The 72,089-nt window shown below is 31.8% G+C and overlaps 4 protein-coding genes and 1 long non-coding RNA gene across 14 annotated transcripts; 1 reads left to right on the top strand and 4 right to left on the bottom strand.

The window, feature by feature from the left end:
• Positions 1 to 19,931: 19,931 nt before the first annotated feature.
• LOC131610501 (hydrophobic protein RCI2B-like) lies at positions 19,932 to 21,118 on the bottom strand. The gene is made up of 3 exons (XM_058882464.1): positions 20,866 to 21,118; positions 20,671 to 20,774; positions 19,932 to 20,195 (listed from the first exon to the last, which is right to left on the bottom strand). The coding sequence occupies exons 1-2, from the start codon at positions 20,944 to 20,946 to the stop codon at positions 20,682 to 20,684; spliced, it is 174 nt and encodes a 57-aa protein (XP_058738447.1). The 5' UTR covers positions 20,947 to 21,118; the 3' UTR covers positions 19,932 to 20,195; positions 20,671 to 20,681.
• Positions 21,119 to 28,422: 7,304 nt separating this feature from the next.
• On the bottom strand, positions 28,423 to 29,665 carry LOC131612766 (hydrophobic protein RCI2A-like). Its single transcript, XM_058884516.1, has 3 exons — positions 29,489 to 29,665; positions 29,300 to 29,388; positions 28,423 to 28,678 (listed from the first exon to the last, which is right to left on the bottom strand). The coding sequence occupies exons 1-2, from the start codon at positions 29,567 to 29,569 to the stop codon at positions 29,305 to 29,307; spliced, it is 165 nt and encodes a 54-aa protein (XP_058740499.1). The 5' UTR covers positions 29,570 to 29,665; the 3' UTR covers positions 28,423 to 28,678; positions 29,300 to 29,304.
• A 20,620-nt stretch (positions 29,666 to 50,285) lies between these two features.
• LOC131612765 (hydrophobic protein RCI2B-like) lies at positions 50,286 to 56,031 on the bottom strand. Its single transcript, XM_058884515.1, has 3 exons — positions 55,661 to 56,031; positions 55,462 to 55,577; positions 50,286 to 50,478 (listed from the first exon to the last, which is right to left on the bottom strand). Exons 1-2 carry the CDS (start codon positions 55,739 to 55,741, stop codon positions 55,494 to 55,496), a joined length of 165 nt encoding a protein of 54 aa, XP_058740498.1. The 5' UTR covers positions 55,742 to 56,031; the 3' UTR covers positions 50,286 to 50,478; positions 55,462 to 55,493.
• A 2,514-nt stretch (positions 56,032 to 58,545) lies between these two features.
• On the bottom strand, positions 58,546 to 59,387 carry LOC131612764 (hydrophobic protein RCI2B). The gene is made up of 3 exons (XM_058884514.1): positions 59,184 to 59,387; positions 58,968 to 59,091; positions 58,546 to 58,713 (listed from the first exon to the last, which is right to left on the bottom strand). The coding sequence occupies exons 1-2, from the start codon at positions 59,262 to 59,264 to the stop codon at positions 59,008 to 59,010; spliced, it is 165 nt and encodes a 54-aa protein (XP_058740497.1). The 5' UTR covers positions 59,265 to 59,387; the 3' UTR covers positions 58,546 to 58,713; positions 58,968 to 59,007.
• A 206-nt stretch (positions 59,388 to 59,593) lies between these two features.
• Positions 59,594 to 64,259, top strand: LOC131610500 (uncharacterized). 10 transcript variants are annotated; one of them, XR_009286519.1, is made up of 6 exons: positions 59,594 to 60,239; positions 61,071 to 61,160; positions 61,327 to 61,526; positions 61,747 to 61,786; positions 62,546 to 62,618; positions 63,058 to 64,259. It is a non-coding gene; the product is annotated as an uncharacterized LOC131610500 (long non-coding RNA). The 10 variants fall into 10 exon arrangements; XR_009286516.1 differs by having other exon boundaries at positions 59,594 to 59,979; positions 60,200 to 60,239; positions 61,066 to 61,160; positions 61,327 to 61,786; positions 63,058 to 63,952; XR_009286515.1 differs by having other exon boundaries at positions 59,595 to 59,979; positions 60,200 to 60,239; positions 61,327 to 61,786; positions 63,058 to 63,952.
• Positions 64,260 to 72,089: the final 7,830 nt, after the last annotated feature.

Raw genomic sequence — 72,089 nt, 5'->3', positions numbered from 1 at the left:
CTTTGAGATCAGGTAGCATATGAAAAAAATGAACTTGGAACACTGTAGAACTGAGAATCAGATTACGGACACCATGACAAAAAGAGTGCAAGTCAAAGTATTTAAGAGACTAAGGGCTATGATGAATGTAGATAGCTTAGACACAATGAATTAGGTGATGTGTTGAGATTGTAATTCCTTGTGTCGAAGCAGGGTTGCTCGACAGAAACAAGTTTGTATCGAATAGCCTAACATGAGTGTCGATTTGTAGTTGTCGAAATGTCGAAGGAGTTGCCTCGACATAATTTCGACTTAAGCATAATTTTATAGTGTTAGCAGAATTAGATATTTTGGACTTTTGTATTTTAGGATTTGCTTAGGGAGCAAACAAACCCAAAATATATAAGTAGGGAGTAACCCCTAATATTGTAAACTTGAACATTTTCCGTTGAAAAGAATAAAATCACAGTTTGTGAGCAGAGAGAAACTTTGCAGAAAATCTTCATTTCTTTCCCTTATTTTGTTTAAACCCTAATTCACATTTCTTCCTCAATTCGTCTTTTATTTTTTTTCATTAAAATTGTTGTGCAGATTCATCTTGTAACTAAGGTTGGTTGAATCACTCAAGTAAAGAGTAAAAAACAAAAAATTTTGATCGAGTTGATTGAATCTTGTTCATCAAAATTGATTAGGAATTTTCCCTATATTTGATGTAATTCCAACATTGTCTCAAGTAAAATTTTTTTTAAGTATAAAATTAAATATAAACTTATAATTTATTTGTGAAAGAATAATATCATTATTTTTCATTAATATGGGAGACAATGTTTTTGTTGAATACCGAAATGCAAATAATTAGTTTTTATAACTATGAGTTGATATTTTGACTAATATTTCTTCATAAATTTTTTGTGATTTGTAGATCTCGGAATGAACTTATGTTATTTTTTGTCTTATTATTTAAAAATATTATTGATTGATTTCTTTTTCAATCTTATTTTATTGATTGATTTCTTTTTCAATTTTATTCTATATTATTGATTATTTTTTTTAATTAAATTTAGAGTCAGAGTTTTGGTTTATAAAATTGGTTCAATCTAATACTATACTGTATTTACTGTAATCAAGGAGATAGTGCATTTACACCGTCAAGATTTTTTTTACTATTTGATTGAAATCAGATGATCTATACTTAAAGTTCAATGTTTTTTATTATTTTAAAAATAAACTTTGTAAATTTTATTTTTAATTTTTCATATTAAAATTTTAAAAATTAACTTTGAATTTTGTTTATATAAAAAAATATTTTTAGATGTAATTTTTAATATATATATATATATATATATATATATATATATATATATATGTAATTTTGGCTATGGTTTAATTTTTAATAATGAATATTAATGTTATTAGTAATTAAAATTTTAATTTTAATTTATTATGAAAATGAGCTAATTTTTTTTTACTATTTTAAAAAATTGTAAAAATTATTTTTAAATATACAAGAAAAAAATCATTTTGTTTATATATAATATAAACGTGCGTTTTTATCCTTTAAGCATTTTATTGTGGCTTAGAAAAAAGGTTGAATGCCAGGTCTTGGAATCTTATAGACTTCAAGAAGTGAGTTTTTGTGGTTTCTTTAAGGGGCAAAATAATACGGTACTTTGTACTGTATTATTCTTCCCAATCTTTTTTTTATGCCTAAGTTTCTAAAAACTACTTATTTTCATTTCCCTTCCTTTTTGCCCTTTATTCCTTCCTTTTGTCACTTACATCTTTTCCCCAAAAGAAGAAATAGGAAACATTGGTAAGTTACATGGAAATTGAGTTATGGAATCATTTACTTTCCAACCAGTAAAATGTGATCATTCAAAATTTTCCGTTTTAGGGTTATGGTAGAGAACATCATTCGTCGTGTTCGCAACAAAATGGAAAAACATTGATATAATTGGATCTTTAAAAATAAATGTAATTTGTTAGAGTTAGTTGTTTTAGATGTTATATTTAATTAAATAATTATTAGTTAGTTTTATTAAAGTTAATTAAGATTTTTTAATTGGGTGATGATTAATTACTATATAAAATGTTCATTTATTCTCATTAAATTAATTATAAGCAATTCAATTTTGTGAAAAATTTATGTAAATAACCAAAATTTTCAAATAAAATCCCATACTAATCATATTTTTCAAAACAACACACTTTCAAATAATATATTTTTTTTAGAATGAGGGGTTGTTACCAGATGAATTGGCACATCTATTTAAAGAATCAGAGGTGTCGCCAATTGAATTGGCGAGTGCATGTGGTATAGTCAATCCAATTGGCGACTATATGCATGGCTTAAGTGCTAGCGTCAATTTATCGGGCGCGTGTGTACAAGTCCTCAATGGTGGCATCAATTCAACTGGCTACATAGGTGTTGGATATTTTTTTAATATAAATAGAAGTGTCTTCTTCCATTTACTCCACATCTCTTGTCATATTCTTCTTATATTTTCTTCACTAGCTTATCATGATTGTTAAAAGAAATATGTCTATATGTTATCCGAGAACGAAGCCTCCGATGAAAATGCGTTTTTGAAACATCCAAAGTTTCGAAAATCTTTAAAGGAGTTTGAAAAATTGGTTAGATTGAGAGATTAATGATGGAGAAATGTTAGATCTTGTGTTGAGGTCTGCTGCAAAAGATGAACAAGAAGATGATAAAATTGGTATGATAAAAGTTGCACATTTTTTATTGCATTTTTTACACCTTTTTTATTATGTCAAAGGGGGAGAAGTATATTCTCAATAGGAGTAGAGTATACTCTATACTCATGTGAGGAGGAGTTTACCATTCCAAAATGTATCTATTTATTTTCTCTTTTATCACTTCCATCAGAGATGCGTTGTAATTATTAAAAATATAGAGAATGTGGATACATGTTCTTGCAGGTATAAACCTAACGATCCTAAGGTTGTTGACCGTGTTGACGTTTTGATGATGACAACACTAATACTTATTAAAGTCAGTGGTGATATATTTTCAACTCTTTGATGATGGTGATTAACTTGAGTATATCTCAAGTCTAATCAAGTATAATATTCAAGGTTCCAATGAAGTGCTTATATGATTAATATATAAGGCAAAGAAATCGAACGCTTTAAAGTTGTAAAAAAGAGAAAGTGTGAAAGTTATTTTGGTCGTGTCTGTCTAAGTGACCAGAGTCTAGGGAAAGTATTAGAGTAACTCCTAAAATACTAAGGCAACTCACACACACACACACACACCCAAAAAAATGTTTTTAAGGCCTCTTTCTATTTGGTAAAATCACCTAAAAATATTTTTAGGGCCTGACCATTTGATTAGAGGAATGTATGATTGGTTAAAAGATTTTTGTAACTAAATAATTGATTAGACCAATAACCTAATTGATTATTTTAGGTAAATTGAGTTTAAAATCGATAAGGACAATGTTTTAATGATTGGCAAAGACTAAAAATTAAAAGCTTCCATATTTGACCTAATGAATATATTAGCTTAATCGATTAGCGTTATAAAAGCCCATGGATCGCTTTGCTTTTTTAGCCACATATTCTCCTATATAAAATTTTAAATCACACTAGAATTCTAACTTTTTTTCACTTTTCTCCCTTTCTAAATATTTTCTTTCACTAAAGTTGTCTTAGTGTCTTGGAGTGAAAACTACTCGGGAAAAAAATGTTGTACTAGTGTCATGCTATTATTTTATTAGCAAGAGTGTAATACTCTTGAAGAGTCGAGTTTGGTTCCTGAGATCAACCACTGAAAAATTTCTATTTGGTTATAGAACTAAACTTGCAAAACTTTTGTTTGGTTATTGAGATTAGCCAATGAAATCTCTACTCAGTTCCTTAGCTCATTATGGGAAAAATATATATTTTGGTTAGGGGAATAAGACAGTGAAAAATTTCTTAATTTGTTTGTATCAAAGGTTTGTGGGCATAATCTCTAAAAGCTCAAGATTATAGTGAACTCTCTAGAAGATCTCTTAGAGACATAACTAAGCTAACATTCTGCCGAATTTGTATAAATCTAGGTGTCATTTTTGTAATACAATCTCTTTACATTCTGCCATTTACTTTATTGTTATATTTTTTTCTTCTACTTTTCTTTTTGATTTTGTGGGTACAAACAAAGAGTTTTTTTTAATAATAATTTTTTTAAATTAATCACGAATTTTAAATACCGCAATTTCCCCTACTCTCGTGCTTGAAATTACTTGTCCAACAATTTTTTGTTTTCTGCTGCTTTTATTTTTTTTGTTTTACAAAGCACTTTAAACTTTGGTTTTGTTAAAGATATTTATTTGAAAATGGTTTTTCAAACCAATACAATTCACCTTTGTTAATGATTTGGTTATAGGAATAAACCAGCAAAAGTTTTGTTTAATTATTGAGATTAGATGGTGAAGTCTCTACTCATTTCATGAGTTTATTCAGTGAAATAACTCTTTTTTGGTTGCTAGAATAAGACGTTGTAAAATTTCTCAATTTACTTGTATCAAAGGTTCATGGTTATAAATTGTAAAAGCTCCAGATTATAGTGAACTCTCAAGAAGATCTCTTGAGGACAGGACTAGGCCAACATTTGGACGAACCTGTATAAATCTAGGTGCCATCTCTCTAACCCTATCTTTTGTATAAAATATTTGTGGGCATATCCTGTAAAAGCTCAAGATTATAGTGAACTCTGAAGAAGATTACTTGGGGACATAACTAGGCCAACATTCGAGCGAACCTGTATAAATTTAGGTGTCATCTCTCGAACTCTATCGCTTTACATTCTTTCGTTTACTTTATTGTTTTATTTCTTTTTGCTGCTTATCTCTTTAAGTAATATTATCTTTAAGTATTATTATCTTTAAATTAATCACGAACTTTAAATCTACAATTCTCCCACTCCCCCATTGTGTTTGGAGTTACTAATCCAATAATTTTCTGTTTTCCGCAGCTTTTTTATTTTACAAAGTATTTTAAAATCTCATTTTGTTAAAGTTTTTTATTTGGAAATGGTTTTTCCAACCAACATTATTCACCTTTGTTAATGATTTGGTTATAGAACTAAACCTTCAAAAAAAAATTGGTTATTGAGATTAGCAAGTGAAATCTCTACTCAGTTTCTGATTTCATTCGGTTAAAAAACTCTCTTTTGGTTGTAGGAAAAATGCAGTGCAAAATTTTTCAATTTGGTTATATCAAATGTTCATGGTCATAACTTGTGAAAGCTCAAGATTATAATGAGCTCTCAAAAAAATATCTTGAAGACATGGTTAGGCCAACATTCGATCGAACCTGCATAAATCTAGGTGTCATCTCTCTAACCATATCTCTTTACCTTCTCCTATTTACTTTATTACTTTATTTCTTTTTGTTGCTTTTCTATCTGATTTTATGTATACTAACACAAATTATTTTTTAAGTAATAAAACCTTTAAATTGATCATGAATTTTAAATACAACAATCCCCTCTTGTATTTGGAGTCACTAGTTCAACAATTTTTTTTATTTTTCGGTGTTTTTATCTTTTTTATTTTACAAGCGTATTTTAAACTCTGATTTTGTCAAAAAATTATTTGGAAATTGTTTTTCAAACCAACACAATTCACCCCTCTCCCCTTCTTATGTTTGAAATCACTTGTCCAACATATATTACAAATTCGTTTTGAATAGATGAATTAGAGCAAACTCTAATTCTAATGTGGTGTTAGAGTCAATCGATCTGGACATGAATCATCCACCGTTAATATCCAAACACCAAATCTAATAGCATTAGATGTATATTAGAAAAATTCCAAAATAAGATATAAAATTTGGAAATAATTTATATAAAGTTACATCTTTCAACTTATAAATTTGTTTTATATAAATTAGATAGATAAAATTATAATTTTAATAGGATTTTCGAGTGTGATGGATGTTAGAGGTGTTAGAAGTCTATTGATCTCAGGAGATGAATTGTCTCCCTGAAGTTTACACAGGATCTCCTGTTGGAAAATTTGTCTTAATTAATCAAGACTTTATTATGAACCCATACTCAATTCATGATGAAATATAAAGCGGAAGCGTACCTTTAATATTCATGAAATTTTGATGAGAAGAAGATGATCTTGATAGGAAAATGACCTTCCAATTGTAGATTCCTCAATTCCTTAGTTTCTCTTTCAATGGGATAAAGAGAATAAATATTCTATCATATTTATCTAATTGTCTACAATTGGGGACCATAACCCCTTATTTAAATGAATTACATGCCCTTTCATGAAGAGTCATGTTTATTCAAGTTTAGAATCTCATGCCCTTCCATGAAGGGTCATGATTATTCAAGTTTTCTTATTCCAATTTTACCCATCACAAAATTAGAAATAAGACTTTTGGTATCTACACAATATTTTTCATGACAATTACATCCTTAGCCATAAACCTTACATTAAATAGATCACTTTAATTTGGCTAATTAAATAATGGTCCTAACACATTATTTTATTACATGTATGACCCAAAAAATTCTAACAATCTCCCACTAGTCATATATGTATCCTTATAAATGTGTTAAACTTTATGAGCTCAAAATTTCCATTATGAACATTGGACATACCTTCATCTCGTCCATTAATTATATTCATATATAGGACCAAAGCGGTTTTCATTATATCAGTCATAATTAAACCCATCAATGATCACAAATATAAACACAACTAAATGACATAGATTAATCATGAAATATGTAGCATGAAAATCACATGAAGGTGATCAATACATGTCAATTTTCAACTGGTCCACCTTACTTTAATAAAATCAATATTATCATACAAAGTGCAATAAACTGGATAACTAAACTTTATTTCTGATCAGAACATAATATGAATATTTAAGTATGTATATATACTATCAAACATAGAACATAACTGATAACAATGACTAACTCCCACTAAATCAAAGAATCCTCTAATTATATAACACCCATGTGAGCAGTTTGCTCATGAAAGACCCTGGGTGGAAGCCCCTTTGTCATAGGGTCTGCAATCATGGAGTTTGTCCTTAAATGTTCTATAAAAATTTGTCCACTTTGTACTATCTCCTTTTGTCAATTATAGTTTATCTTAAATTGACCAAATTGTGCAGGAAGAGATATTAACACCAAATACACGAATAAGTCGTCCGACAACTCAAGCTTTTGTGCCTTAAATTTGTTGGAAGCAATATTAGACATTTCCATAATATACTTTCTTATGTTTCCTTTGCCTTTATACTTTATAGAAATCAAGCTTTGAAGAAGTGTGCTTGTTTTCACTTTATTGCTTTTAGCAAAGCGCTTTTCAATTTCAGCAAGGAAATATTTAGCAATTTTTATTTCTTTAGATATAGTATCCCTGAATGTCTCTGGAACGCCGCACTTTATGATCATAAGACTCATGCGATTAGAGCGGTCCCACTTCTCATAATTTTTTCTTACATTAGAGGTACTGAAGTCTATAGGAGAAAGGAACGATTTATCATTAATGCAAGGTCAAGATCCATGCAGCCAAAAACAAATAAAATATTTTCCTTCCGGTCCTTAAAATTAGCACCATTAAGAATCGAAACTGACGATTTTAAATCAATCATAAATAAACTCAACTAATATATGTTCAAATAATGTCATAACTCATCTCAAGATATCTAGTGCATCATCAATATCAAGTCTTTGGACAATAATATTAATTGCTAGTGATACTCTTGTCATAACGATCCAACATTGATAATAAAATATGTCAAATAATAAATCTCTCTTTGGATTGATTTATCATTTACATGTGAAGCCTTAAAATTATCACATGTTTATCATTACAAATGTGTGTATATAATTATGTCAAATATCAATTTTCCTTTGGGCCAACTAATACTCACATAGAAACATATGCACACTAACATTCAACATTTCTCATGATCAAATCCATAAAAGAAGGGTCACTTTGGTGATTTCTAGTCTCAATAGAATCATTTAAAATGTCAAATAACTTTAACTTAAAATCATGACAAGTTGAATTAAATTAATTTTTGAAATTGAGATATATTATTTCCCTTTATTATTATTAATAATTTATTTTATTTTATTTTAAAATAAAAAGAAAGGAACGTAACGTTATAACCCATGATGTACTTTCACACCCATTCACATATCAGGCACCAAAGAAATGAATATGTTTCATCTACCATAAAAAAATTGAAGAAGTGGCACTACGTGTTGCTTTATACACAGAAAATTGCATATCATGTGAGATTGTATATGTATTATAAAATATATTTTTCTTATCCAACAACAATTGAACACCACTATTAATATGGAAGCGCGTGATTCTAAGTGTTAAACAATTATCAAACATATCCATATTAACACCTCCAAACACAGGCTATAAACATATTAAACATCAGACTCATGGCTATGCAAATAGTACAACACGCCTACGGCCTACCGATTACCGACGTGCAAATTAAATTTTAATGTGATTCTTATTCATGCATTGAGTGATATATTATTGTATTGCATTCATGTCAAAAACTTTAGGCGTAAAATAATTTTTTTTTTTTTAATTTTTTTTATTTTACGATAATAATTCAATTTTGGAAATCTTAATATCAAGAATGATCAAAATTCACACATGAATCAAGTATGGGTGGCTCTGATACCACTTGTTGGAAAATTTGTCTTAATTAATCAAGACTTTATTATGAACCCATACTCAATTCATGATGAAATATAAAGCGGAAGCGTACCTTTAATATTCATGAAATTTTGATGAGAAGAAGATGATCTTGATAGGAAAATGACCTTCCAATTGTAGATTCCTCAATTCCTTAGTTTCTCTTTCAATGGGATAAAGAGAATAAATATTCTATCATATTTATCTAATTGTCTACAATTGGGAACCATAACCCCTTATTTAAATGAATTACATGTCCTTTCATGAAGAGTCATGTTTATTCAAGTTTAGAATCTCATGCCCTTCCATGAAGGGTCATGATTATTCAAGTTTTCTTATTCCAATTTTACCCATCACAAAATTAGAAATAAGACTTTTGGTATCTACACAATATTTTTCATGACAATTACATCCTTAGCCATAAACCTTACATTAAATAGATCACTTTAATTTGGCTAATTAAATAATGGTCCTAACACATTATTTTATTACATGTATGACCCAAAAAATTCTAACATCTCCACCTTCCAAATATTTTTTAAATTAATTAAATACATGTTTTTGCAGTAAAGAAGGGTTAGAATTTCACGGAAATTTTCACCGGAGAGAATCTATCCCCTTGATCTCATTAAAAAAAATTAAAATTAGCGTTATTTTAATAAATAAATTTCTTTAAAAAATCTCATTGAACCTCAATTATTGATACGTTATGTAGATACAAAAGATTTTAGAAGAACAAATAATAAGAGCAATAATAACTTATGGTGGCAAAGTGCGAATCTAATAAGTACAAACGGAGAAGAACCGATCATTGTTGACAGTAGTACATGTTCCGGTCAAGTACGAGATTAACGGATCATAGCCAATATGCTTTTCTCAAAAGTATCTTCGTACCATTTTTGTCCTTTCCCACACTTATTTCACTACACCTTTATCTGATTCTTCACTACTCATAATTCACCAAAAAAATATACTAGCTACTACTCTACTATAAATTGAGATCATCACTTGTGAAAATGTAGTACTGGTGTGTTCAAGAAGAGTTAGTTATGGCTAGGCAGAGGAAACATTCATTGTTCTTTGTTTTCAACATTTTCAAATCTAACAAGAAGGGTAAAAGAGGGATTAAGAATAGTGATAATGGATTTGAAGGTGTTGGGAGAAAAGTGTGGCATATTAGTGATTATGATGACAAAGAAAGATGGGGTGCAGCTGATCCATATATTAACAAGAAAGCTGGTGAATTCATTCATCGACAGAAGATCAAACTAGTTTCTGATCTTAATTGATTAGTTATCAACTTCATTATAAACTATGCCATTATCATCATTGTTAAACATAACTAATTACTTGTATTGGCTTCTAGTTACAATATTATACTTGTATTGAATTTTGTTAGTCACTCCTATTTTCAGGATTACACCCTCTTAAATTTAAAATTTGTAATAATGTATCCAAAATAACTTATACTCAAACTTTTATGAAGTGTTGGACAAAGATAAATGTGTGAATTGTAATTTTTTGAATTTTGTTTCTTTGATTTCTTTTGTGGATGTGTTTCTAAGTGTGTAGAGTTTGTTCTTTGCTGCTTTCCCAACAACTCATATCAATGCAAAGATTATGGTCAATGAGGAAAGAAGAGAAGCAAAAGTTTTGATCAAGGGAGGAAGGAAGATGATAAAAAGTTTTGATCAAGTGAGAAAGAGAAATAATGTCCATTCATTTGAAGTGTTGTGTCATTCATTTAAAGGGTGATTGGCTTTCATCTTATTTGGGTTTTTCATTTGAAGAGAAACAATGTCCATTTATTTTCCTTTGTTTGATGGGAGAATGGACTTCTCCTCACGGCAATGTACAAGTCCAAAATTAATAGATGATTTGCATAGTCTTAAAAAGAAGATACAAAAATTAAAGAGTACTCATTTTATAAATATAGTTAATGTGGAAATGATTTTTTACTTTTTCAAGACGAAGTGAAGAAATGTCATATTTTAGATGCAGGAAGGATATGTTGTGTCAAAGCGGGTTTTCATCTAAGCCTCGTATCGAGTAATGAGAAAAAAGTGGGAGATTAATATAAATAAAAATAGTTAGTTTTAGTTCTCGCCACTACAATAACTTTATTCTTTTGGATGTAATGAGGTTTGGATAATTCTATGTTAGGAGTGGATTTGTAATTTTTCAATCTAAGTCATTATCATTTTCTCACAAACTGTCTCAATATTTATGCTTGTCATAAAAAAAACATATAACACATCATTAATTACTGTGTTTTATTCATCTCTCCTATTCACAAGAATGTTCTCCATGCCCTTAGATGTGACTTTGCTATTATTAGTTAATCTAATAGCTCTTCTCACTGATTTTTCAAACTTGATGAGCCATTTCTTCTTTCCAGTCATATGGTTGATGCAACCAATGTTAAGATATCACACATTGGTTTTATCTTGTGCCAGATGTGCATTAATCATAAGTATAACTTTGTCTGAATCATTATTGCCTACAAGTGTAAATTATGCTTTTTTGTTATCATTTGCATTATAGTCTCTATTAAAGCAACACTCTCTTAACGAATTCACCGAATGTTTTTCTTCCAACTCCTTCTTGCAGGATGATCCTCTGTCAATAATGGAAAACGATGAAAGTTGTTAGGGATTTCAAGGTAGGTTTTAGGGAGGGGAATCTTATAGTTGAATCAGAGATCACCATTACTTATAACGCAAGATTGCATTTGGTGAGACGTGACTTTCATAATTGGATGAATTTGATGTGGAAAATTGTGATAATCAAAAAGTTGATTCCCACAGACTGCTCCGCTATTCTGAGGTGGAACAAGAAATACGTGTTGCTGAAGGAATAAGCTCTTCCGATGTAACGACAAGTACTTTCAATACAGCGAAGCAGAGAGGATATTTAAGGTTAGCACTCCAACACTCACGTCAGTGAAGTTTAAGATATGTAGTTTGAGATTGAGAATAAGATAATACATATAATCAATGTATGGTAGGTTTTATATATGGCATGTATTTGAAGTCGCTCTAGTCTATATTGGCTTGTGATGTAAAGTGTCATGTGATCATATCTAACAGCAAGTGATGCTCGGGTGATTAAGATCAAATGTCACATATCTTACAAAAACTCCAACTGACCATCCGAATTACTTGATGAGGTTCTGGATTGGACCTCCGTAATTGAATCCATTATTTTAGGTCTGTGACATGATAAAACAATTATAATTACACTTAAGAATTTATTTTAAATTACCTTTTATCTCAAAGTGTAACCATATATACATAACAAATGCTAGATATTGGTATAAGAATTCTTAAATGTATGGCTACAATATCTCCCCAAGACCATGCCTATAAAATTTCCCTTAACAGCTTGGTTAAAGATACAACAAATCAACATTATTTTTCTTCACAATGATTCCATATAAGAGGAAATAAAAAGCACATAATACAATTTTCTCATACTAATAGTTATTGTTTCCTATTCTCCCCCTCTCAAGTTGGTGCATGTGGAGTCCAAATACCCAACTTTCTAAGGCATGAAATTGTCTGCATCCATAAGCTTTAATAAATGTATATGCAAGTTGTGCATGAGTGGAAATATATGACAGTTGCAAATTGCGATGGGAAATATCATCACGGATGAAATGACAATCTATGTCGATATGCTTTGTTGGTTCATGAAATATGGGATTTCATAATATGTAACATGACTTGGCTGTTACAGTAAATTTGTAAGGGCATGGAATAAGTGACCCCAAGGCTTGAGAGGACACCCTTAATCAATTTCAATTGACATGTGGTACTAGCCATTGAACGATACTTAGCTTCCAAGGATTAATGAGCCATCACAAGTTGTTATTTTTGTCTTCTAAGATATAAGAGAGTTTCCAAAAAAAAAAATTCATCGCGTATATGATATGCGAGTAAGAGGGACGTTTCATAGTCAAAGTCACACCATCTAGAAAGTTAAAGATCACAATGACTATCCAAGAGGGCCTTTTGTCTGGGGTTTCCTTTGAGGTATTTGATTACTCGTAAAGCATCTTCCTAGTGTTCTAATAGTAGGTATTGCATGAACTGGGACAACATATGTATGCAATATGATAGTTTAAGTCGGTGAGACAAAGATAAATGAGGCATCCAACCAATCAACAATAGTGATCGAGATTAGCAAGAAGTTCACTTTTAGAAAGACCAAGATGATGGTTTTGTTCTAAAGGGGTACTCGCAGGTTTCATAGTAAGTAATCCAACTTCATTAATAATAACAATATCATATTTTCTTTGATAAATAAAAATACCTGCAGGGGATCTATTAACTTCCGCACCCAAGAAGTATGTCAATTCGCCCAATTATTTCATATGGAAGTATCTTTCAAGTATGTTTGAATTACCGTATGGAGTTATGATCATTGCCACATATAATCAAATGTTGTATGTCTTTATCATGTAGCGTGAACAAAGAATAATACTAGTATGATCGCTCGAAACCATACTTTTGGAGTGCCCAAGACAGTTTTGCAAACTAGTAACGTGGGGATTGCTTCAACCCATATAATGATTTGTGAAGTTTATAAACCATGCCTGATTGAGAGGAGTAAAAACCTAAGGGGGGGTGGTTATAAACACCTCTTATTGAAAATCACCATGTAGGAACACATTGTTTATGTCCATTTGGTTGAGTTCCCAATTCTTTGCAACAACAACTTCTAGAATAGTTCGAACGATGACAATTTTTGCCATTGGAGCAAAAGTTCTGTTATAGTTGATGCCTTCAACTTGATGATTTTCTATAATAACCAGTTAAGCTTTAAACAGTTCTATGGTTCCATCTGAATGATACTTGATTATATTGACCCATTTACACCATAATTCTTTTTTATCTACCTGAAGTGGACACACCATATATGTACTTTTATCTTCAATAGCTTGTATTTCTTCTTGCATTGTAGAGCGCCATATGCTATCTTTTAGTGCTTCTATAAATGTCACATGCTATTTATCCATCATCTTAGATGTAAATAACTTGTGATGCTACGATAAAAATTTGTCACATTTAGCATAATGCGCAATAGGATACAACATATTTGGTTCCTGCTATGGAGTAGGTGATCGAGTAGATAAGATTCTTTATTCTATTCTTTACCCCTATGTGGGTCTTCTAATTCTAATGTTGTGATTGCCCTACATAGACCAGATAATGGTTCCTTTTTGCCTTTTATTGGGTTGGTCTCTTTTATTAATTTTTTTATGCTTGTGCCCATTTTGGGCTAGAATTTTATTTAATCCCCCTTTTCCATTTTGAGTCAATTAAAGAGAGATGATGATATAAAATAAAGACATGGCTTGTTTTTTCCATTCAAGGTGTTCTTCGTGTTCTTAGATCTTCAGAAGAAGTTGTGTTGTTACATGCAAGCTTATGCTTATGGTTATGATCTTATCTAACATGTTTTTTTTTGTTTCACTGCATTTTTATAATCATGTTATGAAGAATGTTTTTAAAATTATGAATTACATCTTGCATGTTGTATTTGTTTAGAAATTTGCCAATGGAGGAGTTTGCTATTAAATATGATTAGCATCGTTTTATAGGAAACATGTCAAGCAAGATGTCATAACAAAATGTGAGACATCCTGTCTTTTTGTGACCAAGTAAGGTAGCCAAAATATAAAGCATAATGATCCTCATTTTGTGAGACATCATGTCTAGCCCAGAAGTAGCTTCACTTAGAGTAAATCCCGCGTTGTTTAAGGATTCCTTTCCTCATTTATCTAATCAGGTTTAATCCTTTATGCACTTTTTGGAGTAAGATTTTTTTCCAAAGATCATTTTGATCAAGATTAAAATTGAGGAATTCTGATATGATCAAGGTTCAATCAATCAAATATTTTTAATCAACATAATTGTAGATTGGCCGCTTGCAATTTTGGGATGTTCAATCGCGTTCAATGAACAAAATCATAATGGACTTTTAAGCTGGACCTTTTTTGCTATTTAAGGAGGTGTTCTCCATTGTGAAGACTCATACCTTGCATAATCAAGCTAGGCGTTCTTATTTTTGGTGTGTGATACTTTATTCTTGAGTCTTATTCCTATGTTAGGGAATATAATAATTGTGTTGTAATTTTGTTTCATCATTCATAAAATATTGTAAGTGTCAAACACTTGGGAGAGTGTTTAGGAGAGTTCAAATCAAACCAATTTGTACTTCCAACTACTAAGAGTGAATTTCATTTCCTTAGGTTAACGCCCTTCAGAAGTAGGTGTTTTTGCACCGAACTAGGTTACTAATTGTTGTGTCATTTTATTTACTATCTTTATTTTATTGTTTACGCATAAAACTTGTGATATAAATTGTTATGACACTGTGTCTAACATCTTAGTATCCAAAGCACAAAATTTCAGAAGTTAATTAGATTTTTTATTTCAATTCTTAATTCATAGATATTTTTTAGTGAAAAACGTTCTAACATGATTTCCAACATTTTTAAATTTAGAGAAGCATTTATAAATAAAACATTCATGTTCTTCGCCTCGTGTGTTCATTTGCTCTTATTCGACACTTGGAGAAATTTCATATAACATTTCATGAATGTCCCAGTTTTCCTTGGTGTAGTTACAATTATGAACATAGAAAATTTGATTATCATCTAAAGACATGACTAAGAAATTTTTCATTTTGAACTCAATTTCAAAATTTCTCTTTTCCTCTATGGTACAAATGAAAAATGGTTTATCCACTACTTCTCAATTTACATGGTAGGCATGGATAAACCGACTGTTGATTATAGTTTCCCATAATTCAAAAATAAGACTTTGAATGAAAATTTTAAATATGGATTTCTATAGTTCAAAACTATCACCATAAAATGGTGGAGGTGTGTTTAGAAAAGTCTTCTTGTTAATTTAATGTTGGAATTCATCCTCCTCCAGAGTTTGAAAACATTTTAGTAAAATTATTTTGATATGCAGCGGAAAGAAAATAAGCGGAAAGTACAAAGTTAAGGGAAAAGAGATAACATCAGAGATTTACTCCTCTCCCCAATAACTAATTTTGAGAAATAATGCTTGAGAGATTTTAGAAGGTTAAGCCAATGATCCTATACAAGGAATATGAAGTTTCAGGTTATCTTTCTACCAAACAACGAACAACTGAATGAATAGTTTAGTGTTCACAGAAAACAAATAATAGAGCTTCGAGTGGTTAGTCTTTAATCCAAATAGAGATTTTGTATGGAATTATCTCAAACTAATTTGGAGTTTTGAATTGACTATCCTTCAAACCGTACCGAGGTTTTATACTAGGCTGATCTCGAACCGAACTTATATTTCATACCGAACTCATCTCAAATCGAATGAGCTTTTGTACATGGGTTGAACTCAAGAACCGATGTGAAGATTTCTCAGTGTTTATTCTTTACGAACCCAAAGGGACAACTTTTCTTCAAGTGGCGGAGCTCACATATCAAATAGAGACTTACTCTAATCACTGAACAAGAACTTTTAACAGGTTTAGCTCCAAACCTCAACAATTTATTCCTAAGGATGAAACATTCACTCAAGAGGAAGACGAACCATTGATGAATTTACAATAATACCCCTAAAAAAACTTCTTCGCTAAACTCAAGAACGTTTCTCATAGCGCTATGGTTTAAAATATGTGAGAGAAAGAAAAATAATTTAGAGAAGGATGAGATAGTGGAAGGTGAGATATATCACATTTTAGGGGTGTTTAGAAATGAAGGGGAACACATCTACTTATAGGCCAAAGGATGTTTCAAAAAGGAAACAATCCATGGGAAAAATTAACTCACATATATAATCGATTAGGTCTCAAGTTTAATCAATTAGGTACCACAAACAATAAATTATTGCTTCCAAAATGGAGGGTTTTGATAGAGAGTCGTTACCATTCATTAAGACAATGTGACACTCTATTATAAGCTTAATTCTCCCTTATCAAATCAATTAGCAATTTGTTCGAATCAATTAGGCAGTTCAAAAACTTGCCCTAATTAATCTGATAGCTCCCAATTCATCTGGATAGGCTCCAAAAACATTTTAGGTGTCTTTATTTGAAAAATATAGGATTCAAAGATAGTTTTTTTACGTGTGTGTGTGTGTGGTTTAGCCATTCTACTTCTAAAGACGCCCTATGTTTTTACACAACACTGATCACTCAACTAGACATGGTCATGTGAGCTTTCACATATCATATCTTTCTCACTCTAAAGCTTCAAGTATTTTTTCTAGATATACCAATCACATAAGCATTTCACTTGAATCTTCGTGTGGATGAGGCTTGAGATATCTTCTATTCAAATGCTTCATCATAGGAAAACACTAGTGATCATAAACCCTAGTTTTTAGCTTGATTTGGAGGAATAGATTGATCAAATATCATGTGTATTTATGACCGCTTGAACCAGCTTTAGCACTTGCTTGTATTCATGTGTTGTTGTCTTCACAAATACTTTAAAGGATGTTGAGTCTTTGGGTGTTGTCATCATTAAAGCCATGATGTTATCAGGGCTAAGCACATCTTTCTTTTCTAAGAGCTTTAATCACTTTATTCGTACAAGTAAATAGTTCCATAATACTTGCACCATTTTTGTCAGTGTCCATCCTCATCATGTTGCCTTGGGAGGATTTGGAACATGAATGATCTTTGCAAGACAGACTTCTTAAAATTCACTCACGCCTTATATTCAGCATGGTGCAATACTCATATGTTTTTTTGATTGGGCTTGAATGTTGTTTATTATCGTACATGGGCTCCGTTCTAGTGTTTTCTTTTCCATCCCTTTTTGATTTTAATATCCCCCTCTCATTTGCATCCCTTATTCTTTATTTCGTGTTACTCTCTTTACCTTTAATGTAACATTCATCATGCGTCATGACCGCATCTATTGATGTCGCAAGCTTCTGCGCTAGGAACTCATTAAAATGTATCGTCTTAAGGCCGTTATGGAAGGATCATACAAACATCTCTTGATTAGGATGGATGAATTTGGTGGTTTCATTGTTAAAGCGGGCCAGGTATTATGGTAATGACTTGATTTGTCCCTGACGGACATCGAAGAGACTTCTGGTTGACACCTTTTTATGATTGCTGCCAGAAAAGTTATGTATTATTTTCCTAGGCAAGTCTTGATAAATGGTCACAGAGAACCTCAGAAGACTCATATACCAGCGTAAAGCGGCGTCTTTCAGTGTCCTTCAATCAGCTTGCATTTTATTGAGTTAGTGGCACCAGTGATGGTCATCTAAGTTTTAACCGTTATGATATGCTTTTGAGGGTCACTCATGCCACCAATGGTTTCGAATGAAAATGTCTAGAAATTATCTTGGACTTGATCATTCCAAATTTTTGGCATTAGAGGTTGCGGATCAACCAGATCCTCCAGTTCCCCACCTTTAAGTTGGGGTTGGTGTTAATTTTGTTGTAACACTAGTACATTGTCCTGCAATAGTTTGTTCTGACGATGCAAATCTTCCACAACGATGAGTAGCTTCTCCGCAGTAGCCTACGACCTTTGATTACTGTTGTTGGCTGCTCGATGAGAACGATAGTTCAAAGAGTTTTATGTGGCCCCATGGTGGGCGCCAAATGTTCACGTAAGAGTACCAATTGATAATCCTTCTGATGCAGGTTAGAAAAAGTCACAACGAATAACTATTCTCTAAGAAATTAAGTCTATCTTTTTCGGTTGATGTACCCCTCTTTTATACTTACTCTCGATTGCATGATCCCAAGATCAACATAATTGGCATTCTTGGTCATTGAGACACACTTAAATGTGCATATGTCATATAATAATGATCCATAAATGTTTGTCGGTTGATATCTTGCTTAGGGCGGCCTTTGTCACGCCAAATTCCCGAGCATGAGCTGTGCTAACCTCGATTACAACCATAATCTGACTCGCCATTATTTTCTTAAATGTACAGAACTCTCAAATATAAGACTACAACCATAATCTGACTCGCCATTATTTTCTTAGATGTACACAACTCCCAAACATAAGACTCATAGGAGTGAAATACTTAAGAGAAAAGTCATTTGAATAACCCAACCCTCGGATTTTCCTAAGGCTATGTTTGGGAGTTTGGAGGGGAAGGGAGGGGAGGATTTTGAAAAATAGGAAGAATTGGGTGAAAAAGATAAAAAGATTTTGGGTATGAGGGTTTTGGAGGGTTTGAGTTTATTCATAACACCAAAAACCCCATAAAATGGGGAACTCAAAAATTATATTGAACGAGGGTTTTGGAGGATTTTGAAGGGCTTACATAAATTTTCCAAATATCTTTTAGGTTGTTATAGTATTCTAAAAATTAAAAATTTAGTAATGATGATGACTCTTTTATCATTCTAAACAAAATCATTTTTCAAAAAATGTCAAATATTTTTCTATATTTTTTTAAAATTTTGTTTTTGGAAGTCTTCCCCTCCCCTTCCCTTCAAACTCCCAAACATAGCCTGAGATGTAAAACGCTATGCTATTAATAACGTTATGCTATTAATGAGTATTAATAACGTTATGCTATTAATGAGGTGTTTTATTGGTTTATTCTCTAATCTGATGAGATATGCCGGATTGGGCAATAATGGATGTGGGTGCATTGTATTTGTATCATTATGTGATGAAATTACCAACGTCTTCAGTAGTAGTAGTAGTTGAACTTAGTCATAAAAGTCCGACCCAGTTGCCAACCTTTTTTGCATAATTGTATTTTAGGTACATTACAATAAAAACAAAACATGGTGGGGCTCCAATACTTGCTACCATAGACAAAAGTGTAACCTTGTATACTTTTTTTTTTTGATTGGTGTAACCTTGTATACTTACAAGGTGGAATTGGTGATAAAATTTATGCAACGTCTCAATGGCTTAGTAGAGCATAACGCATGCACTTGTCCTATTAGGAGTCGCATTTGGGCCACTCTAGTGGAGGCTGGAACTGGTCCTCTACTAATAGATCACAAAATTTGAAGCCTCCGTTCTAAAGTGTTTGTGAATAATCAAAAATGAATTTTAATTTGATTGGACCTGAAGGATCTAAGCACTAGTAGAATGCTTAACAATGACTCTAGATATGCAATTCTCTGATGCAGAAATGTACTTAACAATCAAATTTGTAGACATGGCAGCAAATGTGTAGTAGATTGCTTATATGCACAAGCCAACGCAATAATATTAAATTACAGAATAAATGAACAAATTCATTGAGCCGAACTGTACTATTAATGTATAGTAGTTCAAATCGATCACCATTTAGTTCACAAGCTTCACACTTTCATTTTTCACATAAGACAAAAAATTCACGTTAAAAACAGCAAAACAAGGACCATTGACAACTATTATTATTATTATTATAAAATAAAAGAAGAATAAATTTTGTCAATCATCACTGATCAACTTTTACACGAAACCAATATATCTAACTTGAAATACAGCAATGCCGCCCCTCAAAACTATTCACGATCCACCTGTCAACAAGAAAAAAAACATTCAATATTTTCACGTAAAGTTAATTATTGACAAAAAGCATCACAATTATTTAGCATAATTTGTCCCTTTTTATATTTCCTTCCTTCGTCCAAATAATTCAACTTACACAAAATAATATTAGTTTTAATTTATTACGCATCATTTGTTCGTAATCCAAATTCAGTCGTGAAAATTAGTTTTACACAACTTTGCAAAAACAAACACTTGGTGTGCAAGATTAACGATAAAAATCAAATAAAATCCATATAGTTGGATCTAAGAAGAATAATACTCAAATTTCTAGATAATTTATCTTAAAGAATAAATTATAGTTAATTCACATCAGCAACAACAATCACAATCAATCTCGACGATCTGTACAGATCGAAATTGTAAAAGCATGTGATCGCAACAACGCGATCATGACGGTTTATGAAAACATTGCAAGCTAGTATAGAGAGAAAAGATACTTACATAGAAGATGATCATGATTGATCCTTAGTGATAGCATAGATGGCATATAGAATTCCAGGAAGATAACCAAAAAGTGTGAGCACCAAACAGAGCCAGAACTCAATCTATAAAACACAAAACAACCAAACAATTAAGCATGAAAAAATCACCATAGAGAGAAATCAAGGGAAAATGAAGGGAAGAGGTTTTAGTTACTTTGCAGCCAAATTTGAGGAATACGCCGAGAGGTGGAAGGAGGATGGCAACAATGATATCGACGCAGGTAGCTGTGCCCATTTTCTCTTTCTTCTTCTTGTTGTTACTGGTTGGTTAGGTATGAGAGACTTGGAGAGAATGTGATGCGGAGGATTAAGACGAGGGAGGTTTTGATTTATAGAACGTGGAGTACACCCGAGTTTCCGTTTCTTAATCGTGTTTTTGGGCCGTGTGGATTTTTTTGTTTGTTTTTTGTTTTTGGTCAAAGATTAAAAGACTAGAGTTTTTCAAGATAGGAAAAAAGTGATAGAACTTTTAATATTGTTTTCTTTTCCATTAAGAAATTGAATAGAATTAATTATATTTATTTCATTAAGAAATAGAACAAAATTATTTATTTTTAATGTGTTAAATAATTATTTATTTTGTTTTATTTATTTATTTTTATTTAGTATCAGCCTCAAGTTTGATCCAATGAGAAGAGTCCAACATAATCATAGAAGTTAGAAAATAAAAATATTTATAATAGGGTGATTTCATGATGATGACACCAAAGGACAAAATATATTTTTTGATACATTTGATGGGTAAAATGTTTAGGACTATGGAGGAAGCAAAGACGTGCCATAGAAAGTTGTTCATTCTAAGGCGGGGAGCCATAACTTGATTTAGAGAGTTGAGTAACGAGTCTATCAACTTGTGGGGTGAGCTTCACAATTTTTTTATGTGCATTTCAAGACATTCTAAAAGCAATCCAAATCGATGAAAAGTTTGGGATCCATTAAACAAGAGAAAGATGAGGCACTACGATCTGAAACTGAAAGGTTCAACAAGGTAGAAATATTAGTGGAACATCCCAATGACAAGATGAATAAATACTTACTCATTCTTGGACTCCATCCAAGATCCAGGTTTACCGAAAGCATTGGAAACATAACTCTTAAAACCTTTGAAAATGTGCTAGCCTTAGCCGAAAAATATATACAATACGAGGAAAAATTAATACATAGCAAGCTAATATATAACAGAGTATTTGACACAATAGAAATTAGTAGAAGAGGAAATGATGAGACCTAACATAGATCAAAACACCATTAAGGTAACGACTGAACTAAACGATTAAAAAAGAAACCCGAACACATCATGCAATAGTGCTTCAATACTAAGTTTAGAGAAGAGAGGGTCGAAACACCAAAGCCTATCTAAGAACCTCATGGAGTGTACAACTCCTGATATTGTCGCTTTCATCGATGGAATGACCATAACACTAACAAATGTGTTCAACTAAAGGCTGTTATTGGAGATCTGATTAAAAAAGGAAGATTGTTCAAGTTTTCTCACCAGAACAAAAGTAATCCAATGAGAAGGCCAGAGGATGGTAGCCCTTCGAGAAAAAGAAGCGAAGCAGCATAGATAACCAAAAAGGAGAATCATGATGACGAAGAAGAAAACAAATTATCAATTGCTTATATGATGGCGAGAGGGGCATTTAGCGAATTCAAAAAATCTACAATATTGATGAATGTCAATGAAGAACCTCAACAATCGTGGGAGACCATCTCCACCAACATTCAGACAAATCTACATAAAGTGAATAATGAGGTTAGACGATTAGGCCAACTTTTTTTTGACCAAGGCACACTAATTACAACATGAATAGTTTCACGCGGGTTCCCTCATTCCAAAGGGTTCTCTTGTAACCATATATGGAAGAAATAGAGGGAAATGATAATGCATGATCATAAGTTGTTAAAAGAATCATCCATAAGAGATAGGCCATCCATCTCCTTCTACGACAAAGAACTGGTCAACTGAGTTTCGAATTCTCGTGTCCCGTTATTGATAAGAGTCTATATGGCAAAGTTTGATGTACAAAGAGTTTTGGTAGATCAAGGGAGCTCGTGCAATTTAATGCACACTAACCTCTTAAAAAAGTTGCAACTGACATAGGAAAAACACATCCCCAACAAAGAGCGATCTCTAGGGATTTAATGGCTCAACAACAAGGTTGTGTGACTATGTCAAGTTAATGATATCTACTCGGAAGAAGGAGACCAAGAAAACAGTAAAGATCCAATTCCTAGTAATCGATTGAAAGTCAATATACAACTGCATTTTCAACCGACCAATATTAGACATCATAAGAGTCATATCTTTGACAATTCAACTGAAATTAAAGTATTACACTGATGAGGACATCATGGCTACGATATAATAAAAATTGGAAGATTATAGGTCATTTTTCTTAACGTATTTGAAACTTCATCAGGAAGCAACTTATTCCAGACGTAAGGAATCAATGTTGATTAAATGAATGATGGGACTTGAAGAACCATAATTTAGACTTATGGGTATTCCTCAAATACTTTTAAGACAACAATCTTCACTTTAAGATTGTCAACAAGAATTTGAGAGACAACTGTTATAGAATGACCAACGACTCATAAAACTAACTCAATCCATATAAGGCCAATTTCTTCAAGGTACAAACCGCACAAGTCAATCTCCCTCACACAAGAGCACACACCCTCATTCACTATGAGCTAAACGATCTTCCACAATCTATGTCGAACAATTTAAAGACAATCACATCAATCTCTCATATATAAGCGCGATGTTGAATTACACCTCGATACAATTCGACTTACTCTTATAAATATCTAATTGAGTCTCGTACTAACTTGAGCTTCAAAGTACTATTTTTTTTACGGATAGCCTTTTGACTCATTGTATAACCATCGTAACTATATCAAAAAGTTATACGATGAAATTCATCACTTCATCATTCATCCTCTGCTACATTTTAGGACAATATTTTTCTAGATAACTTTTTTCCAATTAATAATACTTACATATTGTCCTTGAGATTAATAAAAGAAGAAACCCCTTTCAAAATCCTAAATCGATTATGAACAGAATACCTTCCACTAAAATCGAATAAAATCCATCTACTTGGAATTAGATCTAAGAAATATGAGTAAATTAAGAGTGTTCAAATAGTGCATAGAAAAACATGACATGACTAAAAAAACAAGTATAGAAAAAGAAAAATGGTCAAAAAGGAGTAATTTTGTAAGTTTACCCAGAACTCCAATTTTCTTCATCATTACGTGAACCCTAATTCCCCAAATCACAACTACGGGTTACCAAATTCACGAAATCGATTTCAAATTCAACCAAATCAACATTTTTAGAGAACACTGCATTCATATCCAACACAGCCACAAACCTCCGCTCACAGTCACAAGTCTTTCTGCTTCAAATGTAGCTTCGCACACATTTTCACTTCACCGCAGCTATGATACTCAGGTAAACACGATTTTTCACTGTTCATTGTTTATGCCACAACTAGCTGATTTTAATTCATTAGGGATTCAACATTTATTTGGCTGTGGTTTTCAGATTTTCCATAAAGCATCCATTTTTTGATTGCCTTTTTCATTCTGTTAGCAGTGGCTCTTCAAGATTTCTATGTGATTCCTTCTCTTGGTGCTTTTGGTTTGGTTGTGGTTTTGCTTAACATTCTGTTTTTTTTAACAATGCTGCTTCTGCATTAGCACCTTTGAGTTTTATTTTTGTTTGTTGAAGAAATAATCTCACATACTAAATGCTTCCGATTATTATACTATAATTTTAATTTACCTGTTTAGTACATATTTGGTTTGGCTTTTGGTAAGGCCAAAAGCGATTCTAGAGGTGTAGAATTGATTATGAGTGATTTTAAGATGTTTGATTAGGCAAAAGTAGAATATTGATTCTGTCTCCATAATTGATTCTACTTGAAGCTAGAATTTGTAGCTTCTGCGTCTAGAATCAATTCTGGATGATCTTTACGCTATAATTTATTATTTAACTCACTTTTACATAAATGTTTTCAAACATAAATCAATTATGATAAAATCAATTCTGCTAGAATCAATTCTATCCACCACCAATCCAAACACACCCTTAGTCTTGCCTTTAAGTTATCTATTGCCAGAGTAGTCAATAGCGCCGCTATCCCGCTATTGTTGAGCGGAGCGGAGACCAACTGCTATGGAAAGACCCTTAACGGTGCAGAGTCATGTCAAGAGTCGTGTTTGCATTACATTTTTAGTCTTGGCTTTAAGATTATGATGACTAGGCTGTTCTTGCTAAGTTTCCGAGACTGTATTAGATTTTTTTTTGTGGACCTCACTAGTTTCTAAACTATTTTAATATACTTGTTAGTTTGTATGTTATATAGAGGATTTTTATGAATTATTTTAAAATATCAAGTGCTCAGACTTAAAATTCATAAATAGATTGTTAGTTTGTATGTTATAAAGAGAATTTTTGTGAATCATTTTAATATACATGTTAATATGTTTTTATTGCATTAGTTGATACTTGTTACTAGCAAGTTAACCATGCTTCTAACTGTGATTTTGTTCTTCTGTTGCACAGTTGCTATTATTACTGGGTCTGGGTGGCTCTGGTTCTGGCTCAGCCCTGCTCACCAGTTTGGTTCCTGATTTTTTTATTTAGAGATACAAGAATACTTAAAAAGACAAAAGGCGTTGATACAAAATGCTTCAGCACCAAATCGCGCCGTCCCCTACTAGGCTAGGCCTTACAAGCCCTAATTCACCATCAATTTTGAACCATTACTCGCAAAAGCTACCTCCTTCACAGACTCATCATAACCAAAATCACCATTCTGCAACTCCTTCAGCTGCTCTACTCTCTCTTTTACCACCTCACCCTAGAACACAGGCACTTCTTGCTGAAATGGCTACCTTAGCTTCAAAACTTTTTGAAGTATCACCCAACACCATTTTAGTAACCAATTCAATTATTCAACCCTCTTCTACACGGTACAAAATCACTTGTAGTAACCAATTCTTAAATATAGATGCCCATTTCCCCAGTCTCTCATAACTCATTTTGCACAACACCATTTTTCACTCTTTCACTCACTGCAAAATGTAGCCATTATCTTTCTCCAAGTTTCAATGTTTTACGCATTTCTTCACCTGCTGAAACTTTGCCCACTTAATGCATGTTTGGATTGGCAGCAACTTTCACAGAGGACGGTGTTCCGGAGATTTTTTTTAACTCATTGTGGTTCCAAACATGTACATAACTATTTTTCTCACTCTTTAGTTATCCACCTTACTCATTCACTCTATCACCATTCTTTCAAACGAACCCACTTATTTTTGCTACAGTACATATCAGAAGACTTTCCCGTGGTCATGCTCATACAGAGCACACACGCACTTGCCACTATCAGAATTTTTGACTCATACATAACAGGTTATACACACACAGGAAACCAGCCACAGTTTGAGAGGGGAAAAGGTTAAGCATCTGGAAAAGAGTTGAATATCCTTGGCCAGTATAAGTTAATTTGAGAAAATACACAGAGGAGGGTAACTCAACAACTTTTTTTGTTTCTCAATTATCATTTTTTCCCTGTTAAACTGAGAGGATTGAAGATAGGGGTGGCAAAATGGATGGATTGGATGGATATGGATTGGATCCTTAATGGATGGATCAAACCAATCCATTAATCCATTACAATCCATTAAACTCTCTAAATAAAAATCCAATCCAATCCATCCATTAACAAAATCTAATGGATGGATATCCATCCATCCAAAAGACAATTAAATAAATTTTATTTTTTAAAAAAATTCATTTTCGTTTTCCCGAAAAAAACTCGATTTTTTTCGTTTTTCCGAAAAAAACTAGATTTTTTCGTTTTTTCGAAAAAAACTCGACTTTTTTCGTTTTTCCGGAAAATAACTCGACTTTTTTCGGGAAAAACTCGATTTTTCGTTTTTCCGCAAAAAAAAAACTCGACTTTTCGTATTTCTGAAAAAAACTCGATTTTTCGTATTTCTGAAAAAAAACTCGTTTTTCCGGAAAATAACTCGATTTTTTTCGGAAAAAACCCGATTTTTCGTTTTTCGAAAAAAAACTTGACTTTTTTCGTTTTTCGAAAAAAAACTCGGCTTTTTTCGTTTTTCCGGAAAATAACTCGATTTTTTTGGAAAAAACTCGATTTTTCGTTTTTCCGGAAAATAACTCGACTTTTTTCGGAAAAACTCGATTTTTCGTTTTTCCGCAAAAAAAAAGTCGATTTTTTTGGTTTTTCGAAAAAAAAACTCGACTTTTCGTATTTCTGAAAAAAACTCGATTTTTCGTATTTCTGAAAAAAAAAACTCGTTTTTTCGTTTTTCCGGAAAATAACTCGATTTTTTTCGGAAAAAACTCGATTTTTCGTTTTTTCGAAAAAAAACTCGACTTTTTTCGTTTTTCCTAAAAAAAAACTCGATTTTTTCGTTTTTCGAAAAAAAACTCGATTTTTTTCGTTTTTCCGGAAAATAACTCGATTTTCTTGGAAAAAACTCGATTTTTCGTTTTTCCGGAAAATAACTCGACTTTTTTCGGAAAAAACTCGATTTTTCGTTTTTCGAAAAAAACTCGTCTTTTTTCGTTTTTCCGAAAAAAACTCGATTTTTTCGTTTTACCGGAAAATAACTCGACTTTTTTCGGGAAAAACTCGATTTTTTTTGTTTTTCGGGAAAAACTCAATTTTTTTTCGTTTTTCCGAAAAAACTAAATTTTTTTGTTTTCCCGAAAAAACTGAATTTTTTTCGTTTTCATAAAAACACGATTTTTTCGTTTTTTCAAAAAAAAAAACTCGATTTTTCAATTTTCTGAAGAAACTTGATTTTTTGTATTTTCATATTTTATTATTTTAAAAAAAAATAATTTAAACCATTTAAAGTATAAAATTAAAATAATCCATTGGATTATCAAAATGTGTTGGATGGATTGGATCCATCCATGTATATAAATGGATGGATTTAATCCATCCATTAACTTTTTTTTTTATTTGGTGGATGGATTGGATGGATTTTTTAGTGGATGGATTGGATGGATTTTAGCTTAATGGATCCAATTGCCACCCCTAATTGAAGATAATATAGTTGATTCTGATATTTTACTTGTTACTGTTGGTCTCATGATTTTTTGATTTTGTAGAAGTTGCTAAATGAGTTTAATATTTTGATCTGGCATATCTAAATAGGCTGATGGTTCCTTTATTTATTGCTATTATTCTGCATTGAATAAGCATCACTATTATTGCATGCTGTCATGATGCTATATGGCCCGTATTCATATGTTTTGGGTCCTTTGCAAGATTAAAAAAAATAAAATCAAAGAGACGAGGCTCAATATAAGTGCAGAGGCTGGTTATTGTTGGTTTTACACACATATTAATTATGGTTTTGTCTATATTTCTAACAATATGCTATCTCACTTTCAATAAAAGAATCATCTTGTGAGACACTTCTGATGTTTTGATTTTCTACCAATATTTTCATTTTTTTTTCTTCATTTTTTATAATTAGTTTGAATGTAAATTCTCGTAAAAATCTTGTGAAATTCGTACAAGATATAGAAAAATACATGAAATTATGCCAGTGCCATTAAAATAAATTTCTCTGATAAAAAAACTAAACAAAAGTGGTCTCAGATTTGATTTTATTGAATAAGTATTAATAATAATATCAAAGTCAAAGATAGATGAACAATATTATTGAGACGGTATAGTACTATAATTCAAATTGACTACCATTTCTAGAGTTCACAAACTTCACACACTATCAATTCCACACATGATAAAAACTCAAGTTAAAAACAGAAAACAAAAAAAGATGTAAAGAAATATTGACACTAAAAAGATGTAACATAAAAAAAAGAATAACTTTTGTCCATCGCCAGTGAACAATTTTACACGAAACTTGAATGTGACCCTTGAAAACTATTCATGATTCACCTGTCAACAAAAAGCATTGAATATTTCCAATGTTAATAATAGAACAATAATTATTAATAATTAACAAAACAAAAAGCAAGATAGGTAAAGCATCACAATTATTTAGCACTAACAAGCAGATACCATAATGACAAGGGAGAATGAAATCCTCACATATTTCCCAAGCAACCTTTGTTCTTAAGGAAAATTTAAGTAAAATTATTTTAGTGGTTTAAAATTTGTTTTAGTATCGGTATCATGTAAATAATAGAAAATTTAAAATTATGCCAAAATTAGTTAAATTAGAGTAAATTATAAATCATCAAAACTTGTCAAAATTTATACCAAAAAAGTTCTAATTTAAAATTAGAGTAAATTATAAAACATCAAAATTATCGTAAGACCTCTAAAATCAATTTTGGAGGTCAATTATGGTTACTTCAAAAATGGATTACATAGAATAAACAATCATATCCCTAATTATAATTTTTTATAATTCGTAAGTAAAAATATGTTCCAATAAAATCGAATAAAATTCATATAGTTGGATCTAAGAAATATAAAAGTAGTTAATTTAATTTAAGCACATCACTCAATTAAATTTATAAAAAAAAAAGTAAAGAGAGAAGTAGGAGTACTTACATAGATTACTTAGTGATAGCATATATAGCATAGATGATTCCAGGAAGATAACCCAAAATGGTGAGAATCAAACAGATCCAAAACTCAATCTATAACACAAAACCATCCAACAATTAATAATTAATCATAAAAAATTACAAAAGTAACCTCTAAAAAAAGAAGAAATAGAGGGTTTTATTTTATACTTACGTTGCAGCCAAATCTAAGGAAGACACCAAGAGGTGGAAGGATGATGGCAAGAATAATATCGATGCAGGTAGCTGTGCCCATTTTCTTATGAGTTCAAATTTGAAAGAGAAAGAAAAAGTGATAGGAAAGAAGAACAGTTTAGTTTAGAGAGAAAGTGAGCGATGGGATAGAGACGAAAGATGATGGTTGTATATATAGGACGTGGTGTCGACAGCCAAACCAAACGTTTCCATTTTTGATTGCTTTTCAATACCACGTGGCTTCCCTACTTTGCAAACAACTCCAACTAAAATATACACCTATGTATATATATAAAGTTTATTGGTAATTTAGGTATAATATTATTTAGATTTCATGTATTTTAGAAATAAACTAGTAACAAATAGTTTGATATGCGCATTTGTTTACGTAATATATTTATTTAAAATTAAAAATAAAATTGAAATCAAAATTTTTGAATTATAAATATCATTTTTCGTATATAAAAATATTTAGATAAATAATAAATTATTTTCGTATACAAATATTATTAATATTTAGATATCATTTTGAAAAATATATGGATTAATAGTAAATTTTCGTATATAAAAATATATAAATTAATAATAGATATTTTTTCGTATATCATTTTTTAATCAAAATTTTTTAGCTCACAAATATCATTTTTCATATATAAAAATATTTAAATTAATAATAGATATTTTCCCGTAACCATTTTTTAATAAAAAAATTTAGATCACAAATACAATTTTTCATATATAAAAATATTTATATCATTAATAAATTTTTCCCATTTACAAATATTATTTGTATTTAGGTATCGTTTACAAAAATATCTGAATCAATTGTAAATTTTCGTATATAAAAAAATTTAAACCAATAGTAGTTTTTTTCCGTATACCTTTTTTCAATAAAAATTTTTGGATCATAAATACCATTTTTCATATATAAAAATATTTAGATCATTAATAGATTTTTCTCATATACAAATATTATTCATGTTTAGGTATCAGTTACAAAAATATCTGAATCAATTGTAAATTATCGTATATAAAAATATTTAGACAAATAAATTTTTTTCGGTATACATTTTTTGAATAAATTTTTTTTGATCATAAATAACGTTTTTCATATATAAAAATATTTAGATAATTAATAGATTTTTCCAATATACAAATATTGTTTATGTTTACGTATCGTTTACATAAAAATATTTAAATCAATAATATTTTTTTCCCGTATACCTTTTTGAATAAATTTTTTTTGGATCATAAATATCATTTTTCATAGATAAAAATATTTAAATCAATAATAAATTTTTTTCCGTATTCAAATATTATTTTTGCTTAGGTATCATTTACAAAAATATCTGAATCAATAGAATTTGACTATAAATAATATTTGTGAAATGACATCAATAACAAATAATTTTTCTAATATTTAATTGTGAAAATATTATTTTAATTGTATAAACTTCATTAATGACATATATTAATATAATAATATTTTAAATCATATAAGTTAAAGTTAATGATAAGTGACACACATTTTTGTATTTTATCCAATAACACACATTTTCAAGTATATTTTTAAATTCATTTTATTGAATTAATTTTTTTAAAACTAAAATTATTATTATTTTCTTAAAAAATATTGTATCTTAAAATAAAAATTATTTCAAATTATATTTCTTCGTTATTAATATTTAATTATTAAAGTTAAATTTTTAAAAATTAAATACTATTTTAAATGTAAATTAACAATCATTTAAAATGATCATAATAATTTTTTTATTAAAAAATAATTTATTGGAAAAAATGAGAAGTAATAAAAAGTGAAAAAGTGAAAAGTAAATTGGAAAAAATTAACAAAAGACATTTTTGCCCCTAAATTATTAATTTAGAATAAGATAACAAAAGAGTATTTTTGTGATTTTCAGAACAACAAATTTTCTTATATTATAGATAAGGAGTGAGAAGTTTAACTATTAGTCTAAAAAATTTAAAAATATATAGTAGAAAAGGAGGAAAAGATTAAGTGCGTAAAATTGATTGATTAATTAGATAGGTTAAATAATTAATAAAGTGTGGTGTTTATAAAGGAAACCATCCTAGTGACCATAAAATTGTAGCTTACAAAATATACTATTTTATTAGATTATTTACGTAAGTAGTGTGCAAGTGTTTTTGTCTATTTTGGGATACGTGGCGTCTCATGTTTGACTTGTTGTCATCTACTTTTCAGTGTGTTCAGTTCACTATTTTCTTGTGTGTGCAACTTTCCTAACTAGTGGTTCTAGAGTATCTGTCATATCCGGTTAATAGCACTATTAACTTTAAACGTGTATGTAAAGCTCAATTATTTGGTCTTATTGTGTTTTTATTGATTCTAGAGTCTTTGTGACCATAATAGACTCTAGTACACTTGAGAAAAACTCAGTTGACTCGAGATTTGTTGTATTTATATTCGTTTGACATTGCATCAATTGAGAGACATTCTTTTAACCCAAAAGTCGCGTGTATGTTGATTTTGTCTAAAACTTCATGTATTTTTAAGTGTAAACAAATGCCATGAATGTTGCAGTAACGACTAACCTTGAGACGTGAGATGATGTCGTGTGACTGGTTACTGGTAATTATTTTGTGCGAATAATGGTCATAGTTGCGTCGTAAAAGAAAAAACAAGTTGTTATAAACCTTATTTTTGTCTATGAAAGAGAACCGATTTGATAACCTTGATTTTTTCAACAACCTCTTAGCTCTTTTTAACTAATTAAAAGATTAATCTACCTAGTTATATATATGGACCCTTCTTATAAATAGATTTAGTCCATACACTACTACAAAACGTGAAAACACCAACGCCAAAATCATCACGGTTCACCCAAAACCGTGGTGACACTTTTAAACTCATGCGCCAACAATTATTTTTTATTTTTTTATTAAAAATTTTAAGGTTATAATTACGGTTAATTACCTAACCGTGGTGATATAAGTATAACCCAACTTTCCTAGGTTCGATCCTCAGGTTCCTCAAATAGTTAATCCATTTTATGTTAATGCGCGCCTATTCAACTTTATTTATATTTAATTAAAAATAATAAGTATATCACTATGGCTGCTTTTTAAAACCGTTGTTACACACTGGCGCTTCTTTATATATGTTAAACACTAAGTATTCATTTTCCATTAAAAAAAGAAACAAACCATAACATCAGCGCCGTCGAAATCGTCGGGAAGAAGACAAGAACACCCATACTCATTATTGTTGTTCAGTTTCGTTTCAAATGTCACATTTGAAGACAAACACATCCAAAGGTTTTACTATGTCTCCTTCCACTGTAAAATCTAGATCTGGATTTTTTTTTGTGGTTGTGATAGTCGTATGGTTTCGTACCAATGCAAGAAGGGACAAAATAAATGAATGTTTTTTTGAAGATGTCCATTTTGGAGGAGTGATGAAATTGTAATTTTTTCATATGGGATGAAGACATGAGAGAAAAATTGGGAAATGAAGATGAGAGTAATATGAAGTTAGAGTTGGAAGTTGTAGGCTATTTGAAGGTTACGTATGAAGATTAAAAAAAGAAGAACAAGAATTTGAAGAACAAACTGAAGTCAGAGAGATTTTCTACAAATTTGAAGTTGTTGTGTTTTCTTATCTCATTCATGTTTAATATTTACTTTGTTATGAAATACAATAATTGAAGTAGGGTTTGAAAATTAAAAATTTTACACTAATTTTTATGTGCTTTATTTTTAATATTTACTTTGTTATGAAATGTAATAGTTGAATATGCAATGAACTTGACTGAAATGCAATTCAAAGATGGTTTCTTACGAGTAAACATTCATTTTCAACATTCTTCTTCTTCTTCTCCTCACTATGAGAGCTCTCATTAGTCTAAACACAACACCATCTTCAGCAACATCTTGAATTTGATGTTGGTTATGCGCCACAAAAACATCTTGAGGCTCTGGCTGATTTTGCACGACAACATCCTCTACAACAACATTTGAATTCTCAACATTGTTGGTAGGTTGAGCAGGATAACACATGTTGATTCCTTCGAATGAAGTTGTTTTTATGTTTTGGTTCTTCCACTTTTATATTGTTCCTTATGATTCTTCATCTTCTTCTCTTGGAAGTTTAAAAACTAAAAATGCTCATTATTGTTTCTTTAATTCTATACGTTTTCTATTATTTCTGGAAGTTGGAAATATTGCATATCTCGAGCTGTTCAAATTTATTGTGCACTTATAATACAAGTTTTGATAACAATTCAAAAATGGTGTAGTGTTGATTTTGGTATGAAGCGATTGACATTTAATCACATATAATATCACAACGGTTATTAAGAATAACCGTTGTTAAAGAGCATGTGTTTTCCTATTTACTACAACGATCACTGGACTATGATTGAAAGGGTCGCATATACTACCACACGCTACATAACAATGTCTGGTCCTGCATGATTATATATCTTTCCCAACCGTTGTTAAATGACTTTTCCGTATTAGTGATAACCCATCTGACTCGCCTATGCTCGTCCAGCGAGCCCATGTCTTCATGTGAAAAGAATGTCTCAGAAAGGATGCTTTGCTCATTGTCTTGTCTTTTATGGGCAACCCCTGCTTACCAAACGAGTCCTTTGCTACTCAGCATCTATATTTTGTGTTTTCTCTTATATTTTCACATGTAATTATGAATAACATTGTTAAAATGATCACACAAATGTTTTATATCCTTTTTATGACAAAATGAAGTTTTTTTATAAGATTTGTTGTTATATAAGTGGTTATGTGAAACAAGTAATTTTTAAACTTATCATATACCACACTTTATTTCATCAATAACGTGAGGCTTCGTTCTAATTTAAAAAATAGACTCAATTTTTTTAAAAAAATACAATTATAATAATTAAAAATAACGCCAAAAAAATAAATTATGTATTAATAAAAAATTTTTAATTATAATTATTCTAACTCAAAGAAAACGACTTTGTAAGCAAATAATCTTACTCTAAATAGTAGTCATTATCTTCATGAAATAAGGAGATTTCATGAAATAAGGAGATTTCATGAAATAATAGTCATCACGAAGATTTTAAGAACCACTCGACTATTCAGACTAACAAACTTATGGAGAAGCAATCAGTGTAATTAAGGGGCTCTCATGTGATTACCCTTTTAAGGTTAACTCATAAACAAACCCCTTTAAGGTTAATTCATAAACAAACGGAGACTAATGGACTTAAATTAAAGAGAGGCAATGCTGCAATTAATGACGTGTTATCAAACTCTAAGGGCCTTTCCACTATATGTGTTGAACTATTATCATACAATTTGATATGATTTTCTGTGATATTTATTATTCACTCTATTTATTATTATTATTATTATTATTATTATTATTATTATTATTATTATTATTAAGTATTTCAAAATTTTACACTTACTCCCCTTAATACATTTTTATTTAGTGCCTTAAAATCATGGTAATCAAAATTGGATTGGACCGGCCGGTTTAACTGGTTGGACTAGAAATTGAAACCCTAACCGATTTGTTTGGACTTGAAAATCGACAAACAGAATAACTGGAATTTAAATTTGAAATTCTGGAATCAGACACGTGATGTCGAACAGGATGTCACGACATCAACTATCTGAACAAAACTAAAAATATGAACAGGAAAGAAAACAAATAACACAAGTGATTTGTTAACCCAGTTCGGTGCAAAAACACCTACGTCTGGGGGCTACCAAGCCAGGGAGGAAGTCCACTATAAGTAGTATCAATTCAGAGTAATACACAACAAGACTACACCTTTCACTTAATAACTACCCAATGCAACTTCAATCTAAGCAACTTAGATTTGAGATCCTTCTCGCTCCCCCTCAATCACAGCAGTGATGACAAACATGCAACACACATAAAAAGAAGACACACTTCAAAGACACAACTTGATCTTGCTTAAAAGCTTCAATCAAGTACAATGGTACTCTTGCTTAAAAGCTTCAAGTACCTATTACAACACGAAAACACCTAGACCAAGACAACCATGATGATTGTTTGGCTTACAAGAAAACTAGGACTTAACGAGAAACTGCAACAAACTTCTGGACGGCAAACCCTAAAAAAACATACAGTCAGCAGCTTCTTCAACTGTTATAAATAACCTTGCAGCAGCTGGGCCTTGGATCCAATATTAGTTTTAAACCTAATTAAAACTATTTCCATAAAACAAAGATCCTATGAATAACAGCGCATAATGTTGTCCTGAATCAAATCAATATCCAATGTTTCCAAAAAAAAGCGCACAGTGTCTTAACAGATCATATAACCATAACTAGAACAGAATAAAACACAGCAGCTTCGGATGTCATGACATCGGCCTTGACATCAGGTAAAGGCCTGCACAAGGAGAACTTCATAACAGAATAATGCATGTCATGACACCAGATTTGACATGATAAAGACACTATTTATTTTACCAAAAAATACAGCCAATCAACAACATCTACAAACTCCCCCTTTGGCGAATTTTTGGCTAAAACAACAATAGATGATACCATAAGAGATTAGAGTACACGCAGCAGCCAATAGTAACAAGGATCCAGAAAAATAAATTCTGTTAGCCAACAACATCCTGCTTGATTAATCATCAGAAACTTAGAAGTACATCCAAGGATTCAACAGTAACAGAATATCACTTGTCAAGACAAGGGGATCCAGAGAAACAACCATAATATCCAAAAATATCAGGAAACAACCATTACAGGAACCAGAACCAAAAAATTCAAAAAACAATAACCAAAAAGAAAACCAGCAACAAACAGCAACAACCAAATATCACCAGCAACAAACAGCAACAACCAAATATCATCTTCTCCCCCTTTCTAGCCACAAAAGGAGCCAAACTTCAGATGAAGATTTAATCTTCAGAGCCAGCAGTATCTTCATCATCCTCTTCACTCATCTCCACATCACTGGAGCTACTAGTCTGGGCATCAGCATCCTCATCATCCTCAGCCTTATATTCATCATCACTATCAGCATCCATCTTCTCACCATCACTACCAGCAGCATGATCATCACCACTATCAGTAGACTGCTCAAGACTTTGTATAAGCTGTTCAAGCTTCATCTTCCTATTTTCCAGTTCTTTGCAGGTCTCCTTCAGCTCAGCTATAAGAGAGGCTTTGCTCACAGACTTGCTAGTTTGAGATGTCCCAGCAGATGTTGAGGCATCAGTCCTTTGAAGCAGCTTGTAGTGAAAAGTCAAAGCACTTTCCCTCTTGCAGACAGAATCTTTAGCTTTCAAGATGCCAGGGTATTGCTTTAGGATGATTCCACATATTAGGGATGGAAAGGCAATAGGAAGCTTAGTGGCAGAGGTACCAGCATGTCTCATAGTCTGATCAAAAATATAGGTCCCATAGTCAAACACAGTCTTGGTCCCTATAGCATAAATGAATCTACCTAAGCCAACAGCAATGGTAGAGGTGTGATTGGTGGGCACCCAGTTGGCAGCACCACTTTTATGCAGCAGAGCATACTTGACAGTCAAGAGACTAGCAGACAGTTTACTTTTGATGGGCCACTTTTTAACCTTACCCCCAGTGATGGTTTTGCAAACCTCATTATCAGTTACTTCAAGCTCAGGTTGAGCTTCAGCATTTCTACCTAGATAGTGGTTTATAGCAGTAGGAGAGAATTCTATGCATTTTCTTCTAACATAAACTTTATGAAAATCATCTGTTCTACCATCAGCACAGTCTTGAGACAAATTGACAATAAACTCCTTCACAAGCATTTCATAACATTTAGAGAATTGAGAAACAGTCTTAATCAAACCTGCAGACTTGATTAGCTGCATGACCTCTTGATTTTCCAGAGCATCATTTGCTAATTCTCTTTCTAGGGCCAGCCTTCTTTGATACACAAATTTCCACTGGATTGCATTAGAAGCATAGTGCAGATATATGTTATCCAAAGGAACATCACGGACCTTTGTGGCAGATTTAGTAACAGCAATCTTCTTCTTGGAGGGGATGTCAGGGACATCGCTTGGGACATCAGCTTCAGAGTCAGAAACGCTTCTTTCCTTCCTCTTCTTCACACTAACTTTGCTTCCAGACTTTGAAGGTCCAGTGGGAACTTTCTTCATCTTTTCTTTAGTAACAGTCTTCAGAGGAGTAACCTGTGGCTTGAGAGGATGTTGCTCACCAACTTGCTTTCCCTTACGAGCCTTGACCCTGTTGGAGATGCTGGAGATGAGGTCATCATCAGCAATATCAATAGGATCATCAAGATCATCTAGATCCACCACATCATGCACATTAGGGCTTTCATCTTTCTCAGCAGGAACAGCAGGAATCTCTTCATCTTTCTCAGGTTCAAGAGTCTCATCATCTTTGGTACCAGATGCTTCAACATTGATAGCTTCAGATGTTTCAACATCTTTGGCAACAGGGGTCTCATCATTATCAACAGATGTCTCAACATCTTTAGCAACAGGGGTCTCATCATTTTTATCAGCAGATGTCTCAACATTATCCTGATCTTTGCTAGCATCATCTTGCTCACCTTGATCATCTTGGATGTTCTCGGAAGCAGGCATTTGGGCTAGAGGAACAGATATTCCATCAACCTTGTGCCCTTCATTCAAGATTTTGGTGACAATATTTGCAATCGCATTATGAACATAAGAAGAGCCCTCTCTACCCTGGACAAAAAAAGTTTCTGGAACAGATCCTCCGATTGATTTTCTTGCATGCATCTTTCTTGGTTGACTGCGAACAGGATCGGAAGCAGGAACATCATTTAATGGTGCGACATTCAACACGACATCTTGATCAATCACCACATTTGGTGCCCTAGACTCCGATGCTTTTTCAGAGGAAGGAGACGATTGCTTTGAGGGAGTACTTTGAGACATGATGAGAGAGAATGGAAATCTGACGAGAGGTTTGTGAATGCAATGACACAGAGAGGTTGCGTGAGTGCTGAAGTTAGGTTTTGGAGGAATGGAAACCGTTTGGACAAAATGTAAAAGAGGGGGAAACTCCACTTTAATGTGTAATGATAGCAAATATTTGGAGAGAGAAATAATGCTGGCCCCACACCTGATTAATTGCTATAATCCTTCACATAGACAAATGCCTAATTTATTTCTTAGATTTTCAAATTGATTTGCATCTAAGGCTTTTGTGAAAATGTCAGCAAGTTGAAGGTTTGTAGCAACATGTTCCAAGCCAATTATTTTGTCCTCAACAAGATCTCTAATGTAGTGGTGTCTAATATCAATATGCTTGGTCCTGCTGTGCTGAATGGGATTCTTTGAAATGTTGATGGCACTTAAGTTGTCACAATATAATGTCATGACATCTTGTGTGACATTGTATTCGGATAACATTTGTTTCATCCAAACAAGTTGAGAACAGCTACTTCCTGCTGCAATATATTCTGCTTCAGCAGTGGATAAGGACACACAGTTTTGTTTCTTGCTGAACCATGAAATAAGATTATTTCCCAAAAAGAAGCATCCTCCTGAAGTACTTTTTCTGTCATCAGCACTTCCATCCCAATCTGCATCACAATATCCAGTGAGAATGGGTTCACATCCATGAGAGTAAAGCATTCCATACTCACAGGTACCATTCACATATTTCATTATCCTCTTGACTTGATTTATGTGACTGACTTTGGGTTCTGCTTGATACCTAGCACATACCCCAACAGCAAAGGAAATATCAGGTCTACTGGCTGTAAGGTACAACAGACTTCCTATCATGCTTCTGTATAAACTTTGATCAACACTAGTTCCCTTTTCATCTTTGGACAGTTTCAAATGAGTAGGTGCTGGTGTCCTTTTGTGAGTAGCATTTTCCATTCCAAACTTTTTGACAATGTTTCTAGCATACTTGCTCTGAGAGAGAAAGATTGAGTCTTCCATCTGTTTGACTTGCAGCCCAAGAAAATAAGTTAATTCTCCAACTAGACTCATTTCAAATTCAGATTGCATCTGCTCAACAAAATGTCTAGTCATCTTGTCTGACATCCCACCAAATACAATATCATCCACATAGATTTGAGCTATCAGAATCTTTCCTCCTTCATATTTAACAAAAAGAGTTTTATCTATCCCTCCTTTCCTGTATCCATTGCTAGTAAGAAACTCAGTTAGTCTCTCATACCAAGCTCTAGGGGCTTGTTTCAGACCATAAAGAGCTTTTCTTAATTTGTACACATGATCAGGATGGTTTGGATCTGCAAAACCTTTAGGTTGTTCTACATAGACTTCCTCATTCAAATATCCATTCAAGAAAGCACTCTTCACATCCATCTGGTATAGTTTGAATTTCAGAATGCATGCAACCCCTAACAACAGCCTAATTGACTCAAGTCTGGCAACAGGAGCAAAAGTTTCATCAAAGTCAACTCCCTCAACTTGAGTGTATCCTTGAGCAACTAACCTTGCTTTATTTCTGATTATAGTTCCCAGTTCATCTGACTTATTCTTGTAGACCCATTTTGTTCCAATGACATTAGAATTTTGTGGTCTTGGAACCAGCTCCCATACTTCATTCCTTTCAAACTGGCATAATTCCTCTTGCATAGCATTAATCCAAAACTCATCTGTCAAAGCCTCCTTAACATTCTTAGGTTCAATTTTTGATACAAAGCAGGAGTTTGATACTTGCTCTCTTGACCTTGTAACTACTCCACTATTGGGATCTCCTATAATAAGTTCACTAGGATGATCCTTTTGGATTCTTATGGAAGGTCCTTTGTTAGAGAGTTCAGCTTCAGATTTTGCAGCAGAGGGGCTGCACTCATCTTCTTTTCTAGAGTCTTCAGCTGCTTGTTCCCAGAATGTTCCAACATCATATGTGACATCTGCTTGTTTGTGTTCATCATCAACCACCACATTTATAGATTCCATGATTACCCTAGTTCTTGAGTTGAAAACTCTATAGGCTCTGCTGTTTGTAGAGTACCCAAGAAAAACCCCTTCATCACTCTTAGAATCCATTTTTCTTCTGTGATCTCTATCAACCAGAATGTAACACTTACTACCAAACACATGGAAGTATTTGACAGTGGGTTTTCTTCCCTTCCAGATCTCATATAAGGTGGTAGCAGTTCCTTTCCTTAAGGTAACTCTATTATGAACATAACAGGCAGTATTCATAGCTTCAGCCCAGAAATGAATAGGAAGTTTCTTAGCATGAATCATGGCTCTTGCTGATTCTTGAATAGTTCTGTTTTTCCTTTCAACAACTCCATTTTGCTGTGGAGTGATAGGAGAGGAGAACTCATGGTGTATACCTTCAGAGGAGCAAAAATCAGCAAATTTTTGATTCTCAAATTCCTTTCCATGATCACTTTTGATTCTTACAACATCATTTTCCTTTTCTCTCTGAATTTTCTGACACAGGTCTTTGAAGACATCAAACACATCTGACTTTTCTCTAATGAAGTTTATCCAGGTGTATCTGGAGTAGTCATCCACAACCACATAGGCATACTTCTTTCCCCCAAGGCTTTCCATTTGCATAGGTCCCATCAGGTCCATGTGAAGCAGTTCAAGAACCCTGGAAGTGGTCAGATGTCTAACCTTTGGATGTGACATCCGGGTTTGTTTTCCAACCTGACATTCACCACAAATTCTTCCTTCATCAATTTGTAACTTGGGAATTCCTCTCACAGCTTCTGTAGAGATAATCTTTTTCATACCTCTTAGATGAAGATGACCAAGTTTTTGATGCCACAGCTTTGCTTCTTCTTCTTTAGAACATACAGATGAGTAATTAGTCTCATGAGATGTCCATAAGTAGCAGTTGTCTTTGGACCTGACTCCTCTCATTATTACATTCTTCCCTTCATCAGTGACCACACACTCAGCTCTAGTGAAGTTAACTTGGTATCCTTGGTCACAAAGTTGACTAATACTTATGAGATTAGCAGTCAATCCTTTGACCAGTAATACACCTTCCAGATTTGGAACTCCTGAGCAGTTCAGTTTACCAACTCCCTTGATTTCTCCTTTAGCTCCATCACCAAAGGTAACATAGCTAGTAGCATGGTTTCTGATATCCACAAGTAGATTCTTGATTCCAGTCATGTGTCTAGAACATCCACTGTCAAAGTACCAATCTTCTTTGGCTGATACTCTAAGAGATGTATGAGCTATTAAAGCCATGTTTTTGGGTATCCATTGTGGCTTTTGGATGGGCATGACTTGTTTAGGTCTGTAGTAAGGAGCTTGATCTGGGTATCCATATAACCTGAAGCAAAAGGTCTTGATGTGTCCAAATCTTCCACAGTGATGACATCTCCATCTTTGAAATTTTCTCTTCATTTTACTTCTGTCTTGATGTTGGGTCGCATGTCTTGACATCGGGTTTAACATCTCAGTTTCAGGTTTAATCCTGTTCCCATCCTGGGGAGGTTTCTTTGTACCAACAAAACCTATACCAGACATATCTCCTGAACTCTTTCCAATCTGCAGAATCTCATCCAGCATATCTGAGCCACTATTCAACATCTTTACAGATTTTGACATCTGATCGAGTTTGGATTGTAGCATGATAATTTCATTGTTTAGTTTAGATATTGTTTTACTAAAGCCTTTGTTATCAGCCTCCAGCTGAGCTATGTACTTCTTCTGCTTTTCACTTTGTTGACATACTTCAGCACTTCTGATACACAGCTTTCTATAGGATGCTGCCAGTTCTTCAAAGGTTAGCTCATCATCACTAGAATCTTCATCAGAATTGCAGACACCAGTGAAGGCTGTGACATGTTTGGCTGATTCTTCTTCAAAGTCACTTCCAGAATCTTCATCTGACCAGGAGACTGACAGTCCTTTCTTTTGTTTCTTGAGGTAAGTAGGACATTCAGCTCTAATATGTCCATACCCTTCACATCCATGGCATTGAATTCCTTTGCTGTGATTATATTTTTCTTCAGGTTTAGCTCTTCTACCTGAGTCATAGGATCTATTCGTGTCAGATGAGATGTTCTTGACATTTGGTCTTGGCTTTTGATCCATTCTTCTTATAATTTTGTTAAATTGTTTACCAAGCATAGCTATAGATTCAGATAGATTCTCTTCTCTACTTTCCTCTACTTCTTCTTGAGAGTTGGACACAAGACCTATACTTTTGTTCTTCTTTTCAGAATTTTCACTGATTCCCATCTCAAAGGTTTGAAGAGATCCAATTAACTCTTCTACCTTCATTTTGCTGATGTCCTGTGCCTCTTCTATAGCTGTAACTTTCATATCAAATCTCTTAGGTAGAGATCTAAGAATTTTTCTCACCAGCTTTTCATCAGACATTTTCTCTCCCAAGGCTCCTGAGGTATTAGCAATATCAAGTATATTCATATGAAAATCCTTAATACTTTCATCATCTCTCATCCTTAGATTTTCAAACTTTGTAGTTAGCAGTTGAAGTCTTGACATCTTCACTTTGGAGGTGCCTTCATGAGTAGTCTTGAGGGTATCCCAGACATCTTTGGCTAGTTCACACTGGTGTACCAGTCTGAATATATTCTTGTCAATTCCATTGAATAAAGCATTTAAGGCTTTAGAGTTGCCAAGCGCCAATGCCTCTTCATCTTTGTCCCATTCTTCCTCTAGTTTAAGAGTTTTCTTGCCATCCTTTTCAGTAATAACAGGATGTTCCCATCCTTTGTTCACAGCTCTCCATGCTTTACTATCCACGGATTTCAGAAAAGCCACCATGCGAGGTTTCCAATAATCATAATTAGAGCCATCCAGAATGGGTGGTCTAATCCCATATCCACCACCTTCTTTGTCCATAATACCAGAAAAATACTGTCCCTAGATCTCACCCAGTAAAAACAGGCAGGGTGCCTGCTCTGATGCCAATTGAAATTCTGGAATCAGACACGTGATGTCGAACAGGATGTCACGACATCAACTATCTGAACAAAACTAAAAATATGAACAGGAAAGAAAACAAATAACACAAGTGATTTGTTAACCCAGTTCGGTGCAAAAACACCTACGTCTGGGGGCTACCAAGCCAGGGAGGAAGTCCACTATAAGTAGTATCAATTCAGAGTAATACACAACAAGACTACACCTTTCACTTAATAACTACCCAATGCAACTTCAATCTAAGCAACTTAGATTTGAGATCCTTCTCGCTCCCCCTCAATCACAGCAGTGATGACAAACATGCAACACACATAAAAAGAAGACACACTTCAAAGACACAACTTGATCTTGCTTAAAAGCTTCAATCAAGTACAATGGTACTCTTGCTTAAAAGCTTCAAGTACCTATTACAACACGAAAACACCTAGACCAAGACAACCATGATGATTGTTTGGCTTACAAGAAAACTAGGACTTAACGAGAAACTGCAACAAACTTCTGGACGGCAAACCCTAAAAAAACATACAGTCAGCAGCTTCTTCAACTGTTATAAATAACCTTGCAGCAGCTGGGCCTTGGATCCAATATTAGTTTTAAACCTAATTAAAACTATTTCCATAAAACAAAGATCCTATGAATAACAGCGCATAATGTTGTCCTGAATCAAATCAATATCCAATGTTTCCAAAAAAAAGCGCACAGTGTCTTAACAGATCATATAACCATAACTAGAACAGAATAAAACACAGCAGCTTCGGATGTCATGACATCGGCCTTGACATCAGGTAAAGGCCTGCACAAGGAGAACTTCATAACAGAATAATGCATGTCATGACACCAGATTTGACATGATAAAGACACTATTTGTTTTACCAAAAAATACAGCCAATCAACAACATCTACAAAATTGAAAAATCGATAAAAAATCGGTTAAAAACCAGAAAACCAGATGTTTAGGCAATTTCTAAGGTCAGACCGAATTTTGCTTTTAATTTATAAAAACATGATAAAAATTTCATGTTGAATTAAAATAAGATTTGATTTAATTTTCTTTTTCGTATCCAATAGTTACTATAGTACACATTACAATAAAAAACCAAAATAAATACTATTTTAAATTATTTGGTTGTTTTCTATTTATTGATAGATAAAAATGGATTTTGTGTAATAATAAATAAAATGAATTTATTTGATCTTCGGTTATGGTTGAGAAAAAATGAGGTTGTACCTGCAAGGCACTCCGATGTCAAAGTAAGTAAAGGGACGACGAAGGGACGACGAAGGTACAACAGAAAGCATGAGATTTTTGGGTCAGAATTGAATTACTTTGCCCTCTAGAGGTAGATGGCTATTTATAATGCTCTTTTTGGGGAAAACAAATCTCCTATTTATAATGATCATTGATTAGGTATTGACTAGTCGTGCCCGAATACTAGCCGTTGGCGGGGACGATGTGTTGTAGTTGTTTATTTAAAAAATTATTATTATTATAATTTAAAATATTTTAACAAACAAATTATATTTTATTTATTTATTTTAAAATTATATTTATTAGTCACCATTAATATATTATTTTGACTAAGATGTAATTAACATTGAATTGTCATTTAATGTGTATAACATCTTTCGATTTTAAAATAAGCTTTCAAAAATTGTGCATCGTTATTACTATCATTACTGTGGATACCGTTTTACTATGCATACCGTTTGATTTACGTTACAAATTTTTGATTCAAAATAATGTGATATTTTAATTAATGGGATATTAATGAAATTAATGATTAGATTTTATTATATGAATTTCATTAGTATATTATGGATTACAATGGAATTTGATTAACATAGAAAAATATATACTGCACGTATTAAAAAGAAAAGATTTCTTAACCTATTTTATTTTTGATTTTTTTATATATTCTGGGTTAATATTTAGTAGCTAAAATATTGGTCTTGCAAGTTTTGAATCTTTGGCTTACCGAGAAGAATCTGTTAAATCCTGGGGGATTAGCGAATTACGCGAAAAATCCTTAAGGACAGCGCAATCAGCGCGTCTCAGATTATCTAACCGGTTCTTATTTTGCAGGTCTTCGTAGCACATTGTTCAACACGATGTTCCAGCGTGCCCGACTATTTTCCAATCGTGCTCGGAGTGAAGGGGGAGGTTGGCTCTCGTAAGTTGGACTAATGCTTGTTGGGTCGGTTTATGCCAAGAGTGAATTGGACTAAGTGAGACACTTGAGCTACTCCAGAACAAAAGCATTACTACTTAATCAACTTTTCAAAAATGTATGGTTTTATTATAGTATGTTTTACTAATAACATTTACATAAATATATTTTAAATGATTTATTTAAACAATATAATTAACAACTCAGTTCTATAAAATTAACATGCACATTATAATGAATTAATAATTTATTTTCCTCTAATCTCCCCATAAAAAATGAAGCGTGTGTTTTACTAAGGTTATACATACAACACCTAAGCATATATCTATAAAAAGACTTGGCAAAGTGTATAGATTAGAAAACTAGAAAAAGCAATAAAAGCATATGTGGTCCACGATCCATATTCATGTGCGGATGACATTGGTTTAATCAGTCGGCAATGCAAATGTAACGCTGGAAAAAATAAAAAGAATGTTGAAGAGCTGGCACACGTGATGGACCCATTTTCTTCTAATGTCTTAACCACAAAGGATGTAGCTTAGAGTACGTGAGACGGTTTAATGTGTGATTTAGAAATTTTGTTAATTGAAATTTAGACTTAAGATTGAATTGAAGGCATCCCGTCTCTATCGCTGCCCTAAGTGGCATCCTACAGCCTGGCAGCATTCAATTTCCTATTTGAAAAAAACGTTTAAACCATCGTCAATTACAATTCTCTTACTCTTGTTAAAGACAACTACCAAAAGAGAAGACATATATGGTAGATACTCCTAAAAAATATGTTTATAATAAATAAAGTACTTTGAATAATTATCATCTAAAAATGTAATAAATATAATAAAAAACTATATCTCACAATATTCTAAAACAAAAGTATAGGGAATAAAGAAAATCAAATATAAATTTAAAGTTTTTTGATTTGTCCATCGTGTAATTAAGAACTTAAATCTTTAATATAGCATTTGACTCGCTATTCCTTTACAAAACTAAGCGATGTTAGATTTTTTTCAACATATATATTTTCAACCAACCTAGATAATTGATATCAGAGATTTTGATCTGATCCGGGGGTATGAGTTCTTTGCATGCTCTGTGACTGTAGCTTAACAACTCTTTCACAATACCACAATGTTTTTAATGTGGAAGATCAGAACAATGCAACCACAAAGCATACTAAGAACTCCTATCCTCAACTTGAACCAAAAGATCTGATACCTATTGTTAAAAAAAATCAACATAGAAAAAATAAAATAACACAATTACAACACAAGGATATAACATGGAAACTCCAAAACCGATGAAAAAACCACAATCGTTGTCAAATGACAACCAAGGAATAACATTATGTGAAAATTGTTACAACACATACTATAACCCCAATCACCTCTAGGCCCCCAGTACACTCACACCCCTTAAAAAATATTTAACAATATCTCAAATCACTCTAAAATAAGAGTATAAGAGAATAAAGAAAGACAAATACAAGCTTAAAATGTTTTTGGCATGTACATTTTATAATGAAAAACTTGAATCCTTTATAAAGCATTAGAATCTCTCTTCCTTTACAAAACTAAGCGATGTATGACTTCTTCAACATGTATATTTTCACTCAACCCAAACAATCTCCACGTTGATTGAAAATAATAAATTAGCTTTCATTGCCTTCACTAACAATAATACTTCATCATAAAGATTATAGTCATTCTAAAGTACACCACTTCAAGAATTATCACATTGTATTCACTGAAAATCATATTTTTTAAAACTATCATACTCAACCTAAAGAAGAGTATATTTTGAAAACCAATGTGTAAACTTATGATCCAACTTCCGTGTTAGTAAGAAGCTCTTCAACCATCGACATAATTTTACACCTTGTGTAAACTTGATTGCATTAACAAATATTTGAGTTGAACTTTCCACAGGTAAAAAATAATTCTTCCATCAATTTTCTTTAACCCAAACTACACAACAGAACCTGTGATTGCAGCATAACAACTCTTTCACAACACCACTCTTCTTTTCTAACGTGGAAGATCAAACAAATATGCAGCCATAGAGCAATACTTAGAACTCATATCCTCACACCGAAACAGGCTCAGATACCACTTGTTCAGAAAAATTGGCATAGAGAAAATAAAATAACACAATCATAACACAAGGATATAATATTGAAACTTAAAAACCGTAGAAAAAACATAGTCATTGTCAAATGAAAACCAACAAATAACATTATGTGGAATTTTTATAACACATAATATACCCTCAATTACCCCTAGCCCCCCAATACGGCCACACCCCCCAAATAAAATATATCACTTCATCTCATAACACTCTAAAACAAAAGTATAAGAGAACAAAGAAAGTCAAATACAAACTTAAAATGTTTTTTACTAATGCATATAGTAATGAAGAACTTGAATCATTTATATAGAATTGTACCCATGTTTCCTTTATGAGACTAAGCGATGTGGGACTTCTTCAACATGCATATTTTCAATCAACCCAACAATACGGGTCTTCAAAATAGTGGAGTGGAGGTGTACCAGCAAAGTTAATACTCCAAAATATGAATTTATGAGATTAGAGAGATGTAACTTTGCAAAAGTGAAATGAATGAATACTTGTTATGGCTTGTGACAAGGTTTATATACGATAGGCGGTTAAACCACTTTCGTAGGATCCAATGTGAGATGCGAAAGACCTTCTTATTAGATTTGGCTATTGATGAAGATTTGGCTGTTGGTGAAGTTTTGGTAGCTCAAATCTGATGTGCAACTTTTTGATGAAAGTTCATATGTTTATTGTCCCCATGCAAAGGTATTCTTGTCAAGGCATTTGGTATGGGGATAGTCTTGTTAGACCATTTGGTCAACCCAAAACATTTGTCTAACATGTCCTTATTACCACCTGTGAAGCTAAGATTGTGTTGGAAACTTTGAGACCGGCCTCAAGATCAATCTTCTTCATTCTTCTAGATTACCCGAACAAGTTTACATTTTCGAGAGGGAAACTAAAGGAGCATTGAGAGGGATCGGGTAATCTCTGGAGCAGACATATTAAATTCATGTCTTGTAACTGAAATGTTTCACATCAAAATTTCTCAGTGTGGCCCTATGCACCTAGGGTAGGGAATACCGACGTCGCTTAGAGCACTTAAGGGAACAGAAGTGCCATTATGGTCTCAAGGTTAAGTACCGAGCCTTGGTTTTGCCTTATGGTATTCTCTCTATTCTCAACCATTGATTTTCCTTTTGTCGCCTATATAAAGATATATATTACCACTTTTTTATTTTTGTGTCATTTCTAATGATTTGTTACCACTTTTTATTTTTATTTCGTACTCGTAAATATGCAGTTGCTTATGGGTTTCTGGCGATTCTTCTTCATCTTCTTCGTCTTCAACTTTGTAGTTTTTCTCAAGGTAATATCTTTATCCTTTAACTATTTTTGTTGTTTCGGTTTACTCCTTAGTCATGACCAACATAGAAAACCCGAACATGACATTTATGGACTTATTTAGTGGGGGCAATATAAGTGACACTTTCTTGTGCTCTAGGGTGGTTGATCCTTACTAGATGTTGTCCCTTTAGCATTGATACCTTATCATGTAAATTTTTTGAAGATTAGTGATAATTATAATTATAGGAGAAGCTCTAAAGATGACACTGATGGATCAAAGGGTTCCTAAGATGAGGAGAACCTTGAGATGTTGGTAGAGGAATATGAGGGAGAAAACTCGTTTAGGATTAATACTAGAGAGGTCGATTGTGGTTTCCTTTCTCTTAAATTCCCATGGTGAATACAGAGATGTTAGGGGAATATCAAGACAATTTAAAGGCTTGTCCTTTTACTAAGAGTGTGTTAGAATGTAGCATTTTAATAAGGGAAAGTAATGTTTTAAGAGAATTTGAAATGACTAGACAAAGTTTATTTTTTAGAAAAAAAATAGGAAGAACTTTTAAAATGATGAAAGTCTCTAAAGTGTTTTGTCCAAGTTAAATTTAATGATTTTAAAATGACATATAAAATTAAAGAATTTGAATTTTCTCTCGAATTTCATAGAATGTGAATATCAAATTGAATATTATTATTATTTAAAATTTTGCAAGTTAATCCTCATTCCAAATTTACAATCTTAAAATTTTTTAAAAAATTGAAAATTAGTCCTTAATAATTTTTAAAATTTAAAACCTAATCCCTTTAAATTTTAAAAAAATTAAAACTTAGTCCCTACTTCTCAAATTAAAATTTTGACTTCAAATTTTTAAAATCTATAAAAATGACCCCAATTTTTAACAATGAATGATTTTAATACTTTATCCAAACAAAAGAATTTAAAATTTAAATTGTTTATAATTTTTAATTTCTTAAAAATTTTCAATTACCTCATTCAAACTCACTCTAAAGTTTTTAGGTATTTGTGAAGAAAAATCTTGATTAAAATACGCAACACAAACAAATATTTCTATTAAGTCGATCCTTGCGAAAGATGCATAAATATGGATACCGTTATCACCGTTTTCTATCCATCAAAACATTTTTGTAAGCAGTAGTACACTTGGATGAATTGCTTAAAAGGGAATATGCATTTACCAATTTTAAGAGTTGTAAATTTGTAATAGTGAATATATTTATGCCGGACTATAGTGTTCACCTTGAATATATTGAATGCAAATTAAACTGAAGAAAAACATGAACAAAGATTACTACATAGAGGAGTTCAATTCGATAGATTTCACAATGTCATTTCAGCACAAGACAAAAACTTAAGTTAAAAACAGAGCAAAAAGAAGAAAAAAAAAGGAATATCTTTTGTCCATCATCACTGAACAATTTTACAAGAAACCAGATTCTCAATTGAAAGACATGAATGAAGCCACTGAAAATTATTCATGATCCACCACCTGTCAACAAAAAAAGAAAATCGAATATTTTCCCTGTCAACAGAAAGAAAGTTAACTAAACAAAACGCAACAATTATAAAAAGTCAAATATCTATTTTAATATATAAAAATGAATTACCACCAAATTGCCTTAATTATCCTAATCACAAACAATTAAGCATGGTTTTGCATACCCCTGAGCGTCATTTTACATCTAATTATGATTACATTCCAACAATTTATTTAATGCAAAACTTCTGTATTGGAATATGAAAAAAGTTGCACTACGTTCTATGCCACTCATTGTAGCAGCCTAATTAATTTAATTTTTTTATTGGAATATTGCAGGAGCCAAAAATTAATTATTTCATTGGAATATGAAAAAAAAAACTTACAACACGTTTTAGTCTTTCCAAGCTGAATGTCCTCATTTATTATGTTTCCCATAAAAACTTAATTTTTGGGTATCATTATTCTCCCTCTATATATTCCAAACAATATCAAGTAAACTATTCAGATTCACACGACAATCTGAAGACAATAACAATATTTCCCTTCTCTCTTCCATTTTATCTCCAATCCTCTCTCCTTGGCCGTCAAACCCTAAAATCAGCGGCTTCCACCTTTAGATTCGCTTCACTCCCTCTTCGAAATCCATTTTTTTCCTCGATATATCTTCCGTATCTCTAACCAAACTCTTATTCCTTCTTTTTTTTTCATTTTTATTAACTATTATTTCATTGTTTCTTGAAATCTTAATGGTTTTCATTGCAAATCTTAATGGTTTTCATTGCATATGTTGACAGTTCATGAAATATGGGTGAGCGGTAGAAAGCTCGAGCATGGTGTGAGCTTTGAAGAAGACTGACAAGAAGGATCTAGCAATGACAGAAGAAGTGACCCTTTCAGGAAAATTCTTTAAAAATTTTGTTCAAAATTGAGAAAATTGTAATATTTTGTTCAAAATATTTGGAAACAAAAACTTTTTGATACTTGAGAGTTTGTGGCTTGAATCAAATTCTCACATTTTGCTTACTGATTGCCGATGAATTCTTTCCTCTTCTTTCTCTTTTGATTTCTCTACTATAGAAGTGTTGTTGTATTGCTATTTTATTGTTGTGGCTGTTGTGATAACTTCTTTGGTTGTTTCTGCTATGATGTTGTTCAAAATTTGTAAATAAAAATATAAACTATTATGTCAAAGGGACGAAACTTAAAAGTGATGATCTACGGTGTTGAGTTGGTTCTGCTACGATGTTGAGTCGGTTCTGTCTATGATTGCGAGTATTAAAGAATTTGAAATCATCTCTCTTTCATTTGGTTTTAATTTTTTAATACAATTTTCATAAAAGTGAAAAGATATTTACTTCAAGACAATCTGCATCAGTCATCATACATTGTCAGGCAAGGTATAATTTTTTAATACATTTGGTTTTAATAATTTTTGAATATTTTTTAGTGTAGAAGAGTTGTATTTTCTCATACATTGATAAGTGTTGTGTTATTTTGGTCTAATTTGTTGTAACAAACTAATAAAATATGTTAAATGTCTATTAAATTTCTAATTTTTTTTACATATCATTAATCTGTAATACAAATAAGTGCATTAACATTAAATAATTAGTTTATAAATAGGCTTAAATTATTTGTTCCAATATAAATTAAATTTTTTCTGTATTTAAAAGTAATGATTTCTTTTTATGTTTTTGATACTATTATTGTCTACTATTTTAATTAAAAAAATTAAATTTGCTTCATCATTATTACTGCCTTAAACATTTTTTTATATGATTACGTCGACAAGTTAAAAAAAATCAAAAACTAAAATCATCATTACATTTATGTCATGATTAATAGTCTGATTTATTTCTATTTTATTGTTATATATATATATATATATATATATATATATATATATATATATATATATATATATATATATATATATATATATATATATGACTCACCTAATTTCAAATTTTTCTATTTTTGTCGTTCATTATTGTTCTTAAAAATGGAAAAATATATATATTTTTCAACACCATTCATTTTATTTTCATTAAATGTTTTTTTTAAATCTACTTTTAATATAATAAAGTACATGCCATATGAAATTCTTTTAATATCCCTATAATCACCAATTTGAGGGTGATATTCGGGGACATAGCGGTAATTGCATCTCCTTTAATACTTTCATTAATAAATAATTTTTTTCATCATTTAATAACCTTTCAATTGTCCATTTTCTTTTCCATCATTAATACTGTCGTGATAGCTTTGTATTGGAATTGTGGAAAACTTCCATCATTTACGAATTTCTAGAGCCATTATCTTAGCCACCAAAACACTCTTTTTGAAATAATCAATATGCAGCTTGCGTCATCTTGAACCACCTTGGAACTGCAAAAAAATGATTTAGCTTCTTCACCATCTTAGCCTTCTTCAAAACCCTTCAAATTCTACTCTCATTAAGCTATAAATTATGGCAAATAATTTCGACCCAGGTCCAAAGTTTTCTTCAACCATTCCTTCAAGGATGTATATAATAAAATTAAAAAGTATTTAATTTTTAAGTGGAACAATGCGAATACACTATGGTTGTCATTTTTAAAATTCATTCCAACATTATTATTCGTTTAGTACTCTTCACATGAAAGTAATTTTTTTTCCATTATTTTTTATTGCACCTGTTTACCTTTTCATATGAAAAAAAAAGGTTTATTATTTTTTAATAAGATTATTTATTTTTCTCTGCAATATTATTTATTTAAAGACATGATTAAGATATACTTTGTAAGCATGTTGTTGTATTCTATAAATATCAAGCATATGACAAGTATATGCTTAAACGTTTTATAATAAAATATTAGCATTAAAAAATTATATAAATATTTTTTTTTATAAAAAAATGAAATAATTATGATTGGTGAATTCACAAAGTTTGAATGAGAATATAAATTTGTTAACCTTAATGAGCAATTCTTATATTTCCTTTTTTTTAATCACTTATTCTTTTTCCTATAAATGTGAATTAATTATTAATTATAATAAATTGTTATTCCCGTTCTCTTTCCAATAAATATCATTTAATTTTCTACTTTAATATATAAAAAGTAATTATCACAAAAAAATAAATTATTATCCTAATTAATACATAATCATTATTAAAAACAACATAATTAATACATCCAATTTTAATTGATTCTTTCCATTATTTCCATAAAATTACACGGTTTAGAGAGCAACACGGTTTGTTAAAAATATATTTTTGAACACAAATAAGAAAATAATTCAATCTAAATCCAAATTTATGAGAATAAATAAATGATTATAATATTAATGTATAATTATAAAGATGACTAATTTATAGGAAAAGAAATAATGCGTTATAATCCATGTTTTTTAAAAATTAATACAAATTATTTGATTATTGATATTATGAATAAATTTGATTTCGAGTGAATAATGAAAATTAATGTCAATTATGATTTAATTAATGATATAAATATTTGGTTTTTTACCAATTATTCATTCATACCAATTATAACACGTACTGATTACATGTACCCATTAGGAATGAGTCAAATAGCATCCTTATATACAAGACGAGTTTGAAGATCAATTAATTTGGATGGATAATAAAGATGAATACTATAGTTTAAAAAAATGGCTATTAAATTAAAAAATCCATAATATTCTCGAGAAAACTGTGTTTTCCATGCATCATAATTTCATTAGTTGGAAAATTATGATGTATGGAAAATACAATTTTCTTATGAAAAACTCAAATTTGTCATTTTTTATTTAATTTATATTATTATTATTTAATAATATATTCATAAATTAAATTATATTTGTATGACAATCGACATTGAATTTTTTTCCTGTTAATTCGTATAAGTATAAATTAATATACGTATTTAATTGTTTCTCAAATCAAATAATTATAATGTATACTAAGATTTGACATTACGAAGGCTATGAAGAAAATGACATATATATAAAGTTATAAGTCATGAGTATATAAATCCAATCCCAAATTTACAACAGAGTCGATAATACAATACAGAAGAATTTAAAAATTATAGGCATGTCCGACGGGCATGCCCAACGATCCGAGCCTTTTAAAAATTATAAGCATCCCCGACGATCCGAACCTATTTTTTTGATGGGCCGACAAAATACTTACTTAAATTGAACAGATATTAGAAATCATATGTACTTCTGAATTACTATAGCATATAACTTCTAAATTACTACTTAAAGTTAACAAACATAATATTATTCAAATCATTAAATCTAAGCAAATTATTAAACCAATATATTTTTTTGGTGTATAATATGTTTATTTTATAATAATTTTTAATAGAAATTATAAAATTAAAATTATAAACAATTATAAATATTATAGGCATGTCCGACGAGTCAGTCATGTTTTTCCACCATATATTTGGTTTAATAACAATTACAATTTACAAAACATATGTATATAAACTAATCTTTGTATGAGAATAACATTGAAATTTTTTATGTTAATTCGTATAAATTAGTATACATTTTTTAACCATAACTATATAATATTTATTTAATATTTATATCGACTTTACGTGACCCGTGCGAACGCACGGGTCCTTTGCTAGTTTAGATCTAAATAAAAACAGTTAGTTTTTTTTGAGGAAAAAAAAATAAAAATCAGTTAGTTAACAATTATAATAGTGTGAAAAGTTATTGTTCAATTAGTTCATAAGAAAAAGCATGACAAAAGCCTAACGTCACAAAACGGTTTTCTTGGATGTCGATATCAATATTTATTATTTTTATCTTTATGTAAATTATAATTAATTCACACCGTAACAACCGCGATTAGTGTCGAGACATATATACCGACTAAAATCACGAAGCCTTTACGCGACCGCATCACGAGCCTAATTTAGCTCAATTTATTTAAGTATAAGCACCGCATTCAAATTTTAAGACAAGTTGAGTAAAAAAAAAGGTACTTACAAAAGGGTTACATAGAAGATGATGATGATGAGTCACTTAGTGATAATGTAAATAGCATAGATGATTCCAGGAAGATAGCCAAAAAGAGTCAGAATCAAACAGATCCAGAACTCCTCCTATGTTTATAACAAGAAACAATTAATTAAACATGAATAAAATTATAAAAATAACCCTTGAAAAGAAAAAGTGTTTCACTTACTTCTAAGCCAAACCTTGAGAAGACACCAAGAGGTGGGAGAACGATGGCAAGAAGGATGTCGACGAAGGTAGCTGTACCCATTTTCTCTTGAGTTCAAATTTGAAAGATAGGAGGAAAGTGGTAGAAAAGAAGAACACTTTAGTTTACAAGAGTGGTACGTACTACAAGTGTTGTTTTATTGTTAGGTATGGTAAAGTTAAAAGACAACGAATTATTCAATAAAGACAAATGAGGTGTGTAAGGAGTTAGGACCAGTAAAAAAGAGTAGTACTATTATAGCCCTAGTCCAAGGCTTTTACAGCCACCCAAAAGAAGATGAGAGAGGGAGAGTTAGACAATGTGAGTTCGAAAAAGAGGATAGCAAAAGAATCCTCTTGTGATTGGAGTCACATGTTTAATAGAATGTGTTGGTTAGCATGAGCGAGAAGAATCAATTTCTCATTTTTTTTTCCGAGTGTCCAATTATTGCCGGTGTATGGAGCTCAATATGCAAATGGATTGACGTAGTTTCAACCTTTCGTAATAATGTATGTAAATATTTGAAACAATTCAAAAGCATGTTAGAGTAGAGGAAGAAAATTACATGAGGTTATCCGTATGTTAGCTTGCTTGTGTGTGAAGCATTTGGAAGCATTGAACAATATAAATTTTTGAAATGAGGATATTCAAATTAAAAAAGTGATAGAGGAGGCGAAAATATTAGCATAGAAGTGGCTAGAATAAAGACAAACATAATAGTTGACGACATTGTCTCTTGGTGTTTGAATCTTAAGATGTGTCTCAGTACCTTAGATGAGTGTGCATGTTGATCGACTTCTGTTGTATAATGGATTGGTTTAGAGTTTGGAGCACTGATAGCATGAAAATTGAGAGTCTGATCATTTCAATCTAAGTATGATTATTTTTCTACTGTCTGGTTCGAGTCTTTGGTAGCTCCTTAGTTTTGGTTTCGGTAGGTGCGATTAGAGATGATTATGTGCTGCAATTTTGAAGAATAGTAGGCTTTGGTCTTCTATATTTTTTCAAAACAGAATCGAGTAGTTAGTTAGGTCGTTTGCCGTTTTTAATGTTAATTCAAGTATTTAAAGATGTTTTCTGATGTTCATTCTAGTATTTGAAGATGTTGTGAAGGTATCAATTAACTCTTAAAATATTTAAGCAAATCACACATACACTTTGGAATGATTGGAAAATCTCCTTGAGTTTGTTAAGATTATCGAAAAACTTCTTTGTGCCTAGCTAACGATTTAGAGAATCGAAATAATCTATCACTTTTGTAAGACTATGTACAATAGTTTACATATTCAACACCCTCATTTTTCATTTTTTACACTTCACATCATCTTCTCTCTTTTTCACCTAATAATTCAACACTCATTCAACTTTTACTCACTACAATAATTTTTGTTTAATAAAATTTAACACCCTACCCGATCAATTTTATTTCATATTTATATTTTCTTTTATGTTTTTGTGATTATATATTAATAACAATTATCGATTAAAATTAAATTAAAGTAATTAAGATTTAAATATTTTATTTTAATTTTTTCTAATTTAATAGTTTATTTTAATTTATTTTTCTAATTTTATATTTTTAATTAATTTTTCTATTTGCAAGTAATAAAGACGAGATATAGAGATAGTCATTATTAAAACATATAAAATTTTAAAAAACTTAAAATACAATACAATACACTAAACACACAACACACCTAAAATAAAACACATAAATTAATTAATACAATAGACTCAACTCACAAACAAAAATTTATTGTAGGCTAAATAGAAAAATTAAAGAGAAAAAATAGATTTTTTTTCTTTGTCTAAATCAAATGAACCAAGACTTTATTTATAGACTAAAGAAAAAAGATGAATCTTGGTGAAAATAAAAATAAATAAACAAATTGATTTTGTATTAAATAATTGACTTCAAATAATTAAGATGAGATAAAAATATAAACAATCCCAACAACCAATAACATTTTGCAAAGTGTTATAAGTGGCCTTTACTCATTTCTCAGCTCATTCATTCAACATGTTAAGAATATTTTCAACACAAAATAATTTATGTCATTTTCAACACCTCATCCAACCATCTATTGCAAGCATTCAACTATTGAAAAATATTTTCTACACCTCCATTACAAGAGGTCTAACTCTAATAAGATTCATAATCGATTAGTGACGCCACCTTTTAAAAATCTTTGAACCACGATTTGTGTGATATACATAATCAATTTGCTTTATGTTTTTTAAGAGTAAAATTTACATGTGAAATATTTTGATTATAGTGTGGAAGAAATTTTATAATATCGAAATTTTTTTATTGTTTGATTTTGAACTAAAAAATCTTGTTTAATTTGTGAGGTTGTCATTCAAGATCTCACGTTTGAGTAGTCAATTTCACCGGTTGCAAAAGCCTTTATTTGATTATTGAGATTATAAAATCTCTGTTTGATTTTTAAAATTGTCCATATAAAATCTCTGTTTCTTTTTGTGTCTTAAGATTGTCGGTATAAAATTTTTTAGGAGTGTTTTTGAGAAAACTTTGTTCTCCATTCCACTCCTCACTAAAGATAATTACTCATATTTAAAGTCCCAGAGATAAAATTCCCCGCAAAAATCTGGACTAATCGCTGCAAGTTTACATCCCTCCTAATTTAGGTCTGAATACAAGTTGAACAGTTTCAAATAAAATCAATTTTAAAGACAGAATCAATAACCAAAAATCTTAAAATCATCATAAATCAATTCTACCCCTATAGAATTATTTTTGGTCATTCCAAGAGTCAACCCAAGTCATATGTGTCACATGAAACCATGTCAAGGTAGGATACATGCATCAACCAATTTCAAGATTTGTAATAGTGAATATATTCATGCCGGACTGTGTTCACCTCAAATATATTTAATAAAAATTAAAGTAAAAAGATACATGAACAAGATTACATAAGGAATTCACAATGTCATTTCCACACAAGACAAAAACTCAAGTTTAAAACAAAGGAAAAAAAAATATTTGTCCATCATCACTATTCATGATCCACCACCTGTCAACAAAAAATCAAATATTTCCCGTAAATACAAGGAAAATTAACTAAAAATTTCTTTAAAATATCTCAGAATTATCATAGTAATTTTTTATAATATTTCTGAAAAATATCTCAATTATCATAGTAATTTTTTATAATATTTCTGAAAAATATCTCAAAATTATCATAGTAATTTTTTATAATGCTAATTTAGTTGGATCTAACAAATACTATGAGTTAGTTAACAAGCATGACATAAAAATGGTACTTACAAAAGGTAAATTGAAGGGTTACATAGAAGATGCTGAAGAATCACTTAGTGATGATGTAAATAGCATAAAGAATTCCAGGAAGGTAGCCAAAAAGAGTGAGCACCAAACAGATCCAGAACTCCACCTATGTTTATAACAACACCAACAAACAATTAATCAAACATGAACAAAATTACAAAAATGCCCTTGAAAAAAGAAAGAGTGTTTTTTTCTTACTTCACAGCCAAACTTGAGGAAGACACCAAGAGGTGGCAGAATGATGGCAAGGATGATATCAACAAAGGTAGCTGTACTCATTTTGTTTTTGGTTGAAATTTGAAATAGAGAAAGAAAGTGGTGAAAAGAAGAAGAAGAGTTTAGTTTACACAGAGAGTGTTGCTTTTGTTGTTACTTGTTAGGTAAACAATGAATGTTATGCGATAAGGACGAATGAGGTGCGGTTCCATTTATAGGAGATTGTGTCGACATACGAATTGACGTTACGTTACCATTTTCGATTACTTTTTTGGGACCACATGGCTTCTATACGTTGCAAAAGACTACAGCTAGTTTAGAATCCAATCTATCTACTATCTACCCAATATTATAAAATTGACCAAACTCCCTAATTTATCCTTTTGCCTAAAAAACTTTACCCTTCAAAAAGGTTACTTTAGTAATTAACAAATTGATTTTTTTCTACTGCCATGTGTTGTTTGCTAATTCGACAGCTTACCCAAATTTGTACTTCCTTTGTCATTTCCCTCCAATACAACACTACTTTCCCTATATTTTTCACTCATCGTTTTCACTTTCCTCCCTCTCTCTTGCAGAGTATTCGTGAGCTATACTCATCCATTGCTGTCAAACCAAGAAATCGGAACCCTCCTTTTCTGATATAAACTTTTTCCTTCTCTCTCTCAGGTACAATAAGAAACCATAGCTCCGAATCCTCACTCCCACCCCCATTTGAATTTTCATCAAACCCTAATTTCCCATCTCTCAACTTCGTATATGTGACCATCTTCACCGGGTAAAAATACACACAACATCATTTTGAACTAGATCCAACTTCTTCTTTCGTCTAGATCCAGCTTCTCCGAATACTGATTTGTTTGCTATTGTTGTGGCTCTACTACGTCTTACTCGCTTGTGTTTGATTCAACTTTAGATTTATGATTTTCTAAGTTTTGTGGTTTATTTGATTTCTGACTTTTTATTGTGATTCATTCATTTGGATGCATTTTTTTCAGATCTGTGAGCTGAAGGTGTAAAGGAGCTGAAGGTGTAAAGGTGAGTAATTTTTTTATACACGCTCTATTTTCTTACTTCGATAGTTCTAACTTTTTGGTGTGGTGTTTGTTTGGGTTGTTGTTATAATTTGTTCTGTGATTTTACTGTCCACATGAATGTCTCTCTATCTCTACTAGGTAAGTGTTGTTTTATCAGATTTAGTTTTAGTTTTTTCATTTAAGAACACCTTCATGGTGGAATTTTCCAGTTGCACTGTGAACACTATTGCCCTGAATATTTTGTGGGAACTTTTGAGTCATTCTCAACAATGTACAAAGAATAACTTAGGGTGGCAATGACTTTGTAAAAGAGCCAATGTTATTTGTCCAATTTTTCTATTATGCTTTAATTGTCCAATTTGTCTGATATGGTTATGTTATATGACCCGACATATGTAATAGTAGGCTGCATAAATTATTTTCTGCATTGGGTATTTCATAGCAAAACTCTTCAAATCTATTTCTACTATTTCTACTATATGACTATGACTACAAACAATCCAAAGTGCTTGAATTAAAATATGAATGTGCTTACCATCTATTTAGCAACCTTTTGAGTATATCTTCTTTTGCTAGCCATAGTATCTTCCTGCTATTATCTCAATCACAGTTATGCTCTATGCTTACACATAGTCCCATCACATTGTATAGAAACTACAAGCAAACTTAGTTCCCCTTAGCTCATTGTATAGTAAACATTTGATTACTCATTTAAATTTGGTGAACACATTTTAATATTTTTGGCTTACCTGTATATTTCCCATTTTTTATTTTTAAAATATTACATTTGACTGAACTGGTTTTTTGCTGAATCTGTTTTTGTGTAGTGCAGGGCAATTGTATTGGCATGTGTGGTATTTGGTTGCAAGGAAACCGTTTTGTGTAGTGCAGGGAAATTGCTGAAATACTACCCTTCAAAAAGGTTACTTTAGTAATTAACAAATTGATTTTTTTCTACTGCCATGTGTTGTTTGCTAATTCGACAGCTTACCCAAATTTGTACTTCCTTTGTCATTTCCCTCCAATACAACACTACTTTCCCTATATTTTTCACTCATCGTTTTCACTTTCCTCCCTCTCTCTTGCAGAGTATTCGTGAGCTATACTCATCCATTGCTGTCAAACCAAGAAATCGGAACCCTCCTTTTCTGATATAAACTTTTTCCTTCTCTCTCTCAGGTACAATAAGAAACCATAGCTCCGAATCCTCACTCCCACCCCCATTTGAATTTTCATCAAACCCTAATTTCCCATCTCTCAACTTCGTATATGTGACCATCTTCACCGGGTAAAAATACACACAACATCATTTTGAACTAGATCCAACTTCTTCTTTCGTCTAGATCCAGCTTCTCCGAATACTGATTTGTTTGCTATTGTTGTGGCTCTACTACGTCTTACTCGCTTGTGTTTGATTCAACTTTAGATTTATGATTTTCTAAGTTTTGTGGTTTATTTGATTTCTGACTTTTTATTGTGATTCATTCATTTGGATGCATTTTTTTCAGATCTGTGAGCTGAAGGTGTAAAGGAGCTGAAGGTGTAAAGGTGAGTAATTTTTTTATACACGCTCTATTTTCTTACTTCGATAGTTCTAACTTTTTGGTGTGGTGTTTGTTTGGGTTGTTGTTATAATTTGTTCTGTGATTTTACTGTCCACATGAATGTCTCTCTATCTCTACTAGGTAAGTGTTGTTTTATCAGATTTAGTTTTAGTTTTTTCATTTAAGAACACCTTCATGGTGGAATTTTCCAGTTGCACTGTGAACACTATTGCCCTGAATATTTTGTGGGAACTTTTGAGTCATTCTCAACAATGTACAAAGAATAACTTAGGGTGGCAATGACTTTGTAAAAGAGCCAATGTTATTTGTCCAATTTTTCTATTATGCTTTAATTGTCCAATTTGTCTGATATGGTTATGTTATATGACCCGACATATGTAATAGTAGGCTGCATAAATTATTTTCTGCATTGGGTATTTCATAGCAAAACTCTTCAAATCTATTTCTACTATTTCTACTATATGACTATGACTACAAACAATCCAAAGTGCTTGAATTAAAATATGAATGTGCTTACCATTTGTCTAATTCTTCAACCACCTGGTGACATTGCGATGGAGTGGGAGTATCATCAAATTATGTTTATTTTTTTCCTTCTATATTTGTTTATCCTAATTATTAGATTCTTAACTTCTATTTGTTTTTATATTCCATTAATTGATAGAGTAATATTATTAAATTATTCACAAGGACTGTTTTTGTATAGAATGTATAAAGCTGTTTACAATTGTATTTAAAGCAGATTCAGCCGTCCATCCAGAAACGATTGTCATAAGACTCTGCTCACCTACTAATTCACACTGCTCTTTCCGCAGGTACAGCTGTTTATTATTATTATACCTTAATACAACAATCTTTGCTTTGATCACCGTGTAATGTTACATCCTTGTCAAAATCCATAAAAATTGTACTTTCTTAGCCAAATACACTTTCCATACTATCAACTTTCCACTGTACCATCTATTTAGCAACCTTTTGAGTATATCTTCTTTTGCTAGCCATAGTATCTTCCTGCTATTATCTCAATCACAGTTATGCTCTATGCTTACACATAGTCCCATCACATTGTATAGAAACTACAAGCAAACTTAGTTCCCCTTAGCTCATTGTATAGTAAACATTTGATTACTCATTTAAATTTGGTGAACACATTTTAATATTTTTGGCTTACCTGTATATTTCCCATTTTTTATTTTTAAAATATTACATTTGACTGAACTGGTTTTTTGCTGAATCTGTTTTTGTGTAGTGCAGGGCAATTGTATTGGCATGTGTGGTATTTGGTTGCAAGGAAACCGTTTTGTGTAGTGCAGGGAAATTGCTGAAATACTTAGTTTAATACCTGATTCTGCTGTTTTGAGATTCTTTGTTGTTATGCTTTTCTATGATTTTGTTTTCAAGAAGCATCTCTGGTTCAAGACATCGTATATATGTTTCAAGATTTGGCAGTAAAAGAAGGCGAACCTACCTTCAAAGTAGATATGCAATAAAATCACTAAAACTAAGCACCAAATGTAAATATCAAATCTGACACAAGCTTAGCAACTAAGAAACAGAGATGTTTTCTTGAGTCTATCTTAAGTTTTCATTTTATTAAATATTGTCATGAAGAGTTCAATTGAATTAAATAACAAAATATGGGTGTTATTACATGCTAGATAGTTACATTATATGAATAACATTTACAGTCCACACTGCAGAGTTGTATTATATTCAAAGATAGAATAAATAAAATATTAATTGGTTTATTGATTTTTTTTCTTTTAAAATATTTATCATTTTATCTTGCTTTTGGTGTTTCATGAATTCCATAATAGCCAAGAGCATGGATAGGCATAATACCACATTGGGTCCCAGTAACCCATGAATAGCACCAGAATGTTGTGTAGCTGTAGCAGCCAAAAAAAAGGCAAGATAGAGAAATAAGACATTACTTCTCATTAGCTCATTTATGTGAACCACTTGTGCATAAGTGCTCTTTGTTATAATTCTAATTGCTAAATGTAAAAATTGCAAACAAAGAATATAAATACTCAGTAGTGGGATTTTAAAATTATCTTCAAACTATAATTAAAATCGGGCCAAGTATTATAATTCCAATTAATTCAATACTTCTCCTATGTTCTTGACCTATCTTAAACGTTTTTTAATTTAGAATCTAATTTTCATATTATTAATAAATTTTTTTAAATAATTAATTTCTATTTTATATATGTAATTTATTCAAACTTTTTAACTTCATATTTTTCGTTTCATTAAAAATTACTACACCACAAATAATACACCCGGGCGACAGTACGGGTCACAAATAATGCACCTGCATCAATTGTTTAAAATTACTTGAGTGCTAAAATTCTTTTTTATTGACTAATTTTCATGACTTATGAAATTATCTACTCTAATATTTGTTCAAGTAAGAGATTAATGCATCTTCCAAATTTTCTATTTTATAATGTATACACCAAGTATATATGAGGTACAACAAGTGTATCGAGTTTATTTATTGTTGTCATTACATTCGGTCTATTTTTTGTACTTTTTTTAATCTCACGGGTCATTATCTTAATGTTGTTGTGTCGTGTATTTTCATTATCATGGATTATACATATTTGTTAGCTTCTTATAATATTACGAAGTTGTTATTCTTCTAAAATTGATATTTTTTTATGTATAAATAATTTACATAACCATTTAATAAAATTGCTCATATTGGTATTTATTCTTATTATTCAAAATATACTACATCAAATATTCATATTATTCATATTTTAGATCATTATTTTAACTTAGAACCTAATCTTCATTAAATGATTAATTTTTATTTTATATATACAATTTGATCAAACTTCTTTACTTCACAATTTTTTGTATTGTTCAAAAAATACTACACCACAAATAATGCACCCGTGCGACAGCACGGGTCTCTGACTAGTTCTTGTATTATAAAATCATAAAATAAAATGGTAAAGTAAGTTTGGATTTTTGTAGGGTATCATTATTAGAATATTGTTAGCATTTCCCTAATTTTATATACTCTTGTTTAGTAGAGGACCAAAACTATTCTTCTTGATATAATTAATTACGTAGTTATAATCAAGGCCCTTTGTCTTTTCATTATTTGTGCTAAAGTGGTTTTTTTTTATTTGTTTATTAAGATTCAAATATTGGGGTAGCCCATATCAAGGTCATATCATAACATAGTTGAATCCAAGTTCTTTTTCAAGCAAATCCTTCAAAGACCCTACCAACATGCGTAAAGATAGGCTATAGGGGGCAAGTCCTTTCAATAATTTCAAGCTTCTCAAGAAAACCCCGTCGTACTTCAGAAACCATTGATCTCGAAACGAGTGTCGAGATGTCATGCTGGCATAACACCCTGCTACCTTTTGACAAGCGGCCCTATTACACAAGAAATCTCTTTAAGCCTTAATCGTCCACGACCTACCATAGGGGCACTTGTTGAAACATCCAAGTCATCGCATAAATCATCATCATGCATTAATCATGTCGCTGCAATCTAGCGTCGAACCATGCATATCATCTCATTCATCATGGCGCATTCCCGTAGTATGAATTTTACATCATCAAAAAGTCTTATAAAACAAGCATGAAAAGTCAAAAGGCCTAACATCGATGGGCACCTGACAAAAGTCCATAATCTACAAAAATCCCAACCTCACTTAACATTTAACCTGAAAACCCAACTTTGATTAACATCTCACAAAGCCCAACCTTGATTGGCACCTAACACCTGCAGTCAAAAGGCCCAATCTTCAGAGGCACAATTTCACTTACCCTAAAAGTCTAATAACAATTGGTATCCATACATGCATTGAACAATCATTACATTTCAATGATCATTTTATGTGTAGTATATCCACATGTGTGGAGCACTAAAAGTACAACACAAAAGTATATTCAATCATAACGCATAAGTGTGAACCATGTTTCATGCACAGTTAAAGACAATCATCATTGCCATTAGTCATCTACTCTATTGAATCTTGGCAGTAGATTCCTCGATAAATCTGGGAAGTAGATTTCCCATTAAGCCTCGGCAGAAGGTGTTTCCATGTTGAATTTCGATAGTAGATTCCTCAGTAAATCTCGACAGTAGAGTTTTCATAAGCCTCGGTAGAAGGTGTTTCCCCGTTGAATCTCGGCTGTAGATTCCTCTATAAATCTCGACACTAGATTTCTCATTAAGCCTCAGTAGTAGGTAGTTACTCAGTTGAATCTCAGCGGTAAATTCCCTAGTTGATCTCGGCAGAAGATTTTCCAGCGGACTTCGGCAATAGAAGGTATTTTAGTTTAATCTCGACAGTAGGTCACCCAGTGAACCTCAACAACAGGTTTGTTTTCAGTTGAATCTTGATAGTAGATTCCCTAATGAATTTCTTTTAAATCATTCAGACCACATTTTTATTCCAACTAACATGTTGGTCAATTTCTAATCCAATATCCGTATTAGTCATCTGCCAAACCTAAGTATCAACCCTGTGTTAGTGACGTTCTTTATTTTTCATTCACTCTATCCCCGTCCATAATATATCTTTTCTTTAGTTTGTCTTAAGTATTTAATTGCTGATTATAAATTAATTTATTTTGGTCCGTCCAAAATATTTTTATAAAATACCATCAAATACATTAATAATAATTAGTTTTTTTATAATATTTTTTTTAAAATTAATTTTATAATTTTTATTTAAATCGGTTTAAAAATAATTGTTTAACACGGTGTATGGAAAATAATGAAACCCAATGAGTCCCCGATCCATATTCACATGCGAATAAAATTCGCTTCATTAGTCGGCAATGCAAATGTAGCGCTGGAAAATTAAAAAAAAAGAAAAGAGAAAATAGAAAACGAAAAAAGGAAAGTTGGGTAGCTGTCACACGTGATGGAAGGAATGGACGGTTAGTTTAGTTAGTTTAACCGCAAAAGATCTAGCTTACATTAATTAAAATAGCATAGAATACAAGAGACGAATTAATGTGATTATAAATTTTGTTAATCCAAATTTAGAGATAAGATAGGATTAAAGGCAATAGCACATGACCATACAATAAAACCCGACTTTATCGCTGTCGTATGTTGCTTCATGTCACTGTAGCATCTTACACTCATTACATCATTTGGTGGCCGTGGCACCCTACAGCCTGCCAGCAACGGAATTTTTTATCTGAAAAATAAATAGTCAGAGCTTAATAACTAGTATTACAAATTTTCATACACAATTAAATTTATAATTAAATTTATAATGTATTAATTTTTTTCACTTAACATACTCCTTCCGTTTTTTATTATAAGTCGCTTTAGAAAAAAAAATTGTATTTTAATATAAGTCGTTTTACAATTTCATTGAATAATTAATGATATTTTTTTTATTATAGCCTTAAATATTTATTATTCTCTCTCCGATCAATTAAGTAAATTTATCTTTCACATGTCATTAATGATGGACAATTTTGTAAAAACCTTCATAATTTCTCATTTTCACACAAGAGTTATTATTTTTTTTAATATGTGTGAAAAGTTCAAAATAACTTATAATAAAAAACGGAGGGAGTAGTATTTATAAAAATTTTGCTAACACTCTTCAAGTATGCTAAATATTTTTTTTTATAAAAATCAATATTTTAATTTTTACTATATTTTCGATGTATTAAATATACGTTTTTTTTTAAAAAATTTACCACTTTAATAACCTTAATCCCTATTTATAAATCCAACTATATTTATTTTAACTTTTTTTAAATACTAAAATACTCGTTAACATTTCACTTTTTAATATATGAATTTGATGGGAGAAAGAGGATTATGTTTTAATTTTTTAGAAAACTTCAATTGCAAAGTAGAAGGCTTAAACCTTTCAATGATTTTTTTTTTTATATTAAAAGTTCATTCGAAAAGATCTTTCAATGCACTTAATTCTTATTCTTTTTTTTAATTTTATCCATATTTTTTATTTTAAACATTGTTGCAACCATTAAAATGTAAAATATTGTAGGAGCATATTTAGAATAATAATATTAAATATAATAATTATTAGTTTTTTAACTTATAATTAAAATTAAAATTTTATATATATATATATATATATATATATATATATATATATATATATATATATATATATATATATATATATATATATATATATATATATATATATATATATATATCTTTTTACTTAAATTTGAAACGGAAGGAATTATTTTCATTTCTAACTGATACTTTTTTATACAAATTCATCCTTAACATATATTGTATATTTATTTCAATATCTATTATTATTAATATTATTATTGATTGTAGAAGAAAAAAAGATTAAGAGTATTGTAACACCCATATATAAATACATGCATCAAATCATATAAGTATACATGAATCCAAGTATTTGGTACTGAAATACCAATAAGTTCCTAGACAACACATTATACATATTAATGCCCAAATACTAAAGTTCTACACAATGGCATAATACATACAAGATGTTCAAAATGAAAAGCTAAGAACTAGATCAAACAATGATCACAAAATGTAATCCACAACGGAAGCTTCGCCATACCAAAAGAACACAAGGAATAAGGGATCAATTGCTTTCTCCTTACCCTTCGCGGAACCTGTAGAACCTGAAATCAATATATAATGGGGTGAGATATAAAATCCCAGTGAGTTCCCTATCCTATGGATCCTCTCGGCTTTACAAGGTTCTAGCCTATCACTCTCAAATCAAGACAAGGAACTAGACCTTGAGTTCACACACTAACATTATATGGAATCATACTTAGAGTTCAACAACTCAACACAAGATTATTAATCGGAAACCAATACCAAGGCATCCCCATATTCCCGTCCCCTTCTACGTCTAGGAGGTGGCACGAGTCACGGATCCTTTGGAAAATCTTGACATACGAAATGGATTCGGACTCATGAGCCTTTCCCCATGAATCGTCACTTCACATGGTCCGTACACCATCACAAGTCTCTACCCGTAGGTTCCATTCGTACACAAAAGCGGGAATCAAACCTGCCAAGATTATGTGCCCTTCCGCACGGTGAATGCCTGTTAGCATTCAAAGGAAAAATAAAGAATAAAGAAAATACTACGGTTCCGATTAATACATCAACAATGGTGATCGCTTCCGCAAACCACTAGGCCTGTTAGCCTTTCATACTTTGGTGACCGCTCACGCAAATCACTAGGCCTGTTAGCCTTTCCTCATAAGATTCAAAACACGTATGTTCCATATAATGTCTCATCCTAGGTTTTCTTTGTCAAGCTACAAACCTAACAATTCCTAGTTTTTCCTCACTTATCCTTTATTCACATAACAATGAAGTTATTCAACCCTCTTGATATAAACATTTATAACAAGGTATACTAATCCACCTGCAATAGAACTCAGTAACAATTATAGAGTACACAAGCATCATACTAAAAGCATAACGTTCTCAAGAATTCGAACGAAAACCAACCCAAGTACTCAAGCAATTCCCGACTCTCGATTAAATAATTCTCCCTTGTTCCCAAAACCTACACTACTAGAAAGTACACGCTTCTAGCTTCCTATCACTTCGAACGGTGATTAAAACAGAGTTATGGTTCAAAAGTTATGATCGAAACAGTTTATCTCATCCAACTAAAATTGCTAAGAAAAGGCTTCAGTTCGCGCCGCTAACTGTTGTTCGCGCCGCCAACCTCAGGCAGTGGCAAACTTCACAGAAAACTCGCAATGTTCGCGCCGCGAAGCCTTGTACGCGCCGCGTACTGCTAACAGAACCAAACCCCATAATCTTTCTGCATGGTTCGCGCCGCGACCTACCGTTCGCGCCGCGAAGCGCGCGAAAACAGAAGTTCCAGATCTGTTTTTCTTACCTTTCCCATGGTTTAATCCAACCATTTTCACATCTGAACCTGTTCCAGATCACACTAATGCATAGAAACAACATAACTATAATATCCTTAAAGCTTACCACTCCTATCCATGAATATCCAAGATTTAATTCACAAACCTAGGTTTTCTTTATAGAAAACCCCAATTCCAAAACTATGATTTTCATCCATAAATCAAGAGTTATAAGTTTCTAACTAGAACCCACCTCGATTACAAGCCGTTGATGATGAAGATGATATGATTCGGCGGAGAAATGATGAAGATCCAAGCTTTCCTCCTCTTTCTCCTCTTGCTCTTCCTTCTCTCTACTTCTTCTCTCTAACTCTTGTGTTGTTGCAATTGTGAGGAAGGAAATAGAAAGGAAAAGAATATAAGCAACATAACCTTAAGTTAGCACTTATAACTTAAGTGTCCAAAAGTATCTCTAATATACCAATTAATGAAACCTCAGTGTCAGCTTATAACATTAGAGCATTTATTAAATACGGGGTATTACATCCTCCCCCCCTTAAATAGAAATTCGTCCTCGAATTTAAGAATTACCTAAAAGGGTGAGGGTAAGCATCCCGCATTACCAATCCAAGTCCCCAAGTAGCATCACCTGGATGTGTTGCATCCCACTGAACCTTAACAAGAGGAATTTCCTTATTTCGTAACACTTTAGCCTCTCTTCCCACGATACGTCTCGGTAAAGGTTCAAAAGTCAAATCTGATTCTAACTCAACTGCATCTGTTAACACTGGCTGAAAGGGATCGGGAATAAACTTCCGAAGTTGAGACACGTGAAAAACATCATGCATTTCCGATAGAGAAGGTGGTAAAGCTAAACGATAAGCTACTTCACCAATCCTTTCTAGAATCTCATACGGTCCCACGTATCTCAGACTTAACCTTCTCGACTTAAACGGTCCCAAAACTCTACCATTACCAACTCCTGATCAACACAACGGTGTTCTGCATTTCTCTCATACAATACTTCATAAGGTGTCATACCAATACTCGCGTGATAACTATTATTATACGCAATTCAACAAATGGCAAAAGCTCTTTCCAATTTCCTCTACTTTCAAGCACACACGCTCTAACATATCCCCTAAGGTTTATATCGCTTATTCCGTTTGACTGTCTGCTTGAGGGTGATTCGACGTGCTCAACACCATTCAGATCCCGTGACTTGTTGAAAAGCTCTCCAAACTCGATGTAACTTTGGACCTCTATCCGACACTATACCAGAGGGTACACCATGTAACTTCACCGTTTCTGCAATAAATAACCGTGCAAGATGATTTGTCTTGTAAGTAGTCTTCACGGTTAAGAAATGTGCAGATTTCGTCAACCGATCTACAATCACCCAAATAGAATCATATCCACCTTGAGTACGAGGTAAACTAACTGCAAAATCCATTGAAATACTATCCCACTTCCATATTGGAATCTCTAGTGGTCGTAACAATCCACATGTTCTTTGATGTTCTATCTTTACTTGTTGGCATACGGCACACTCCGATACGTACACCGCGACATCTCTTTTCATTCCGGACCACCAATAATCTCTTTTCAAATCTTGATACATTTTTGAAGAACCCGGATGTATAGTGAAAGCACCCTTGTGAGCTTCATCCAAAATCCTTCCTTTCAATAGCGCATCGTCCAGAACACAAATCCTCTGATTAAACATAATCACTCCATCCGTAGCTCGAGTAAAACCTGGTTGAACCAACACCTCTTGTAACTTAGCATCTGACACTTGTGCTTGTTGAACGTCATTTCTCAAAATAGAATTAACATTCAAGTTTCCCTTCAACACTCCTTTTTGGGTCCAAACAAATTGAAGGTTGAAAAATCTCGAAATCCTTCCACAATGTATACTCTAACACCATCAATTCGGCTCTCTTTAACACCTTCCGACTCAATGCATCCGCCACTTTATTCGCTTTTGCCTGGATGATACTTTAAGTCAAAATCATAATCCTTCAAGTATTCCATCCACCGCCTCTGACGCATATTCAACTCCTTCTGATCGAATAGGTACTTTAAACTCTTGTGGTCACTGAACATTTCAAAGTGAACTCCATACAAGTAATGACGCCACACCTTCAGGGTAAAAACAACCGCAGCCAAAACTAAATCATGAGTTGGATAATTCTCCTCGCGGAACTTTAACTGTCGAGATGTGTATGCTACCACCTGGCCCTCCTGCATCAATACACCTCCTAACCCTTTCTTGGAAGCATCGCAATTACTTCATAGGACTTATTTGGATCAGGAACGATCAAAACAGGAGCAGTCGCTAATCTTTTCTTCAAACTCATGAAGCTTTGTTCACACCCTGAATCCCAATCATAAGGACACTCCTTTCTGGTAGTCTAATCATCGGTAGAGCC

This window comes from Vicia villosa, linkage group LG6 (assembly GCF_029867415.1).
Source record: "Vicia villosa cultivar HV-30 ecotype Madison, WI linkage group LG6, Vvil1.0, whole genome shotgun sequence".
In the NCBI taxonomy this organism is placed as follows: domain Eukaryota; kingdom Viridiplantae; phylum Streptophyta; class Magnoliopsida; order Fabales; family Fabaceae; genus Vicia; species Vicia villosa.
Note: the sequence above shows the minus strand (reverse complement) of the source record. Positions and strands in the feature narration are given on the sequence as shown.

Coding starts and splice junctions, on each gene's coding strand:
- LOC131610501 (XM_058882464.1), bottom strand. CDS start 20,946: ATGGGCACAGCTACCTGCGTCGATATCATTGTTGCCATCCTCCTTCCA. Junction 20,775..20,865: donor TCCTCAAATTTGGCTGCAAA/GTAACTAAAACC, acceptor TGTGTTTTATAG/ATTGAGTTCTGGCTCTGTTT.
- LOC131612766 (XM_058884516.1), bottom strand. CDS start 29,569: ATGGGCACAGCTACCTGCATCGATATTATTCTTGCCATCATCCTTCCA. Junction 29,389..29,488: donor TCCTTAGATTTGGCTGCAAC/GTAAGTATAAAA, acceptor TTTGTGTTATAG/ATTGAGTTTTGGATCTGTTT.
- LOC131612765 (XM_058884515.1), bottom strand. CDS start 55,741: ATGGGTACAGCTACCTTCGTCGACATCCTTCTTGCCATCGTTCTCCCA. Junction 55,578..55,660: donor TCTCAAGGTTTGGCTTAGAA/GTAAGTGAAACA, acceptor TTATAAACATAG/GAGGAGTTCTGGATCTGTTT.
- LOC131612764 (XM_058884514.1), bottom strand. CDS start 59,264: ATGAGTACAGCTACCTTTGTTGATATCATCCTTGCCATCATTCTGCCA. Junction 59,092..59,183: donor TCCTCAAGTTTGGCTGTGAA/GTAAGAAAAAAA, acceptor TTATAAACATAG/GTGGAGTTCTGGATCTGTTT.